Source organism: Sceloporus occidentalis, unplaced genomic scaffold (genome assembly GCF_023333645.1).
Source record: "Sceloporus occidentalis isolate IW3139 unplaced genomic scaffold, rSceOcc1.0.p SCAF_249, whole genome shotgun sequence".
Classification (NCBI taxonomy): Eukaryota; Metazoa; Chordata; class Lepidosauria; order Squamata; family Phrynosomatidae; genus Sceloporus; species Sceloporus occidentalis.
The window spans coordinates 603383-674891 of record NW_028317229.1 but is presented as its reverse complement, the minus strand read 5'-3'; the positions used below and the strand labels follow the sequence as shown (position 1 = coordinate 674891).

At 42.6% G+C, this 71509-nt stretch overlaps 4 protein-coding genes across 4 annotated transcripts; 3 read left to right on the top strand and 1 right to left on the bottom strand.

Annotated features, from left to right (window-relative positions):
- The first annotated feature begins 25241 nt into the window (after window positions 1-25241).
- LOC149276052 (nucleotide sugar transporter SLC35D2-like) lies at window positions 25242-34307 on the top strand. The gene is made up of 12 exons (XM_089503944.1): window positions 25242-25342; window positions 26483-26516; window positions 26813-26899; window positions 27889-27956; window positions 29052-29123; window positions 30268-30336; window positions 31636-31738; window positions 31900-31992; window positions 33275-33342; window positions 33491-33569; window positions 33861-33943; window positions 34199-34307. Exons 1-12 carry the CDS (start codon window positions 25248-25250, stop codon window positions 34305-34307), a joined length of 960 nt encoding a protein of 319 aa, XP_089360070.1. The 5' UTR covers window positions 25242-25247.
- Window positions 34308-38730: 4423 nt separating this feature from the next.
- Window positions 38731-46316, bottom strand: LOC149276051 (mesoderm induction early response protein 1-like). Its single transcript, XM_089503943.1, has 12 exons — window positions 46292-46316; window positions 45401-45546; window positions 44692-44826; window positions 44399-44531; window positions 43565-43629; window positions 42742-42814; window positions 42276-42427; window positions 41831-41912; window positions 40737-40831; window positions 40187-40314; window positions 39488-39624; window positions 38731-39041 (listed from the first exon to the last, which is right to left on the bottom strand). Exons 2-12 carry the CDS (start codon window positions 45497-45499, stop codon window positions 38731-38733), a joined length of 1410 nt encoding a protein of 469 aa, XP_089360069.1. The 5' UTR covers window positions 45500-45546; window positions 46292-46316.
- Window positions 46317-52882: 6566 nt separating this feature from the next.
- On the top strand, window positions 52883-63906 carry LOC149276050 (dynein axonemal intermediate chain 4-like). The gene is made up of 16 exons (XM_089503977.1): window positions 52883-52941; window positions 53546-53735; window positions 54495-54685; window positions 55876-55973; window positions 56492-56648; window positions 56735-56874; window positions 57190-57351; window positions 58321-58515; window positions 58835-58974; window positions 59307-59393; window positions 60010-60161; window positions 60553-60710; window positions 61174-61298; window positions 61760-61858; window positions 62714-62940; window positions 63732-63906. The coding sequence occupies exons 1-16, from the start codon at window positions 52883-52885 to the stop codon at window positions 63904-63906; spliced, it is 2355 nt and encodes a 784-aa protein (XP_089360103.1).
- A 4381-nt stretch (window positions 63907-68287) lies between these two features.
- Window positions 68288-69754, top strand: LOC149276049 (relaxin-3-like). Its single transcript, XM_089503976.1, has 2 exons — window positions 68288-68465; window positions 69516-69754. The coding sequence occupies exons 1-2, from the start codon at window positions 68288-68290 to the stop codon at window positions 69752-69754; spliced, it is 417 nt and encodes a 138-aa protein (XP_089360102.1).
- Window positions 69755-71509: the final 1755 nt, after the last annotated feature.

Genomic DNA, 71509 nt, shown 5'->3' with positions numbered 1-71509 from the left:
CAAGCCATGGGCAACTGCTTGTTGTAGGTGAAGACATCTGCTGGGGTTGCTTGGCCCTTCTCACAGCCCAGACCACAGATCCCTATCCACGGCAGCTGAACGGACCAAACACCCGTCAAGGCGTCTCTTATTGAACTTACAGAGAGCCAGTCTGCTTTGTGCGGCGTTCTATACGCCAGCTCGCAGGAACAGATATTTCCGCTGATTTCTGTCCTCCACTGGATGATGACTTTGAAAAGTTTGTTAAAAATGTCAATGGTTACGATCTCCGGTGTAACTGGAACCACTGAAAATAATAATGATACATGTAAAGGTGTTACCCCAATATATAAGAGGTGAAATCGTAAATAAAGCGTGCGGGTTTTTTACCTATATCCCCCAGCAGGACGGACGCCGGCTCGGACTCGGACCGGCCCAAGGCGTTCCTGGCCGTAACGTAAAACGTAAAGTCTTCGTACCTCGATCGGTTAAGCTCGATACTTAAAGTTTCTCTTGCTAGGATCACGTGTTCCTCTGACGACTGCAAACTAAAAAGAGAGGGTATCATAAGCCAAGTTATTAAGCATTACTGAGATTATTACACATTAACTGTTTAACGCCCAGTGGGTACAAAGCGCACTGCATTTTATATTGGTTGAAATTAATCAATTGTAAAAATCAATAATTGATATATTGTTGCCACATACAGTGTGACTTAGTATTTTATTTGTCTTTTTTTTATGGCCGAGGGAATTTTTTTTTTTTACTTGTTTTATGCAATTTGGTGGAGTTCATGTGAGTTTGATTATTATTAATAAAAAGTGTTGGTTCATTTGTTGCAATCAGTATCAACAATATCAGAGAGTACAAAAAAGCAACAATTGTTATTATATTTTTATTTTTTTTTGCTGTGAAAAAAAAAATGAAAAAAGCGCCAAATGTGTCCATTTAAGGGCCACTGTTGAACCAGATCCCCTTTGTCTTTTCTTTGGGGGCCGCACTCCCAGAAGGGTCTCCTCTGCCCTTCCCCGCTAAGCGTGGAGTGCACATAAACCTATCCTAAGGAATAAATATGGAATTATTCTTTCTATGAGTATATAGATTGTAAGCTCCTTTGAGCAGGGCCCTCCTTACTTTTTGTGTCTGTAAATCCAAATTATTATGTGATGAACGACTCCTTATGTCATGCGGAATATGATAGCGCTATATAAATTAATCAAAAAATAAATAAGATTTTTTTGTCATCACAATCTATGATTTTTATGGATAAAAATACATGAATAAGAAATAATAGTTATTTTAAAAATGTTCTACCCAATAACCTCAAACTATTAACTCTATTAACGCTAGTAAATTAGTGCCAATTTATTTTACTTGTTAAATATATACGGAACAGAATATTAAACCAAGGGGACTTAGAGGGAATTTTAAAAACAATTATTAAAAACTCTGGTTTGTTATCTCAGATATCCATTCAAAAAGTTAAAAGTGAATTATAGAAAACTACTGAACAAAGATAAATTACAAAAAGAAACCCAAAAACATCCAATCTAGTTAATGAGATAAAATGCTATTAAGTTTGAACTGCTTAGGAAGGAAAAATATAACAATATTAAGTACAAAAAATAATTATAGATCTTATCTTCATTTTTAATTATTTTTTGTTACAGTCAAAAACTAGATTTATTATTACTTTATAGTCTTAATGTCTTTGTTTTTTTTACTGAACTAATCAGTGCTAACAATGCAGGGGAAATCTATTTTAATACGGCATGAAAAATCTATTTTTATATATATATTTTTTATTTTACTAGAATCAGTAATACATTTTTTGTTGGGCAAAATAATCTAATTCGCTACATTTGTTTTTTTGTGGGGTTTTTTTTCTTAGATGCCCACAATATCAAAGATGATAATAATAATAATAATAATATTAATAATAGTAATTATTATTATTATTGTGCTAGTAAGGCTAATAGAACCAGCCATGTTTATTGTATTAATTTATAAGTTTAAAAGCTTTATATAAAATGAAATAGGGTAATGCTAGATTTCCAAAGATCCAGGAAACAAAAATGTGTCACGATCTAGGTAAGAAAATGCATTTATTTTTAGGCGTCTTTTGATCCCCTTCCGGAGCCGCTATGTACGTTAGCAATGTAACTGGGACATGCTCCATTTACGATGGAGAATTATAAGAAGCCACTGGTGTTAAAAGCAGATCTGGTTTTGTGGCTGATACTTCTGTGACCACAAGGTAAAAGATATTAATACAGGAGATTAGGTTAAAAAAATTGCCGACGCGTTTAACCGTTGCAAGCCATGAGGATTCTCGCACCTTCACCACAATCGCGCACCTCGCAGACGTTCGAGATGCAGCCTTAGAGAATGAGTCCGCCTGATTCACGCAGAATCACAGGGATTCGGGCAAAAAGGTAAACTCGTCAATGTAATGCGTTTAGAAGTCTGATGCCAGATCAGGACTGGACTGTCAGTGGAAACCAGTCCTGGCACTTTAAGTTGGCCGGTAAGTCAGAGACATGCGGCCACCTGCCATATACACACAGCTGTATCTTTATATCACCTGTATACACTTTTTCAGCATGTGCTCACCTGTACACAGCAGTCTATGGCCTGAGAACCCCTTAAGGACAATGGGTTGCCCTTAAACCCATTAAAAACAATGCATTGTGAGCCCATACATGTAGGGGCTTTGTCATGAAGGGGTTAAAGGAGACAATTGGCCGTCCGAAGTGATGGAGGCAAGTTGGAGGCATTGTTGGGGACCAGCCCTTAGGCCATCTGTGGGTGTCATACCTCCCAACTGTCCAGTTTTTTTCCGCCTGCTGTCCTGTGTTTTCATGGGTGGGTTAAAGTAACTCTCCGATCGAGGCAGCAAGCTGCAGCATTGTTGGCGGCACAGACCTCTATCATGTGGCCACCATAAGGCAGCGTAAGTCAGCTTAGCGCGCGGCAAGTTGGCCGAAGGCAGGCAGGTGGCCTCACCCCGGTCTGACCATGTCCCCCAAGTGAATGTTAGGTCACTCGAAATGTTGGGGGGTATGCAGTGTTCCTGGCAGGCAGACTGCCCCTTAGCGACTCGCAGGCTCACGTTCCTGCTCGGTACCCCAAGTGCAATAAGGTCTGGGGAAAAGACACTGATATGTATATGATATAAAAATACTATTAGGGAAAATATTTGTCTTTATGTGATGGGAAAATGTATTTTGCTTCCAAGAAGAAACATTTGTTCTATGATTTATGTGTCTAGATACAAAATAGCTACAGAATTGCTGTTTTTTTTATTGTATATTGTGTGGCGTTTTAAAAAGCACGGCAGCCATTAGTGGTGTAAAAACTATTTAAAAAACATTTCAAAGTAGAAAGGCAGAAACGGTATTATTTCAAAGCTTCGTCTTGGCCTCTTTGGAGGAGGACAGATAAGAATCCTAACCGGTTATCTACATCCATCTCTGGTCTTCATGCCTTCCTCAAATGACTCATCCGGCAATCATTAATCTCCACCATATCCTCCTCTCTTACAGGTATGATTATCACATATGGAACCATCGAACCCCTCATCTCCTATTTTAACCCCTTGTTTCCACCTGGATTTGCCTCGTGCTGCACCCCTTCTCTGGAATTCCTTTCCTTGTCCCGTCAGACTTTCTCAAAAGCTCTCTAAAAAACCCACCTTTTTTCAAGAAGCGTCCGGACTTTCTTCCTAACACTCTCAGCCACCATCCAAATCTGAATGACCAACAACCTCTCCAGGTCATCCGGACCCGATGAGCTCATCCCCATCCCAGCCGTCCTCCCCTACTGTTTCACTCACTGTTGGCGCTATATAAATAAATTAATATGGGATGCTTTATTGATACATTTTGAAATCCAATTGAAGGATTATTATTACCGTAGTTTCTCAATTATAAGACGACCCCCCCCCAAATCGGAATATTAATTTAGGAAAAAAAAAAGAAAAAGCCTGAATAAAGGACGACTCTATAGGAAAAAAAGTGAACTATTTTTTTCATATTTAATAAAAGCTATGATTGAGAAAAATATATATTTTTGTTTTTATTTCCCTTTTTTTGCCAACCTGCCCCCCAGTTATACACATCTGCCCCCAGGCTTGCCACTCTGCCTCCAGAAATGCTTTATACCTCCTATTTGCCACTCTGGCATATAGGGGGTTAAAAAAAAGGCAAATCATGGGACAGAGTGGCATATAGGGGGTATAAGGCATTTCTGGAGGCAGAGTGGCATATAGGTATTATTTATTTATTTATTTATTTATTTATTTATTATTATTAATAATTATCTTTTATTTATATAGCGCCAACAATTCCCGCAGCGCTTCTTACAGTCCCTACATTCAAAGGACTAGAACAGGCAGACTAAGACGAAGCGATACATCAGGGAAAGAGGGCTCGGTTCGCAGGCTTACAATCAGACTAAATAAGCAGATTTACGTTTCTAAATGACACCAACCTTTTTTAATCGGAATTTCATAGTAATCAAAATGAGGCCACATGTGCTTCCTGGCACCGAATGCAAAGCCTTCCCACTCTAGATCGCTCGGTAAGATAATAAGGATATTTTAAGTCACTCAAACCCCGTTTCACTTAGAACATGGCAGATTTTTTATTTCCTTTCAAAAAAACTAAAAAGTATATAAAAAAAGTAAAAACGCCAGATCAGCCCACAAGATATATACCTGCTCCCGGAAATAATACCTGGCATGTGTTACTGACGCTTTAATCTGTAGTTAAACATAGAAACGCAGAATCGCTGTAAAGACTCAAACCTTAATCAATGAACTAGCCTCTACCACTTCTGCTGGAAGGCTGTTCCACTTATCGACCACCCTCTCAGTAAAGTAAAACTTCCTTATATTGCATAGAAATTAGAGCATAATGTTGAATTGTTATTAAATGCTTTTATAATTCATGGACAGGCAGACTAGACGGGCCGAGTGGGGCCGACCTACCGGCAGATTGTATCCAAAAAGTAGGAAGCTGACAAAACCCTGCACGTCACAATAGTTAATAATCATCCGCAATTATCACGCACCCCATTCTAGAACTTTCTAAATGTGGATATCAGTAAAAAATAAATATAATCAGCACTTTAAGAGTTAAGCATACCCCACTGACATAAATCAACAGTAAAAAATAGAAATGACTATGTATTTTAATTCTAATTATTACTTGAGTAAATGTTTAATATTTATTTAATAAAACATAATATTTAAAATATTTAAACGTTAAATATTTATTATAACTGAGTGATTAATACTATTTTTCTAGCTAATAAGAGACAAAATAATCGACCTCAATTATAACATTCCACGGTTTGAAGAAATCTGCCCCTGTCATTATTTATAGCCATTTTTTACAATGATGTCTCTTAATCATTTTTGCCCCATGTCCGGGGACACTCAGACCCCCCAGGGCAGATCCTCCTGCTGTATGACGTCTACTTGGTTTATGTAAAAGAGAACCTACTTTTTTATGTGAGCGGAGTAGCTGGTGGGTATGAAAGTCTCCCATCCTCTGTCCCAAGTACACGTCACGACGGCGGACAGTTCTTCAGAGAAACACGTCAAATTGGACGGACGATCTGGAGGATCTTCAAGACAAAAGCCAAAAAGTGCCTTTTTTAGAAGATGTAGAATTCTCTCCCCACAAGGACTGTCAGATCCAATAAATGCTTTAAAATACAGGCCGGAGAGTATATAATATATAATATGAGGAATATACAGGATATAACGGGTTATAAGGACGGGATTAGTTATACGGGGAGAGTATATAATATATAATATGAGGAATATACAGGATATAACGGGTTATAAGGACGGGATTAGTTATACGGCCGGAGAGTATATAATATATAATATGAGGAATATACAGGGATATAATGGGTTATAAGGGCGGGATTAGTTATACGGCCGGAGAGTATATAATATATAATATGAGGAATATACAGGATATAACGGGTTATAAGGACGGGATTAGTTATACGGCCGGAGAGTATATAATATATAATATGAGGAATATACAGGGATATAATGGGTTATAAGGACGGGATTAGTTATACGGCCGGAGAGTATATAATAAATAATATGAGGAATATACAGGGATATAATGGGTTATAAGGACAGGATTAGTTATACGGCCGGAGAGTATATAATAAATAATATGAGGAATATACAGGGATATAACGGGTTATAAAGACTAGCCCCCATTGTAAGCGTTCTAATTGTATAGCTGTGGTCCCTGCACATTTAACTATACATTATACAGGGCCAGCTCAACAGGGTTGTCCAGTTGTAAAAATCGATAGAGCCAGTTGGCCCATCTCATCTGCTTTTTTTCTTGCTGTAAGGAAATAGCAACATCCCAAAGCTGAAATTTCCCCCTCTTTTGAAAATTCCCACTTAAGCCCAAACACTTATTTGTGTCGTTGGCGATTGTTTTGTACGTAAAACACTTACATCCCACATGTAATATTTCCCAGTTCACTGGGACCGCCATGCCGACGCAATTGAAGAAACAATAAATAATATAAGACTTTGTAACGTTTGACAGTCTGAGCACGGCCGACGTCTCATTCATCCAGTGCGGTTGAATGTTGTAGTCATTATCTAATGAAAAGGTAAATTTTTCCGGCATGTGGCAATCGTTCACTGACTTCACGCATATTACGGAAACATTAGAGCCCACCCGGGCAATCGGTGCGGGTTTAATAGTTAGATCTCCCGAGGGCCTCCAGAAACCTATGAAATGACAGACAAAAAAGTGCGTTACCTAGAAAGATATCAGGATATTTTGATTAGCATTAGTGTTTCTTTCATGGGGGAAGCTTTAACTCATAGCACATTCCACTTCCTGTTATATGGTGCAGTCTCTTCCTGCTCAGACAATTCATAAAAGAATTGTTTCACCTCTTTGTAACATAAAATTTAAATTTTTTTAGCTGTTTTTATGGAGTTTGTTTAAGGTAAAGGCAAAATAACTTTTTATTTACAAAGGGATTTAAAAAATGCTAGTTTCATTATCAGAAATAACGTAATAAAAATAATTAGTTTTGTATCAACATCAGTTAGAGATGAATCTTTACATTGAAGTTATTTTTATCAACCTGGCAACAGAGAGAGGACATGTTTTTGAGAACTCTAAAATACATTTTGTAAATATTAACCCCTGATATCGGTTCCTGGCATGGCCATGACAGATATAATATGGTATACAATCTATTCCAAATTAGCATAACATTTCAGATTAGAACGCGCTTTACCTGTACAAGCTTTAATATTAAATATGTAAATTACAGATGTCAAGCTCCACTTGAAAGTATGGATTTCCATATCTGCAGAATAAATGAATGAGATTACTCAATAAAAAACCCTGAACAATATCAAAATCCCTCTGTGCCTTCTTCCTCCCCCCTCTCCTGATGCCCCTCCCCCAAATACCCCTCCTTTCTCCCCTGATGTCCCTCCACCCTCTCCTGATGTCCCTCTCCCCCCAATACCTCTCTTCCCCCTGATGCCCCGCTCCCTCCAATGCCTTTCATTCCTCCCCTGATGACCCTCTCCCCCCCATAATGACCCTCTCCCTAATCCCCATCCTCCCCGGATGATCCTCCTCCCTGATGCCCCACAATGCCCTTCCTTCCACCCCTGATGCCCCTCATTCCAGAGGTGGTGGGTGCTGGGTCGTACGTACAAAGCAATGATTGCACCCCAAAACACCTGTGCGTGTATGAGGCTCTTCAAACATTTTAGTACACCAGTGGCACCAGAGCATTAATAATTATCTATACGGGGGGTCCGTGTTTTCAATGTCTTTCATTCATTTTGCTGATGTTGCCCCTTTAAATCAGATTTCAAGAAAGCAAAATATTTTTTTATTAGTTTAGAAATTATTATTATTCACCAATAAATAGTTTTTTTGACTACATTGTAACCACTTCAATGACAGACAGATCCCCAGAACATGGGGGTAAATCACCTTAGGAAAGTATGAGTTATTTCTTAAAAAAATACTTTTGTGGGTTAAAAAACTTTTGGTTTTTTTTTAAAGAATATGCGCTGCTTTTATCTGATCTTTGCCATGACAAAAAAAGAAACTTTCAAGTGATCTGATTAGACAGGAAACGTAACCACTCCGATAGCAGAATGATGTCGCAATATACCAGAGAGTCAAGTAACAGATTCTGTCCAAATATTGTAAGAGTTTGCAAAATCTATACTTTGAGCTTTGAATTTACTGATAAATATACTGATCTGTAATTTATCTTAACGGTGACATCTCAGCCAGCAGATATTAAACGAAGCCCCATAATAGAAAGTTTTCAGGCAGCTGCATATCAGCCATTTGTATGATTCTCGCTCTGTTATCTGACCCCCGATCTACTAAACCCCCCGACTCCTTATCATACTGCCTGTGGGGAACAATAGAATGGCTCGGTCATAATCGCCCAGCTGGACACTCTAACTAATGAAAGTCTATGGAGGAACGGACTTCATTAGCACTGCCATAAAGCATCAGCTCAGTGTGGTGTTTGAGCCAAAATATCACATGACTGACAGCAACGGCGGCTCCAGGTTTGCAGATAAAAGGAGGTTATAAAACCAGGTTTTTAGTCAACACTGACTGATATTACTGTATACAGCACTGGGGGTTATATTACTGTATACAGCGCTGGGGGTTATATTACTGTATACAGCGCTGGGGGTTATATTACTGTATACAGCGCTGGGGGGTTATATTACTGTATACAGCGCTGGGGGTTATATTACTGTATACAGCGCTGGGGGGTTATATTACTGTATACAGCGCTGGGGGTTATATTACTGTATACAGCGCTGGGGGGTTATATTACTGTATACAGCACTGGGGGTTATATTACTGTATACAGCGCTGGGGGTTATATTACTGTATACAGCGCTGGGGGGTATATTACTGTATACAGCGCTGGGGGGGGTTATATTACTGTATACAGCGCTGGGGGTTATATTACTGTATACAGCGCTGGGGGGTTATATTACTGTATACAGCGCTGGGGGTTATATTACTGTATACAGCGCTGGGGGGTTATATTACTGTATACAGCACTGGGGGTTATATTACTGTATACAGCGCTGGGGGTTATATTACTGTATACAGCGCTGGGGGGTATATTACTGTATACAGCGCTGGGGGGGTTATATTACTGTATACAGCGCTTGGGGTTATATTACTGTATACAGCGCTGGGGGTTATATTACTGTATACAGCGCTGGGGGTTATATTACTGTATACAGCGCTGGGGGTTATATTACTGTATACAGCGCTGGGGGGGTTATATTACTGTATACAGCGCTTGGGGTTATATTACTGTATACAGCGCTGGGGGTTATATTACTGTATACAGCGCTGGGGGTTATATTACTGTATACAGTGCTGGGGGTTATATTACTGTATACAGCGCTGGGGGGGTTATATTACTGTATACAGCGCTGGGGGTTATATTACTGTATACAGCGCTGGGGGGTTATATTACTGTATACAGTGCTGGGGGTTATATTACTGTATACAGCGCTGGGGGGTTATATTACTGTATACAGCGCTGGGGGGTTATATTACTGTATACAGTGCTGGGGGTTATTACTGTATACAGTGCTGGGGGTTATATTACTGTATACAGCACTGGGGGGTTATATTACTGTATACAGCGCTGGGGGTTATTACTGTATACAGCACTGGGGGTTTATATTACTGTATACAGCGCTGGGGGGTTATATTACTGTATAAAGCGCTGGGGGCTTATTGTTGTATCGAGCTCATTTTTTTTGTGAATTAAGTTTATTTTTGTTGTTTCAAAAATGCTAAACTGAAACAGGTCCCTTTGGATGCAGAACTGAGCTCTTCTAAGGTCTCCTTCAGGCTGCAGACAGAGGGATCTTTGCTCTGTATTAACAGCGCCAGCAGATTGTGGAGCGCTATTACAATACAGGAGACAAGAAGTTACTAATAGCATTAAAAATGGCAATTTACAAAACAATAAAATATAAATAATAACATCAATTGTTACAACTTATGGGTAGAGGAGGAGAACAGGTCACGGCTCTTAAGAGCTTACAATCTATTACAGTCCATCTGGGACAGTCCAAGACAAGGAGGAGAGTCTATAGAAAGAACAAATGAATAAAGGACAGAACGGGTTAAAAATAAAGAAATTAAAGTCAGAGGACAGAAAGACATCAGTTTGTATGGAAACCCAGAATCTGCTGTTATTAATACATATGTAATATGTACCTCTTTCTGTCTTAAAGAAGGGGAACATATAAGTATTTTACGAGACATTTTATTTACTAATTTATTTATTCTAGAGTCTTCCCCGTATTTACGTGCCGTAAAAAAAATAATTTTAGGGGACATTTTACAATTACCTGTAATTTTTCACTTCTCAGCATCCTTAAAAAAAAGAAGGGTCCCTCTAGTCGCCCGTTTCTCCCGCTGTAAAGACCTTAATCAGTCGTTGGTCTCGTCTTAGATTCAGGAGCCGTATGTCTATCCCATGCATGTTTAATCCCCTCACTGTATTACCCTCTACCACCTCTGCTGGGAGGCTGTTTTACGTATCTACCACCCTCCCAGTAAAGTAAAACTTCCCTACATTCCATCTAACCCTTCTGGTTTAAGATTCCGGTCTCTTGTTTGTAACTTTTCTCCTCCTTTGAAATAAACTTCCTTCCTGTACTTTGTCAAACCCCTTTATATATTTACTAATTATTTAATAATATCAAATAATCTAAATAATTAATTTTAATATTTAACAATAATTTCTTATATATATATATATATATTCAAGAATAATGTATTTTATCTATATATATAATAGTAGATAAATATATTAATATTTATTCGTAATATATAATCTTTTTATTTTTAGACATACCTTTTTTGTGGATTTAAAGGGCCGGCGCTTTCATTCTCTGTCTGTAGTTGGCACAGATGCCGCGCGCTGCTCTTTTAGAATCTAGGACAGAAAATATTGCAAGACATGTAAATTTTGTGGCATCGTCAGTATTCATAATGTGACTGCCTCTTACTGGATGCCCCCCGGCCCCCTCCCATCTGCAGCAGGGACACTCAGGGGTTAATGCTGAATGATTCATATTGCGATTTCGTTCATGTCATTAGTGCCCTTTAAGTGATCGGTGCCGGGCTTTTATAAAGGGGCAGAAAGGGGTCACTGTCTGTATAATGACCCAAAGGGGAAGTAACCTAATGCCCCCGTGGTGATCAGAATACCCCAGCCTCGCACGAGAGCAGCCGCTGAAGCCCTTTTCTGGGTCTCGTCTGCTTCTCGCTGCCCACACTCGATTTTCACGTCAGCGTAACCTTTTTTCAGTGTAAGTTGGGTTTTTTCCCAATATTCAAAGCAGTTTCAGAGAACGAACTCTGTGAACGTGCGACATATTTTGCACGCGCTTGTGCAAGTGACCCCGAGATTCATCGACACAAAGAGACCACAAAGTGAACCGTGCCGAAAAATCCACATAAAATATTTAATAAAAACAGCCCAAAAACAATGTGCATCATGAGAGCAAAACATAAACATTTTCGCCCCGTCACAGGCATCGCAAAAACTGTTCTGCCCGCTGTCCAGCTGGGCCGTCTGGGTCCAAAGTCCAGGGAGTAGTAGGGGTAGTTGTAGTGCAGTTACAGTAGTGGTAGTAGTTACAGTGCACAGTGAGTAGTAGGGGTAGTTGTAGTGTAATGGGAATAGTGTCAGTAGTTTGAGTAGTTTCAGTGTACTGGGAGTAGTAGGAGTTGTTGTAGTGTATTGAGAGTAGTGGGAGTAGTTGCAGTGTATTGGGAGTATTGGGAGTAGTTGCAGTGTATTGGGAGTAGTGGGAGTAGTTGCAGTGTATTGGGAGTAGTGGGAGTAGTTGTAGTGTATTGGGAGTAGTGGGAGTAGTTGCAGTGTATTGAGAGTAGTGGGAGTAGTTGCAGTGTAGTGGGAGTAGTTGCAGTGTATTTAGAGTAGTGGGAGTAGTTGCAGTGTAGTGGGAGTAGTGGGCCCCATTGCAGTGTATTGGAAGTAGTGGGAGTAGTTGTAGTGTATTGGGAGTAGTGGGAGTAGTTGCAGTGTATTTAGAGGAGTGGGAGTAGTTGCAGTGTATTGGGAGTAGTGGGAGTAGTTGCAGTGTATTTAGAGTAGTGGGAGTAGTTGTAGTGTAGTGGGAGTAGTGGGAGTAGTTGCAGTGTATTGGGAGTAGTGGGAGTAGTTGTAGTGTATTGGGAGTAGTGGGAGTTCTTGCAGTGTATTGGGAGTAGTGGGAGTCATTGAGGTGTATTGGGAGTAGTGGGAGTAGTTGCAGTGTAGTGGAAGTAGTGGACGCCATTGCAGTGTATTGGGAGTAGTGGGAGCCGTTGCAGTGTATTGGGAGTAGTGGGAGTCGTTGAGGTGTATTGGGAGTAGTGTGGGTAGTAAGGGTAGTTGTAATGTAATGTGAGTGATGGGAGTAGTAGCTGTGCAGTTACAGTGCACACCGCCCTCTGCTGGCAGTGAATTGCAATCGTAGTCTCTCTCTCTGCTCATCTCAGCCGTTTCCCTGGTAACGGGAAGGACGCTCTCCGGAGCAGCCATATTGGTTGTGGAAGTGATCGCAATGAGCTGAGGAGAAGGGGAGCGCAGGGCTCGGACAGACCCCTCAGGTTACAGGGGCAGACTGGGATCACAACATAGTCCTAGAGGTGGCAAGGGGCACGCTGAGCTTAGAACAGAGTCCTAGAGGTTACAGGGCCCAAAACCCCCAAGTTACAGTATCAGACTGGGGTCAGAACAGGGGCCCACTCAGGCTGGGTTTGGGGGGATTTAGCAAAACTACGGCCTAATGGTAGTGATACAAACATGGCCTCCAGTACTTATAGCGCTGCGGCCCCTGTGAAGCCGCCACGTATGGGGGTTAAATGTATATGTATCGTTATATATATACCGGTATATAGATATATATATACACATCAATTCCCGCTGCGTGATTTTCTTTGTTTCTCTATCGCGTTCCTCTGTGTGATTTTATTCTTTTGTTTTTTAGTAATTGAATGAGAAATGGCTCACAGAATCCTAATGGAATTCCAAGCCTTAGAGAAATATTCACAAGAGTTACTGAGAAAACACGCGAAGGTTGGTTTCATTTTACAGGCATTCATTTTATTTTTCTCTTGAATTTGTTCAAAATCAGGGCATCTGGAGCTAAACAAAGATTATACAGCATTTACACAGTGACCGGGTCCTTTCTATCCTCCTTTTACTAGTTAATTTGCACCCCATAGGTGTATTGTACAGCGCTGCAGAATATGTCAGATTTATTAAATTAAAAATAATAATAATATATTTTTTCCTTGTTATAGAAGCGAGACGCGAGACGCGTGCAGATAATGCGCTCTCTGAAAATCCCTCTTGCTTTTGATTTTGAAAGTGACGACGAAACGGACATCTCATTGGAGACGCTCGGTATCACGGAGGATGAGGGCAAAATCCTACGGATCTCACCCAGGTGGGGGGTTACACGGGGTGCTCGGACCGGGGATTTACAGGAAGATTACAGCCCTTTCCTTATTGTGGCTTCACTTATTAGTGCCGTTCCTGACGTTATGTTCCCCGGGATGTTATTCTATTTAGATCCGGTGCGGGTTTACAGAAGCCACACATTGATACGTCCACCAAGCGGATATTAAAGCCCCTCAGAGACTCAGCATCTACCAAGTGCCAACATCGTGAGCCAAAAGGTACTTTTTTTTCATTGCTGTCAGACTTTAGTGTCATTTTAACAGGGAATTGTGTGCCCTATCACTGTATACAGTAATATAACCCCCAGCGCTGTATACAGTAATATAACCCCCAGCGCTGTATACAGTAATAACCCCCCAGCGCTGTATACAGTAATATAACCCCCAGCACTGTATACAGTAATATAACCCCCCAGCGCTGTATACAGTAATATAACCCCCAGCGCTGTATACAGTAATATAACCCCGCAGCGCTGTATACAGTAATATAACCCCCCAGCGCTGTATATAGTAATATAACCCCAAGCGCTGTATACAGTAATATAACCCCCAGCGCTGTATACAGTAATATAACCCTGCAGCGCTGTATACAGTAATATAACCCCCAGCGCTGTATACAGTAATAACCCCCCAGCGCTGTATACAGTAATATAACCCCCAGCGCTGCATACAGTAAAGTCGGTTGTGTTGACACAAAATTAGATTTTGTTCCAATAAACTCCCTTTATCTGCAGACCTGGAGCCGCCGGTGCTGTCAGTCATGTGATATTTTGGGTGACTTTCCCGGCTCAAACACCGCACTGAGCTGATGCTTTATGGCGATGCTAATGAAGTCCGTTCCTCCATAGTTTTTGTTTTTCATTAATGAGAGAGTCTGGCTGGGTGATAAGCAGTCGGGGTGTTTAGTAGATCGGGGATCAGATAACAGAGCGAGAATCATACAAACGGCTGAAATGCAGCTGCCTGAAAACATTATATTATGGGGCAAAAAAAAAAGAAAAGAGATCAATATTTTTGAAAATGTATTTTTAATCTGATACGAGGAATAAAGAAATGATGGGAGATCCGCTTTAAACAGCTGGAGTAAAAAAAGATTAAAAAAAAAACCCATGAATCCTCCACATACTGGATTGCAGAATATTCTGATATGGGATACGGACTCAGACCCGATTCTAGTAATGTGTCGGTGATAGAGACGGGCTTTTCAACTTCATGTTGAATTTGACCGCATTTGTGCTATAAAATCTGTATAAAATACACAAGTTTGCAGTTTGATTTTATCCTGAAACGCACCATGACTAACAATGTCCCTGATTTAACAGATTTAACAGGTCCTAAGAAACGTGTAAAGTCAGCGCCTACGTCTGCCGCCAGGAGACGCGCCTGGAAAAGTGAGGTTAGTTTGTCGTGGCCGCTTCTACGTTAATTTACGGCTTTTCTAACTCAAATCCGTAAAACTTACTGCTGACCATTGAAGGCTCTCATATGAATATCTATAGAAACCATACATTGCATGAAATACACGACTGTTCAAATGTTTGGGGTCACTCAGCTGTTTTCATGAAAAACAAGGAGATTTCTAGCTGTAACATAATTACAAAAGGATTTCTAACCATCAAGTAGCCTTTTAAACTAACTCGGATCAGCGAACACAACGTGCCATTGGAACACAGGAGTGATGGGAGTGATAAAGGGCCATTGGAACACAGGAGTGATGGGAGTGATAAAGGGCCATTGGAACACAAGAGTGATGCGAGTGATAAAGGGCCATTGGAACACAGGAGTGATGGGAGTGATAAAGGGCCATTGGAACACAGGAGTGATGGGAGTGATAAAGGGCCATTGGAACACAGGAGTGATGGGAGTGATAAAGGGCCATTGGAACACAGGAGTGATGGGAGTGATAAAGGGGCTCTGTACGCCTATGAAGAGATTCCATTGAAAATCAGCCGTTTCCAGCTACAAAAGTCATTTACAACATTAACCCTGTCTACGCTGGATTTCTGATCCATTTCATGTTATTTCAATGGACAGAATTTGCCCCCAAACTTGTAAACAGGTGATATATTTAAAGATTATATTGTCACGATACGCAGATACACAGAATGGACTGATCTACTGGGCTCACCCCAGGGTTTTTGTATGTGGGAGGCAGCAAATGCACAGGAAGGAACCAATCAGAAATCAGATTACATATTCCGAAATTTAAAGGTACAGCTCTCAGTGAATGGTTACAGATGACGAAGCGGTGAGAAAAGGGCTGATTAGATACGGGGGGGGGGGACTAGCTGACAACGGAATAATTATCCTCATTAAAATTCCTTGATCTTATTACACAGACATGTGGACTTTTTACTTTTACTTTTAAGTTTCTGGAAATACCCTTTTTCTAGTATTCCCTGTTATTCTGGTTCACATCTTTGAAAATATCTTCTCCCTGCAGGTGGAATGCATTCCGAACCTCGTCACATTGTGTCAGGAAGAACACAAGTCGCCCATCGCGCCTCCCCTGGGGCGGCGAGACATTTCTCACTGGAGCTCCCTCGAATCTCCCAGGCTTTACTCGGGATCCCTCACGAGCTCTGGTCAGCACTGAATAATTAAACATCCTGTTCAACCTATATAAAAACATAAAATATCCCCAGATAAGTGCTGCATTATGTAAACTGAAGTAAAAGAAACATATCAGTCCATTTTTTTTCCTCTGCAATGCCCCCTGCCACTTAAATACTGCATTAAAAGGTTTATTGAGATACTAGAGCTGCTTAGCAATAGAGTCATATCATTCTTCCAAAGCACCTCCTCTGTGTATTACATCACAGGAATCTGATGTCCTACAATCACTCCTAGTGCCTTGTAAACTAATAAACCTTCAAGCAAACGCCTCTTCTGTGATGTTACAAATTGGCAGGCAGAGCAGAGGGGACAAATTAAAGGGCCCTGAAAAGAAACTACAAAAAAAGAATAGGTTTAGTTAAGAGAAAGATATCACATTTTAAGCATTTAGGAAAGCTGGGAAAAAACATCTTGGTGGAACAGCGCCTTTAATATTGCATGATTGATTTTTTTATTTGCATACGGTTTATCTGTGATTATATTATGATTATTAAATAAATTATAATAAGCTTAGACAGGGGTATCTGGGAGGTGTGCTAAAGAAGAGACCCAAGTGATCTTGAAAGCTTGCAATCTAATGCAAATCAGCCTCTAAAGCACAATTCCATCTTATGTTTATCAATTTACTGTATAAAGTTAAGGAATTTATTTAGGTCCAGGCCAAAGAATATTACTGTCGTTGCTATGGCTCCCGGGATAGGATGGTACAAATGCTGTATTCTGAGCACTTAAAGGGACAGCGTAGCCTAATGTTCCCGACTCTTTGAGAATTCTGTTAATTCTACGTGCGTTGCTAAATAATTATTCCTACTTCCTCCTGATTTACAATAATACAGGGACAATAGACTTTCAAAAACCACAGAACAACGCGGCAGACGACAAAGACGCTAATATGAATCCAGAGCAACGACCTCCCAGGTGACAAATACCAGCATTCTCAATATACAGTAATTAAAGGGACACTAACACAAAAACATAAAATATTATGAATGGAGAGTAGATTTCTGTATGTAATGTTTCAATGTATGTCGATTACCTTCCACTTTTCTGCTTGCGTCTCCCAAGCACCTGCCGCCTCGCTGTTGAGATCTCACAGGCTGCAGAACCCTGTTTTCTAAATCGCGGTGTGATCAGCAAGCATCGCGGTATGATCAGCAAGCATCGCGGTGTGATCAGCAAGCATCGCGGTGTGATCAGCAAGCAGGGATCAGAGCAAGAAGAGAACGGGGAAAAAAAAAAATATATAAAATATAATAAAGTGAAAACAAATCTAAAACAATGAAAATAAAATGTGTAGAAAGTTTTAAAAGCTAATTGAAAAAGTCAATAATACACAATCAGCAGCGGCACGGACCTTGCATCGCTGATATGACATCATAACCGGGGCTCATCAGTAAGATAGGCGACCGCGGGGGTTCTAGGGGCCCTTCGCTGATTACCGGATATAATGATTCATAGACGTAAAATTTGATGTAAAATAAATGTTTAAGTTTTGCAATTTTTGTCTGTTTCCAGAAATGAGACTGAAATTAACTCGAATTTAGGAATAAGAGAAAAGGTTATTGTATCTCTCAGCATGGAGGAGGAACTTAAGAATCCCAACGTTAACATTTTAACCGCCAGATGCCGGACGCCGGCGAAGCGAGTTCAGGTAACGGACATTTTTTTTATTTCCATTGAAAGGCGTATAAAATATAATAAATAATTTTTTTGGGAAAAAAATCTTTGCAAGCTCGGATGTATCATAATTTCCGGCATTTTTTGTTAAAAATCCGGAAGAATTCAGGGACCCCGTCAGGGCTGGGGATACCGCTGTACGAGGCTGGTCCCTGGGAGCCCCTGCAGTCCCAAATGCGTTTACTCGCCCCCTATGGCCTTACATTACAAAAAAAACCAATGCATAGTTTTCAAGGTAGGGACTTGTTATCTGGGGTCGGGGTAGCTTTACTTCTTTAAAGGTTCTGTTCCACTAAAACACAAACTTTGATTGAAATCCCCTGGATGATGAGCAGATAATCTTTAACAGGTCTGTCATTTTATTGGTTTCCACTTTTCAAGTGTTTTCTGTTTCTATGGCAACAACCTATTAGCACCTGGTTTTGCGTCATGTGACATAAGTGTTCCCGGGAAAACATGGCATGATTAAAGAGTTATTTCTGGGAAGGGTCTGGGAAATCAGCAGCCCCCCGAAAAATGTTTTTTGGAAGAGCAGCTTTAACACGGGATTATTTTAATCTGGAGAGTATCTGGGGGTTATTATGGTGGCCCGTGGGGGGTCGGAAACTTTCTGATGGCAGCTGGGATCTGTGTCTAATCTCCACCACAGGCCGGACAAACAGGGCTAACAACGCTTTATTTTGGGTAACAGATCACATTTACCCCGTGGAGGAGATGTATAAATAGTCCCGCTACTTTTAACTATACAGGCCACTTGCTGGTTCTGAACGGGATGAAAACATAGAACATAGAGGCAGATCGGCCCCATCCGGCCCCCGCCTAGTCGCCCGTTTCTCCTGCTGTAAAGACTCAAACCTTAATCAGTCATTGGTCTCGGCTTAGATCCCGGAGCCGTATGTCTATCCCATACATGTTTAATACCCTCACTGTATTACCCTCTACCACTTCTGCTGGGAGGCTGTTCCACTTATCGACCACCCTGTATAACTCTCTGTCCTGCTACCATGAATCCCTGGGTAAATGGGCAGATTCTCATTGTTTTTACCCCAGTCTCAAGGTCTCGGGGCTATATTCTCAGACACACACAGTCTGGAGCAGACTCCTGCATATTCTCCTTTAATTTAATGCTATCTGAGCATCCTGCTCGAACACAGGTGACTTCTTCCGGAATATCTCACGGTCCAGTCACGGTTTCCATTATTAGAGCCACCTGCCTGCCAGTATTAGTGAGTGACTGCAATAGAATAAAGTGTCTAGCTATGAAAGGGTTAACATTTGAAGAGTCTCTGGTACCCCCCACCGCCAGCGAGACCCTCAGTGACGCCTCCCAAAGCTCCGTCATTCCTTTATATTGCTTCTTGATTTTCAGACTTTAAAGGCCCTGAGTGATACAATGAAAGTAGGTCCCATTGTACAGCGCTGCGGAATATGATGGCGCTATATAAATAATAATAACACACATTGTACAGCGCTGCGGAGTATGATGGCGCTATATAAATAATAATAACACACATTGTACAGCGCTGCGGAGTATGATGGCGCTATATAAATAATAACACACATTGTACAACGCTGCCGAATATGATGGCGCTATATAAATAATAACACACATTGTACAACGCCGCGGAATATGATGGCGCTATATAAATAATAATTTATAGAATATTTAAAAATAATCCTTTTTTCTGCTTTCACAGATCGTAAGCGAGACGGTTCCTGTTATATTCGATCGTAACAACAAAAGCGACTTCCATCGCACCCGGGGCAGGTATCCGACGGGCAACCCGTGTCCCCCGGAACAGGCAGGGGACCTCCGGGCTCCCGTAGGCATAAAGCACTTCGAACAGAGCAGCCTGAACCCCGTACCCAGCATGCTGAAGAATAGACAAAGAACGCCTCCTAAGGCCTCCGCTGAGAAGAAGAAAAAACCCAGCGGATTATTTTCCACGAACGCGAAAGTTAATATCCACTTTTTATTCGCCGACGGAACGACACAAAAGCCGGAGCACAAAGACGGGAAAGCTGGAGCCGCGAGGAATCCGCGCTCTAAATATTCCGCGCAGGACGTCCAATCATCAGCGAGGTCTGTAATTACCCAGGAGGGGGCACATGCTGGCGATATTGGCCCCCTTATCATCGGCGTGAACCCCAGAAAACATTCAGACGGGGGCCCATCTCCGTGTCCGGCCCGGCCCCCTCCATCCAGGTCAGCTTATCCAACTACCTCAAAGCCAGGATCACGGAGACCGCTTAGCGTCGGCGAGGCGGCAAAGTGGAGCTTCGTATCTATCTCAAAGCCATTAACGCCTCCGGTGCCAACTCCCAACACGCCGAGTCACGGGGCTGCTGCGGCGTCTTCTCCAGCGGTCAACAAAGACAGACCTGCTTCTAGCAGAAAGGTGAAATTCGGAAAAATTGGGTCGGTGTCCGAGGATATAAGTCCGCAGCCGGGAGTGCGGGGGGCCGAAGGCGGGCCGGACACGGAAGAAAGCAGCGCTAAGCTTACGATCCGCGACTTGCCGCGGCCAGCGCCTGACGTCATGCAGCACCTTGACGCAGAACCCGATGCGTCCTCCGACTTATCGAGACCTCCCAGCGCCTTCCCTGTCATCAGTATCCCCACGGCCCCGGCGGACGCTTCGGAACCAAATTAATAAAAAAAGAAACGAGCAAAATGTATGTTTTTCTTTTTTAAGATTTTTTTTGTTTTTTTCTAATGTTATATTCGATTAAATCTGTGGATTCTATAAAATATCTGAACGTTATTCTCCTGCATGGAATAGGATGTTGTGTTTAAGACAGAATTTGAAAGGTAGAAGAGCTTACACTTCACAATATAGCGCAAGTCCCATAAAAAAAAAGAGTGGGTAACAGAGGACCTCCTTTCCTCCTATTAGCCTCCTTACTTCTGTCCTGCGGTTCCTGGAGCAGAAGCTGCGGCTGCATACAGGCTCCTTCCTCATCAAGAAGGGGTGTTAGTTGAAGCTGATACTTTGTAATGTTACAAAAGCTTTGGAGACCTCAGAGGTCTGTTCTTCAGCTGGAATGTCTTTCATCTGAAGAAGAGACCTCCGGCGTCCCAAAAAATTAACGTTACATCTCTTTTTTCTTTAGCACTGTCCCAATAAAAGCTTCAACTTCATCAACTGTAACGTCCATCTGTTACAGATATTGCAAATTACTCCGGAGTTACTACTTCCTGCTTTAACAGTAATAACGTTCGCTCAGAGATCTCGATTCGCGATACCCCTGCCCTCGGTGTGCTGGGGATTTTTTTTTTTTGGCCCCCTAGGTTAGTCCTTTAGTTATTTAAGAAGAATGCACATCACTCTGTATATATATATATATATATATATATATATATATATATATATATATATATATATATATATAGCACTTAATTGAGGTAGAAGCTGCAGCTTCCCTCTTCCACGGTGGGAGGATTCTTGACACCGATTGGCTGATTGAAGCCCTTTCGACACACATGCATGGGGGGTCTGAACAGACCATCCTCAGTTTGCCGAGCCAGTAAATACCTTGGGGGGGGGCAATGTAAAGGGGGGATTCTGCAAAATCTGCAGTGGGGGGCACCAATCAAAATTTAAGGGGACCGCGCAGTTATGAGCATTAAAGCCACTAGGGATGCCTGGAGTGTCCCTTTAAATAAAACATTTTACAACCCAACGAAAACAAACCCATTGATACAAAGTAAATCATTACATTCATTCATCGCTTTTATGATGTCATCATAGAACTCTAGATTGTAAACTCCAGTGAGCCGGACCCTCCTCGCCTGTGGTTATGTTACATACTACGTGTTATGTCCTGTCTACCCACTGTACAGCGCTACGGAATATGATGACGCTATATAAAACAATAAATAATAACAGACTGGATGAGTTAACCCCTTCGCGACCTTTGCCGGTTCAGGACCGTCATAACAAGAAGGTCACTAAATGACCTTTGACGGTCCTGAACCGTCAAAAAATTAAATAAGCTTAGAAAGTGATCAAGGATCACTTTCTTCGCTTAAACGGCCTTGCTGCAATGCCTCGATGTCGAGGCATTCAGCAAGGCCGAGATCGGCATCGGGGGCCATGTCTGGCCCCTCCCCGGGGCGTCAACAGCCGCCATACATTGTATGGCGGCGGACGCCCGTTTTAAAAGCGTTTAGGAGGCGATCAACGATCGCCTCCTAAACTTAAAAGGTGTCGCTGGAATGCCTCGATCAGGAGGCATCCAGCGACACCAAACACTTACCTCTGGGTGGGCTGTGACCGCTCCGGAGAGCGGTCACAGCCGCCGCTGCCGGTGATCTTCGCCATCAAGCAAGATGGCGGCGGCCCGGGAAATAAAACAATAAAGACGAAAAAGTTCGCTAGAGGGTCTCCAGACCCTCTAGAGAACTGGCTCCACTTGCTGGTTGAATACAGGTACTGCATTCAACCATGCAAGTCAATGGAGCCCAGCTTTCTAATCACTATGTGATTAGTAAAATATTCAAAAAAAATAAAAATAAATAAAAAATGGGAAAAAAATTAAAAAAAAATGTGCTAACATTTAAAAATAATTATGCAGTGATGTCACTAGATGAACCATCCAGTACCAGCAAAATGTGTAAAAAAAAATATAAAAAAAGTATTAAAAAAATAAAATAAAATTAAAAAATAAAGTTTATTATTTTGAGCAAGTGCTAAAATTTCTCAAAAATCTCAACAAAGAGTTAAAATAAAAGCACTTCAAATACCCAAGGGGTGTCTAATATATAAAAAAAATGGCTGATGGGGTAAATTGGAGTGGCCTAGCTCAAAGATAGGGCATAGGTACAGACTGACCAAAATGGCGAAAAAAAGCGCACTTCCCAAATGTGGCATTTTAAATCTGAAACAACCCGCCAAACCCATGCATGTCGGGTATCACTGCACTCAGGAGATGTTCCTGAACACACATTGGCGTGTTGTTTGACAGTGGCATATACCAGAACCTGTATATCTATAACTAAAGTACAATTTGTGTGAAAAAAAATTACTATTACAAAGTTTGACAAAGTGTAGTTCTATAATTGGTGCATGGAAAGGGTTAAAATAACAGCATTTGGAATACCCTGGGGTGTCTAGTTTTCAAAAATATATGGTTTGAATGGGTTAAATTGAGTTAACCGGCTTCAAAGATATTCCAAAGAGGAGAGGGAGGCACAATGACCAAATGACCACCTGAATTACGCATGCCCCAAAAGTAGCCTTTTACCAGCCAAACAATCTGACAAACCCATGCATGTGGGGTATCGCTGTACTCAGGAGATGTTGCTGAACACATATTGGGGTGTTGTTTGACAGTGGCATATACCAGCACCTGTATATCTATAACTAAAGTACAATTTGTGTGGAAAAAAAAATAAAAAAAATTACTATTACAAAGTTTGACAAAGTGTAGTTGTATAATTGGTGCATGGAAAGGGTTAAAATCACAGCATTTGGAATACCCTGGGGTGTCTAGTTTTCAAAAATATATGGTTTGAATGGGTTAAATTGAGTTAACCGGCTTCAAAGATGTTCCAAAGAGGAGATGGAGGCAGACTGACCAGATTTGTTAAAAAAGATTTGGAAATCATAAAACGCTGCTTGTACTTATTGCCCTATAACTTACAAAAAACAGCAAAAAAACATAAAAACATTGGGTATTTCTAAACTCAGGACAAGTAGTAGAATCTATTTAGCTAGTTTTTTTACTTGCTTTTTTAGGTGAGTAAAAGATTTTTCAAATAAAAGTCATAAAATGTGTTTTTTTTTCAATTTTTCACCATGTTTTTTTAATTTTTTTTATAGTAAATAAGATGATACGATCAAAATAATGGTATCTGAAGAAAGCCCATCTTGTCCTGAAAAAAACAATATATAACTTATGTGGGTACACTAAATGGGTGAGGAGAAAATTACAGCTGAACACAAGCACCACAAAAGTGTCAAAACAGCCTCGGTCCCACAGGGTACAAAACGAAAAATGAGCCCGGTCCTTAAGGGGTTAATGAAGAAACGGATCCCAAGCGGGTAGATTTTCAGATGTTGATTATTAAAAAAACGTAAGATCTTTATTAGTAGAAATATTGGGGTTTATTAACACGTTTAGTCATTTATTAAACGTTTCCTAAATATATCGAAGTTAAACTTTTTTCTTTGTGGTCGGAATTAGGCATCTTAAAGGGACATCCCTGGTAGGAGACGCTGCATTCATCAAACATAAAAAAGCATGTCGCTTCAGGAGAAGCTGCAGCAAAATGCTTCCTCTGTGGTCACCAAGGAAACCCAAAACCCTTCCAGACGTCGCAGGCGTCTTAGTTTTGGTGATTTTACTTTTTTCCGATGTTGGCCGAATAAAGGTTATCGCCTCCTCTTGGCTCGATGCGACTTTCTTTCCTCCTTTGGATCCTTTTGCCTCTGGTTTTTTCGAGCGTCTAAACTCCTTGCAGGAGGAACGAGACTTAGTTTGAAGTTTCTGGACTTTTCCATTACAGTAAACGTTTTGTTCTACGTGGTATGAAACACAGCACCTTACAGTTATTCCAGTTCTGTGGCATCAGTGATGGTTTCACCCGTTGCCACGGTTAGTTGGTCCGGTTCTCGGTGTTCTGGGCGTTTTTGAAGGGCCGGCTCCGACCCGGTATTTCTTGGGCTCTGTCAGCTTCACCGAATCCCTTCCTAAAGATGGGGAGACGCTGCATGTCTCGGTTACCGGCGGATGCTTCCGGTGATCAAACAGAAACTATCGCCCTGGGCAACAAGTGAATTAACCCCATCGGTCCCCCATGCCTCCCCAGACTGTTACCCCTCCTGATACCATGACTCCCCAGACTGTTACCCCCTCCTGATACCATGACTCCCCCCCAGACTGTTACCCCTCCTGATACAATGACTCCCCAGACTGTTACCCCCTCCTGATACCATGACTCCCCAGACTGTTACCCCCTCCTGATACCATGACTCCCAGACTGTTACCCCCTCCTGATACCATGACTCCCCAGACTGTTACCCCCTCCTGATACCATGACTCCCCAGACTGTTACCCCCTTCTGATACACTGCCTTCCCCAGACTCTTTCCCCTCTCTTAGGCCCCCCCCCGGCTTTGCCCCCCCTTTAGGTGGTTTTACAGAGCCCTTTGTTGCACGCATCACACCGCCAGCTACCCTCCCATTATTTGCCTGTCTCCGCCCCTTCGCAACGTGTCCTCCTCCGAGCCCGCCCCGGCCCTCCTTTTACGGACTTTGCCCCCGCCGGCCCCCTCCCCGTTATTCTCAAACCTGCCTCCTGCGTGTCATGGCGGAAGTGAGCAGACGTCAGCATGCCCGGGCAGCAGGAGCGGCCTCCCCGCGGCCCCCGGCTCTCAGTGATGAGGGCAGAGCGGCCGAAACGATGACCGTCCTCGCCAAGCTGCTGGCGGCTGCCTTTTACGGGCTCAGTTCCTTCCTCATCGTCGTGGTGAATAAGAGCGTCCTGACCAGCCGAGGGTAGGCCGGGGCCGGGGACAGCGGGGGCCAAAGTCCTGGGAGGGCTGGCAGGGAGCCCATCAAGAGCCGGCAGCACCTCTGACTGCTGTTGCACAACACCTCACATCACTCCCATCCCCATGCATGGTCGCACGCAACCCCCGTGAGAGCCTGTGCAGCTTTACCACCTCTGCCGGTAGAAAGAGCACAGCTCCCATCACAGGCTGACTGCAGTCTGATAACTTTGTTTCATGCTGTCATTTCTCCGACAAGTAAAGGGTTAATGGACTGTGTTCTGGGATGCTGACCATGGGGCAGATTTATTACCCTGCCACTGCTTCCATTAGGGGATTAATGGTTAATGTTCCCAGTAGCAAAGGCGTGGTGCAGCAGCTCAGTCTCCTCAGCCATTCATTGGGGCAAACGGCGATCTGCAGAGCTTACAATCTAATACATTCTATGGACTGGCTGCTTGAATTTTGGGGGAAACTGTTTTATTTTAATTTTATTGTATTTTTTTTTTATTTTTATGTGTATTAAAGTTTATTTTAACCCCTTGAGGTACAGTCCCTGCTAACTTCCCTCGCTTCCCTGCATGGTGTAGTTATGGCGTTTCCATGGTTACAGGAGACATCACCCCCCTAAGATAAAGTAAAATTGTTTAAGGAATTCCAATGCTTTGTGTCATTTATTTTAACCCCCGATACCCTTTCCAGCGGCCGGCCTGTCCTTAAATGCTTTTGCCCCCACTGGGGCCGTTAAGGTATTAAGATGCCCCGCAGGGTGTTTGGGGCGAGCGCTCCTGGGAAGGCGATAAGATTTAGATGTTTTTTTAAGCGCCGCCGGATGCACCTGAGAGGTTACACTAAGCATTATTTTTATTGTTGGTTAACCCATAATGAGCTGGAGGACTCTTGGCCACGGACACTCTCAGCCGGACCCCCCCCCCCCCAGCACTCCGACCGACCGGCAGATGTTGAATTTTGTCTCTCTGCCTGTAGCTGCTTTGAAACCCGATTACTCTAGAAATTCCTGACCTCCCTGTCATCTGGGGAATAATTGCCCCTGGGGGGGGTTATTTATTAGAAAGCTGATGAAAGGTGTTCTAAGCCACAGAGCTTTTAATAACGCTGCCCATTGTTTTTTTTCTTTTCCAAACAGCTTTCCTTCCTCACTATGTGTTGGACTCGGCCAGGTTAGTAAAATACTTTTATTTTTATTTTTTTCCCTTTACTGAGAGGGTGGTGGATAAGTGGAACAGCCTCCCAGCAGAGGTAGTAGAGGGTAATACAGCGAGTGTATTAAACATGCATGGGATAGACATAGACTGATTAAGGTTTGAGTCTTTACAGCAGGAGAAACGGGCGACTAGAAGGGGGCCGAATGGGGCCGATCTGCTGGAAGGTTCCGTGTTTCTATGTCAGACTGGTGAACGTCACGCGGTGTCGCCCGCTGCCTCCTGATAAGTCAATGCTCTTCTGTTCCCTGCAGATGCTGGCTACGGTAGTCGTGCTGTGGGTGGGAAAGGCAGCGAGGGTGGTACATTTCCCGGACTTCGACAGGCACATACCTCGAAAGGTACGCTGCGCTCCTCCGCGGACGACCCCCTGCCTTCAGCGGCTGGTGACAAAGCGCGGGTTCCCAGGGCCTCCCGGACGCCGCTGCGGAACGCACTGGAGCGTCACAAACGAATATTAATAATTTCATGGATTTTTGCATGTTTTTTAATGAATTCATATGAAATATTTAGATTTTTAAAGCGTTGTCTGTGGCTGTGAGGTTTCTGCAAACCCTGTAACCCTCAGCCAGCCTCTTCAAATCACGCGTGATCTGCCAGACTTAGAGTATTATCTCTGCGGGTTATTAAGGAATCTGCGGGCGGGGGGGGGGCGGCAGACCGTCTGTTCCCAAAATTAGCTAAAAGTCTCTATCAGAGAAATCGTGGAGACCGCTGTGACGCGGATAAAGATAGAGTCGCTGTATCTGGTGTCTTGTTTAAGCTTCTCGTTGACTCCTTCTGTCCATTGAATGAAAGGAGCTGGATGCGCAGCAGAGGAACTCGTAATAAAGTGTTTTAAATGCTAAATAGCTGGGGGGGGGGGGAATCCATAAGGGGGGGCACACCATCAAAATGTAAAGGGACCCCTCAGTTAAAGTGAGCGTGATGGCCCGAGTGACCACTCAGAGAGTCTCGTGTTGGCCCGAGTGCCGCTTTAATTGAAGCGTTTTCAGCGCCCCCTTATCCCCCTAAACCCGCTCTGAGGGTCCCAGCAGCAAATATTCTCTCAGCTCCGCCCATATCGCGCTATTACAATTAAATGTCGGGTTATCGATAGTTTGACAGCAGTAAAAAAAACAATAAAAAAAAAAAATAACACTGAAAGAATGTTGCGTTTAAAGTTACTTTTCCACTTAAATATTTTTATATTTAAAAAAAAATAAAAAAATAAATATTTATTTGCTTTAAAAACTATGAATGTAAATCTTTTTTTTTTTTTTTCCCCAGTTTTTTTTAAAAAAATTTTTTTTATAATTTTCCATCTTCATTTTTTTTTTCTTCATTTCAGACTTTTCCACTACCTCTTCTGTACTTCGGGAATCAAATAACAGGACTGTTCAGCACGAAGAAGCTGAAGTATGTATGATTTCATTATGTATTTTATTTGTCATGGCACACGGCAAACACAGGACTCGTTTATTGGCCCAAAACCTGCCCCGAAATGATTACGGACAAGGACTTCATTGTGTCGTGGAAAGTAAATATTCCTGGTTGGTAAGAAGCTGCGTCCGTCCTGTCCTTGGGGAGAAAAAAAATAATCTACTCCCAAACTTAATTTCACAGTTTTTATTTATTTATTTAGGGGGGGGGGAATAATTTATTTATTTTTTAACTTTATTTTTGGGGAGGATCGGCCTCAAGCCCAAAAGCCGTTGATTTGCTATTAATTTTAAGTCTAATTTCTGCCACTGTATCGGTCATGTGGCTTTCTTGGCTTTGGATTTATCCCCAGCTTAGGTTGTTTTATGTATTAATATTAAACGTTTTTATGCGAGTCCCGGCATTGTGATGTCACTTGGGAGTCCGGACCCATAAAATGGCTTAAGCTGGAAAATCTGCATTTAAATAATAAAAAAAAAATTAAAATAAATAAAAAGTTAAGGTTTTGAGAAAATAAAAATTCTTACATTTCCATTCTTTTCCCTTTTTAAATATAAGGTTGTGATTTACACTTTTTTTTTTTTTGCAAATACATTGATTTTGCTAACTCTAATAATAAATGTCAAGTGCAAGTTGCAGAGTCTTGGGCTTCGTTTGCGGGTCACGGATCCCTAGCCGTGTTCCATGCGTGTAACCGGATCCCGCTCTGTGACTTTATTGATCGCATGTTTCGGGTTTCCCGTCACCCCCCGGCGAGAGGTTTATTGGACGCGTCCGGCGCGCGCATTTAATAGAGACCTTTGGCTTGTTTATGGCTGCCAGATGCCAGGAGGTACTTTAAACATTTAAAGGCCAATCACCGATAGCCAATCACGCGTCTCCTACGTCTCTCAGCCGGTCGCCGCTAAAATCCTGTCTCAGCGGGGGCCGTCACGGGGCCCCTGAGACAATTCGGCCTCTAACACAAACGTGTTGTCCTATATGCTTAACCTGTTGAGCTCCGGTGGGGAGTCCTATGCTGTGGTCTGGCGTGAAAGGGTTAATAACATGGACTCCCGTCTCGTTTCGCAGTCTCCCCATGTTCACCGTCCTCCGGCGCTTCTCGATCTTGTTTACGATGATGGCCGAAGGCTTCCTGCTCAAGTAAGATCGTTTAATATCTATTTCCGCGGAGTGTCCGGCTGGGTCATTAAGACCGAGCCGATCTATTGTTTACCGCTGTCCTCATTTTAGAATTGTTTCCATTTCTTAAAACTCCCGGCAGCTTGTGCTGTTTGGTTTGCTGTTCACTGCTATGGCTTTGGAGATAGAAAGTTATCTGGTGCACAAAGGGTTAATCGGGTGTAATTAATAATTTCCTTATAAACCATGTTTCAGAATTCCGGCAAAATAGATAACACGGCAGCTACGCAATCAGAGACAGAACGTCCCGGTATAAAAGGGGCGTATTCACTAAGCATGACGCGTAAATGTAAATTCAAAATAAATCCCGCCGGCAGATCGGCCCCATCCGGCCCCCGTCTAGTCTCCCGTCTCTCCTGCTGTAAAGACTCAAACCTTAATCAGACGTTGGTCTCGTCTTAGATTCAGGAGCCGTATGTGTATCCCATGCATGTTTAATCCCCTCACTGTATTACCCTCTACCACCTCTGCTGGGAGGCAAAAATGGTCAAAATAAATATAAAATAATTATATAAAATTATATCATATATTTATTTATATATAATCCTCCTAAACAATTAACCTGATTCTATCACCAGTTTTATGGCCCTTGAAGTCTTAACGATCGCATTAACCCTTTACCTAAATTGGTCATTTCCAAGAGGTAAAAGGCACATATTTCTGCACTAGGCAGGTCGCACAGGTAGAGCTGGTCCTATGTTCTGGTTAACCCCTTTCCTTACAGACTGGGGCACAGATTTAACTATACATATACAGGGGCCGGCTCACCAACTAAACTATACATTATACGTTCTGCTTGCTTCATGCCGGATCAGCCGTGATGTCACTTATAGAGATTTATGGATCGTCTGGATTAGTTACCAACCCCTCCCCCACAAAGTGATAACACGCTATTAAATTGATGGCTCCTTTTAGTAATTAAGGCAGTTAATACCCCCCCCCCCCCCCGTGTTCTGTCTCCTGGGGTCTCACAAAATTTGGGTGTAAATTCTGAACACAGCCCCAAATAAATCTACCCACCCCAGTTTTAAAATGATCTGATGGCTGAGAGTGATAGGCCGCGTGCTACCCCCAGCACTTAAATATTATTTTATTATCTCTACAGGAAGAAATTCTCCCGCGGGGTCCAAATGACTGTATTTTCTATGATAATCGGCGCGTTTATTGCAGCCAGGTGAGTAAGGGTTAAAGGGACATGAATGTGTATTAAAGAGGATGTCACACAAAATAGTTTTCTCATTGAGAATAACCCCCCCCCGCGCTGTATACAGTAATATAACCCCCCCAGCGCTGTATACAGTAATATAACCCCCCGCGCTGTATACAGTAATATAACCCCCCCCAGCGCTGTATACAGTAATATAACCCCCCCCCGGCGCTGTATACAGTAATATAACCCCCAGCGCTGTATACAGTAGTATAACCCCCCAGCGCTGTATACAGTAATATAACCCCCCAGCGCTGTATACAGTAATATAACCCCCCGGCACTGTATACAGTAATATAACCCCCCGGCGCTGTATACATTAATATAACCCCCCTGGCGCTGTATACAGTAATATAACCCCCCCCGGCGCTGTATACAGTAATATAACCCCCCCCCGGCGCTGTATACAGTAATATAACCCCCCACCCGGCGCTGTATACAGTAATATAACCCCCCGGCGCTGTATACAGTAATATAACTCCCCCAGCGCTGTATACAGTAATATAACCCCCCAGCGCTGTATACAGTAATATAACCCCCCAGCGCTGTATACAGTAATATAACCCCCCGGCGCTGTATACAGTAATATAACCCCCCGGCGCTGTATACAGTAATATAACCCCCCGGCGCTGTATACAGTAATATAACCCCCCCCCCCGGCGCTGTATACAGTAATATAACCCCCCGGCGCTGTATACAGTAATATAACTCCCCCAGCGCTGTATACAGTAATATAACCCCCCCCGGCGCTGTATACAGTAATATAACCCCCCCGGCGCTGTATACAGTAATATAACCCCCCCCGGCGCTGTATACAGTAATATAACCCCCCCCGGCACTGTATACAGTAATATAACCCCCCCGGCGCTGTATACAGTAATATAACCCCCCCGGCGCTGTATACAGTAATATAACCCCCCCGGCGCTGTATACAGTAATATAACCCCCCCGGCGCTGTATACAGTAATATAACCCCCCCCCGGCGCTGTATACAGTAATATAACCCCCCCAGCTCTGTATACTTTCCCGGCTCAAACACCACTCTGAGCTGATGCTTTATGGCGATGCTAATGAAGTCCGTTCCTCCATAGACTTTCGGTAGTTAGTGTGTCCAGCTTGGTAAATAAGACTGAGTCATTCTATTGTTCCCCACAGGCAGTAGATAAGGAGTCGCGGTGTTTAGTAGATCGGGGGTCAGATAACAGAGCGAGAATCATACAAATGGCTGATATGTAGCTGCCTGAAATATTCTGTTTTTGTTCGCAGCGCTGACCTGGCGTTCGATCTGGAGGGTTACATATTTATTTTGGTTAACGATGTGTTAACGGCAGCTAACGGAGCCTACGTCAAGCAGAAACTGGACTCAAAGGTAACGGTTCCAGGGTTTCCGGCTGCCTGTGTGGGAGTTGCTGCCCGACACAGAGTCCAACAAAATATGGGTGTTTTTTTTCGGGGACTCTGCGCCGGAATCGGTTTCTTTCCATATAATATATTTTTATATATTTTTTTGGTTTTTTTCTCGCCGCGCAGGAATTGGGGAAATACGGCCTCCTGTATTATAACGCCCTGTTCATGATCCTTCCTACTCTGGGCATCGCGTATCTCACCGGCGACATCCACAAGGTACGGGGCGACCTCCGCGCTTCCGCAGGGGATGTTATGATTGGGGGTCGGTGGATCTGAGATTAAAGAGAAGGGAAATAAAAATTCCCAGAACGTGTGCTTTTTCCTGTATATTTAGTGTAAAGGTGAATGGGCTGTTGAGACGGGGGTGGGGGGGGCAGAATGTGGCAAAATCTGCATTTTTTAATCAATATATTGCCCCCCACTCCTAGATAAAGACTGCTTACTACAGTGGGTATGACGCATTCTGTCCCCTTTATACTGGGCAGGGACTGCATTTAGCGGATCTGCCCCCGTGAGACGGTCACCGGGATTAACTGTCCCGGCTGCATCTGGCGTTACTGAAGCTGAATACAAATATTTTCCGCTGAGCTTGTTTTCCAAATTCCAAAACGTAAAGCTGGAGATCGGCGGAAACCAACAATCTGCCGGCAGATCGGCCCCATTTGGCCCCCCATCTGGTCGCCCGTTTCTCCTGCTGTAAAGCCTCAAACCTTAATCAGTCGTTGGTCTCGTTTTAGATTCAGGAGCCACATGTCTATCCCATGCATGTTTAATCCCCTCACTGTATTACCCTCTACCACGTCTGCTGGGAGGCTGTTCCACCTATTCCTGCAAGCTGTGTAGGCCATTATCCCTTCTATATTAACTCTGTCTTGTCAGGTATACCCAAAAGTGCATCTGCCATACCTGCCAGTAAAGGGTTAAGTGATAAGGCAGCACATGCTGCAGTAAATGCCCTCGGGGGTAGCTGGAATACCTCCATAGGGAAGATGGTGCTCTTGCTGGGCGGCCAGTAGCCCTGAACTGAATGTGCCCATTGTGCCGATCCACGAGGTTTGGCTGCGCCCCGGTATACAGCGCCGACCTGCTGTCCGTAAACAAAGGCGTCTGTGAATCCGGCCACGTTTTGCCTTCTCACATTTTTGGCCCCAGATGACATTAATGGGGAGGAAAAACTGTGCAGGACAGCGATCTGTTTCTTTGTCTTAATTCCATTACATTAAATACTCTGAATCCGGTCCGCTTTTATTTTTTTTTGCCTCCATGCAGCACCGTATGCAGATTAACCAGTGATATTTAATTTGCATATGTGGCAACGGGATGATGTCATGGAAATGTCTGATTTATTTAGCTTTCGTTTTTCAATTGTACGCCCCCCCCCCCTTCCCCTTCTTAACCTTTTATTAAGTCCTGGTTCTTTTTGCAAAGCGGCACGTGTGAATGGGGAGAATCGTTTCTTTAGGAGATGCCTGATGCGTTTAACCCCTCGTTCCCTTAGGCCGTGGAGTACGAAGGGTGGAATGACTTTTTCTTCGTGGTGGAGTTCACCTTGTCCTGCTTCATGGGGTAAGTTCTGCTCGGTGGTCGCCGGCGGCAGCCTGGAGCGGGGATTCAGACGGATGAGATCTCCCGACGCTGTTAATGCTGCTGATACCGAATTATTAACTAAAAGAGGTTTTATTAAATAATTTAAATTAACGTTATTTTCTTCCAGTTTCGTGCTGATGTATTCTACGGTTCTCTGCACTCAGTATAATTCTGCGCTGACGACGACTATAGTCGGCTGTATAAAGGTACGTTTTGTATTAAATTTAATTATTTAAGAGAGCATACACAGGTACACTACTTGCACATGCTCAGTAGAACAATGCAGTCAATGGGAGTAGCAGCAGCCAATCACATGTTCGTGCTCTGTGTTGCTGGTGATTGGCTGGTGCTGCTTTGTGGCTGTTGGCGCCACTTGTAGATATTTGTATCCTTGCTGGGGGGGGTGGTGTTTCAATGTATCAAATACTCTGTATAAAAGTATCTCTTATGTATCGGGTGAGGCTTTCGGAACATTTTATTTTTCTTTTGTTTTGCAGAATATTTTAATTACCTACATCGGGATGTTTTTTGGAGGAGATTATATTTTCTCGTGGACAAATTTCCTGGGCTTGAATATCAGGTATGAAATTAATTTTTTTGGGGACAAAAATGCTGAAAAAGAGCAGAATCTTTTTTTTTTTTTTTTTTTTTTTTCTTCTTTTATAACATTTGCTCAGATCCTCATTTATTTTTAGAGGGGAGATGATGGACGATCTGCAGGTAATAATGCAGATGTATGATCCCAGCGTTAATGTACACTACAGCCGTCCTTTGTTTCGACGTTTCTCTTTAATCTTTTTTTTTTTTTTTTTTTTCCTTTTTCCGGTTCTTTCAGTATTGCCGGAAGTCTGGTGTATTCGTACATCACGTTTAGAGAAGAGCATATGGCCAAGCAGCCGGAATCCATTGCCAAACTGGACATTAAAGGGAAAAGCGCCGTATGACCGGAGCGCAGCACCGACCCGAGGAGTACGATGTCCGCCCCTGTAGCGGCTCCCGCTAATTTGCACATTTCGTAATTTCAAATACTTTTTTTTTTTTTTTTTTTTAGAACGGACTGCTACCGATGAAACAGGAAGAGCAGCGGAAATATGTATTTTTTTTATAATGATCTGAGCTCCGATGCGTTTTGCGGGGAGGTGAAACTTTTTAACGTTTAATTTTTATCAGTTTTTTAATTTTTTTTGTAATAAGAATGGGATCACCGAAAATGTATTTTAAATTTCAAACTTTTTTTTATTTAATAGCCCTCACTGACTGCAGTGCCTGTCAGGAAGCTGTATTAGAGCACTGACTGCATTGAAAAGGTCAGCAGGGGCTTTGTACATGGCCCCGGCCTATGTAGCAGATATGACAGCAGCCCCAGAGTGGTGTGGACACTTACGGTGACTTTTCATTAGAACAGCTTGGAAAACAAGAAACCTTGGCTCGTTAAAAGGTTGTTTTTTTTTGTTTTTTTTTAATTAAATCCACGCATAGGTCATGTGATCTGACGGTGGATTCTTGGTATGTACTGAGAACGGGTAAACGTGTTCCTATAGCTATTAGGACTGTCCTCGTTAAGGAGCTGCGAACAAATTGTCCCATTTGAAGTTTTATTTTTAGTGTTGCTTTTGTTTTTAGAAGGTACCCTCACCACGTTTCTTAATGTCTTGTAGCTGAAGGTTTCTGGCAGATGGGTGTTACGGGGTCCCTTCACTAACAGGAGAGCGCGGCCTCACCCCCCCTGAGCTCACCCTGTATAAATCATAACTGAACAATACATTATACAGGGCCAGCCCAGGTCTTCCTGCTGCAACTCCCTATTTAGTGGATAAAGCCCACTGCACTACATGCCATTTTAGTTTCTGCTTTTATTACTTGCAAGAATTTAGTAATTTAGTTTTTTTTATTATTTAAAGGGACTTTTACAGCGATCAGTAAACGTAGTATTTGTTACTTGGCGACATGAGAACACAGCTTGTTCATTTTCATCGCGTACTGGTGGATACATATTTTTATAAAAAGTCTGGGCTGTGTGTTTCAGACATTATTTTGTTCTCTGGCATGCAGAGGGTTAATACAGCACCAACTCCAGCAATAACAAATAGCGGTTTTTCATAGCGTCTGTGAATTGTGTATCAGCAGTCTTTTCCGGCTCCTACCCTGATGTTAAAAACCATTGCAACACCTTTAAAAAGGTGAGAATAGGGATGCCCGCCGTCTCGGGGCAATTTATTGGTCAAAATTGGTCGTTGTTACAAAAGATTGCCTGTTGGCGCCCAGATACAAAAAGGGGTCGTTCTTCCAGCGTCCAGAGATTTCCATTTGTAAAACAATTCTGTAATGAAATAAATCTATATTAACAGCTTCTGACTGATCTGTAAATAAACCGGCCTCACTGGCGTTGGGGTGGGGGGGGGAATAGATACTGGGGTGCAGACGGCGTGTATCTGCACCTCCAACCCCCGTCTATCACATGGGAAACAGATTAATGCTTATTTTTACTCTTACTTTTATTCCTCTTGCATAGATTAGTGATTAGATCCGCCAACCCTTATTTTTAGGGTTAAATCTGCATTTCTTAAAGGTACACTCAAGCCATCACCTGCATTTAATGCATAAACTAGTTAGAGGAGCCCTTTACGTTTTCATGGGGTCCTTGAAGTGTTTCGACCCTGATCTGCCACCCCCCAGCTACTTGCGGCTTACCCAACGTTTACCCAAACACAATACTTACCAAGTCAGCTCTAGCCCTGACTCAGCGAATGCCCCTTTGTACAGGTGTGGAAGGCCCTCCGAAGTCCTTGATTGGCTGCTTCATCTACATCGTAGCCGTCAGGATCCCCCACCGAAGCACGAAGCGCAATCCAGGGATCTGCTGAGCACTGAGACCCACCTGAGCGCATGCAGAATATTGGGGACCACCAGGATCTGGGAGACATTCCCTGCCATGTCCTAAAGTGTTAAAGTTGCCACCTTAATCTTCATTTTCCTGGACATCCCCCCCAAAAGTATAAACAGACCAAACCGCACACAACCCCTTTCCAAAAAAAACCCAAAAATTTTAATAGAATTTTTGCAGGTTTGCAGACAGAAAGCATTGGAAAATGTTATACCAACAGTGCAAAAACAGGTGAAATTATATGAAATGTGATCAGCTGGGTGACTGCAATCATTTTACACTCAATGAAAGCACAGAATGTCTAAAATATATATATATATATTCACCATATTCGGAGCATTTAACAGCCTAAATACAGAAAACATAAGACTAACAACTATGAGTATGGGAGAGCGCGGTTTGGGGCTGATATAGTGCAATGACCAATATAACTGGTTGAAAGTAAAAGACTGACCTTTGTGCGATGTAAAACGAGACACGGTAATAAAGACTCGTTCCCAGGCTATACAGGAAGACATTTTTAAAGTGACCGCAGATACATCGTGATACAAAACGTTAAAACAGAACGATTTAAGAAGTTAAGCCACACTTTGCCAACTAACCCATTCAGTGCCGACAAGGCACAGAAAGCACGTATCTGGTTCCCCTCTGGTATCTAACAGGTTAAAACAGAAGAGGTATATGGAACGAAAAGAAAGCGAAACACATTAGATAATAGAATACGACTTATAACCAACCTCAAAGTTTATGTACGAGGATAACAGACCGGTGTTCACCCGCAGGCTGCGCTAAGACAATCTCTGTAACGTATATACTTATATAAATAAAATGGTTTTATTTAAATAACTAAAGCGGAGGCAATTAAATAAATTATATAAGTCCTATGTGCATCATTTCACAGAATGGATTTTAGGTTCCATGGTTTATATGCTCAGACCAAGTACGGAAAAACAGGGACAATTTGCCCCACGGAGGTTAAGGTCTGCCCAGCAGAGGAGGGGCAGTCATGCGCTTTGGCAGCAAAGGAGTTAAAAAGGATAAAACACTTTTTTGAGCTACTTCCAACATAACCGGCAACGTTTCTATAGCAAACTACAGGAAAAGGTACTCTATGAACGGATCGAGCCTGTGATTCCGAATTGCTCCAGAATGCTCCAGAATTCTTTTGCCTATAATAATTTTACTACCCCCCTAATTGATCGTTTCAAAGGAAATTATTCACATTTAGTCTACTAAAAAAAAAAAAAAAAAGTATATTAAACATGCGTGGGCGACACTAGAACCTAGGGCTTGTAGGTTTTCATTAAAAGCCAATATCCAAACTTAAAACACTACAGTAAGGAATTGTGCAAGAATGCGGAGAAAACAACATTTCACTACCCTTCGTAAAAACAGGACCTGAATTTGCGAGTGAAATTCAAAAGCTGAAGTTATAAACAGAAGCCGAATCCGTTTCCAAATACAACACATAGCAGTGATTACTAATAAAATGTTAAGGGCCGTTAACAAAAAACAAAAACAAAAAAAAATCCTAAAAATGTCTCATTTCTAGATAATATAAGCCTTATGCTGAATGTATCCAAAAAGTCATGATTCCTTCATATGAAGCCTGGATAAATGTTAACAGTTCATAGCGAGATTTAAAAAGAATTCTAATTATACAAGTTGGGGAAAAAAACAACAAAAAACAAAAAAAACTACAATTAACCTGCAAGAAAAACAAATCACTGGTAAACGAAACTATTTAGGACAATAAAAACACCGAGGTAAACATAGAAAATGCAAATGAATGAAAAAAAAAAAAAAAAAGCAGTTTTGCTTTTTTTGGGGGGGGGGTTTTGCAAGGAAAGAGAAGCGGACGTACACCGTTCAGAATATTCATTTCTCATAATAAAAGTTTATCAACTGTACAAGTTAAGAAAATTATACAAGCTTTTGTTTAAGAAAAAGGACAGTTCGATGAGAACATAGCTAACTGTAAAAATATTTCAAAAGGTTACAAAGAGATCTGGAAAAATACACAATGTATCTTTTTCAGCCCAGATAAGAATAGGAAAGACATCATTGATGTCAATAATTTACATTCACAAACCTCACTTGGTTTATTCTTTGAGCTTCTATCTATTAAAAAAAAAAAAAACACCGCCAGGGTCCGACATTTTGAAACAAACTTTAAAAAAAAAATAATATATATATCTGCATGTGTAGAGATGCAGAAAGGGTTAAAAAGTGAAAATTATTAACTTTGTATGTTTTACTGAAAAAATACATTCTTTAGGTAGGTCATTTAAACTCTCGTTAAAATAGAGACCCCATGTTACAAAACACGCTTCCACCGGCTGTCTATGAATCAAAATTTGCTGGGGGGGCCTCACAAAAAAATAAAAATAAAAAACCATGGATAAATAAGCCGACCCTGAAAATCCAAGACTCACAGAAAACGTATTTGTTTCAGAAGTGTCTGAAAACTCGAGGATTTTCCCTTAAAGCTCGCCTTGTGAATATACTTCCTGAGAAAATTCAGAGGACGCCGGGCTTTCCTTCCCGGGGCTGTCGATTCGCCGCCTTTTGACGGCTCTGTCGCTTTTCTCCTCTGGCTCGTCGTCGTCGTTACTCGTGTTTGGATGGCTGGGTTTGGAATCGCCCGCTGAGTTTTCTTGGTTGTAGCCGTTGGTGTCGGTGTCGGTGGAAGATTGTTCGGCGCCGCTGTGCGTCGGACCATTTAGATGGACGTGTTCTGGTTTGGCTTCATCCCTGTATGCAGGCAAATCGCTCGGGCCGTTGGCAGCTACACCTGGAACACGCAGAAGGGAGACGACAACATTCTAAATAACGCGACACTTCCGGATAGGATGCTGGAGAACTCCAGAACGGCATATTATATTATATTATATATTCCCCGACTCTTTCATCCATTGGCAGAAATAACACCCCAGGGACGCAGAAGACAGAGGTCAGGAGCCAATACCAAAACTATCTATAAGCCTCAAATCCATAACTCTCTGGGTTTGTCAGATAAAGGAGGATTTAAAACTGAACGGATTTTTTTTTTCTTCTATGGATTCCTGTTTGCCAGTTATATGAGAATTATCCTAAATTATAATGTATAGTTTACGAGCCGCTCGGTAGGGTAGAGAGGTCAGAAATAAAATGTACGCCCCAGACACGTCTGCCAATTAGAAAAAAATAAATAAAATATATTTTATGTATCAATCAAAAGACGGGAAACGGCCGTCATACCGTTCTGGCTGTTGCCGGCCGAGCTGTCCTCCTTCTCCGATTGGCTGGCGCTGCTGTTGGAGTTGGCCGGGGGTGGCGAGGGGGCTCTGCTAGACGCCGCACTCTCACTTTCATCCAAGAGACGATCCATATAGTCCCTGAGAGTCAAAGCAAAGTTTAAGGTTTTCACAACGTGCTTTTGAGACAACCCAAATGTAAAAAACAAAACAAAAACACAAAAGAGGTTCAAAATCACGTCAATGTATTTGTTTTGCTTTCTTTTACCACCTCCAATGCGCAGGTGACTCTCAACCAGCTTCTGAGCCGACCCACAAGAGAGAGTCCCATACAGAAAGCAAAATATTCTTTAAAACATTTTATTTTATTATGCATTTATTTTATTGATTTTAATTTAATATTTTAGTTAGTGTGTAGTTTTATTTTAATATGCATTAGTTTTTATATTTTATTATGCATTTATTTTTGAAGCAGCAGCCAGTCTAATACCTTAAGGTTTTTTACGGATTCTCACTAACCCACCAGCGATACGTTAGACTTAAGCATTGAAACACATAGTTTGGGTGTCCCTTTAAGAAAATAAACTTTACGGGACACCGAAGCCCCGTCTTCCATCCCTTCGGGAACCGAGCTGACGTTCTAACCGCAAGAAATCGTCTTTTTAAAAGCAGAAGCCCCGTTTCATGGCGTTTGAAAACTCACGTTACTCCAGGATGGAGATTGTATTTCTTCTTCCCAAACCGCGTTTGCTGAGCAAAGAAATCATATCGTTCAGACTTCTTCCACATGTAGTAAAAGGCGACACACTCCCCCACAGACCTCGTTCTCACCTGGGATGGCATGCAGAAAGAGCCTTGTTACAGATCATAGAAACGGAACCTGCCGGCAGATCGGCCCCATCCGGCCCCCGTCTAGTCGCCTGTTTCTCCTGCTGTAAAGACTCAAACCTTAATCAGTCGTTGGTCTCGTCTTAGATTCAGGAGCCGTATGTCTATCCCATGCATGTTTAAATCCCTCACTGTATTACTATCTACCACCTCTGCTGGGACGCTGTTCCACTTATCCACCACCCTCTCAGTAATGCCATACTTTAAAAAACGAAAGGGGGGGGGGAGCAAGGAAATGTGAATATCTGGATCCCACACGACTGCTACTAGAACATGCAGGTCATCCAACATGGCTGGGGTTTACAAAAAACATTTTACTTCAAAATGCGCAGGATTCAGTTGGAAGACAATGAATGGATAATTACCTTATTGGCCTGAATCAAATGGAAGTCTTTCCCGTACGCTTTAAGTCCTTGTTCAAAATTTCTGCATTCCTCTTCCGTCCAAATAGAGAGCTCTTCTGAAGGAAAAACATTAAAGCTGTATGAATGAAGCTACAAACAATGACCCTTTGAATGTTGGCTAACAACCCACCACGCCATATACAGCAATAACCCCCCCCCGCACATCTCATGATTTTTATCTCATTTTGTCTCAAACTCCCTTTATCTGCAGACCTGGAGCCGCCGTTGCCGTCAGTCATGTGATATTTTGGTTGACTTTCCCAGCTCAAACAACACTGAGCTGATGCTTTATGGCGATGCTAATGAAGTCCGTTCCTCCATAGACTTTCATTAGTCATAGTCTGACTGGGTGATTAAGACTGAGCCATTCTATTGTTTCCCAGAGGCAGTATGATAAAGGAGTAGGGGTTGTGCGTCTAGTACATTGGACGCAGATAACAGCACACAAAACATGACATATTGGTAGCTTTCTGAAACAAGGTTTAAAATTAATAACTATTAGAAAACCCCTGCTTTAGTCAATCGCCTGTTACATTGCTCAATTAAGTTAATTCAGAATTAAAAAAAAATAGTCATTTTCACTTCGGTGTGGGGGGTGCTTATTTTAAGGTTTAAGTGCATGTATACACACAAACATAACCAGATATTAACATTTCCGGCTGGTAAGCGGCTTGTATAACAGAAGTAGAAGTTTACTTTTCCATTTTGTATTTTAAATGAAATGAGGACATTAAAAGCAAACAGATCCACAGAATTCCTTGATACTATCCCCCCCCCTCCCCCAAGCAACAGAAACCCAGCTCACTGGCACCAGGGATTCCAACACACAGCGGCGCGTTCACGAGACCTTCAAACACTCAGGACTCCCCAGACAGCAGCGGCAGCACTTCGGACGGACTTGAAGGATGTCAAATATAACCAGGAACACAAACGTCTTCAACATAAACGCCGACAGACATGCCAGATAAGCAGAAGCGAGACGTATCCCTGCTTATCGTACCCTCATATTACGCCTCTGCACTTGCGTCTGGTTTCCTTACAGAACCTACACTCACCTCGCGCGGCTTTCACGTTGAATCTTAGCCTCCGAAGGGCCTCTTCTGTGTCGAAATTACATTTCACCAGCTCATACAGCGCCTGGAAGGAAAAGGTTTTATTCCATTGATTCCAATGAAGAGAGAAAAAAAAAATATTTTCATAACTCCAAAAAAGCAGGATTTATAATAAAAAAACAAACAAAAATAGTCTCTGAGATCTGCCGACGTGAACATTTAATGTCTGTAGACCTCTAGCGTTGCCCTTATTTTTTGTTTAGAGCAAGGGTTCTCAAACTGCGGCCCTCCAGCTGCTGCAGGACTACATCTCCCATACTCCTCAGCCAGCCCCTTAGCTGAAGGAGCATTATGGGAGATGTAGTCCTGCAGCAGCTGGAGGGCCGCAGTTTGAGAACCCCTGGTTTAGAGAGATCCCAGAAGCCCCCTCGGATCCCTGCCATCTCACCTGTTCATTATCTTTAATATGAGATCCTTCAGGAATCGCCTCTAGACCCTTCTCTTCACCGGTCCTTCTTGACGCCTCGCTCAGAAACTCAATCACTCTCTCCTCCAAAACAAAGTCTGGATTCCAGAGCAACTGGTCGTCGTTTTCATACACTGCAAAATGACACACAAAAAAATACCAACGATCATGTGACGGTAATTTTTACTTCTATTTCTTCAGAAAACGCCACTTTGGTTAAATATACTACTCGCAAATGTACTGAACCCATTCACACGCGTTTTTTGCCTTTTCCATAGTTAGAGGAGACTTGTCCAAGGGCTTGCTAGTATGGCAGCTCATCTATAGGTGCCACCTGTGCCCATAGGCGGCGACGCGTAAAACATGCCCGTGGGCTGAACGCAAGGCCCCATAGCGGACTGTGCCTCGGATACACTCCATACAGTGAAAAGCATCGCTGGGTTCTTACCTTTCTCAGTTTCCCTGTACTTGCTGATGCCAACCGGGATTTCAGCCTGAAACATCGAGCCCACCATAATTTCCTGCAAAAAGAGGGGAAATCACTACATTATACAAAAAAATACTAACAGGATTCATTGTAACAACATTTACCAGTCTAAGTGTATGCAAGCAATACAGTATATATTCTATTTTATTAAAAGCTATTGTAGCTATATTACTGTCCAGAAGTTTTGGGTCACTTAGGAATTTCCTTATTTTTGAAAGAAAAAGCAGATTTTGCCCATTACAACATCAGGAAATGGATCAGAAATCCAGTGCAACGGCTGATTTTTAATGGAATCTCTTTATAGTTGTACAGAGGCCCTTTATCACTCCCATTGTGTTCGCTGATTCAAGTTTAGGTTTAAAAGGCTAATTGATCGCTAGAAAACCCTTCTGTAATTATGTTACAGCCAGAAATTTCCCTGCTTTCCATGGAAACACCTCAGTGACTCCAAACTTTTGAATGGTTGCGTACATTTTTCACACTTTACTATAACTTTTTAGAGAGGGGTTATGCTTGGCGGAACAAGTCCTACACATGAATGATGCATTTCCCATTTGAAATTCCACTATCTTTAACAGTACCAACCAAATAGGACAAACACACTTATAAAAAAAAAAAGTGCCCCCCCCCCCGTAAAATGGAGCTAGTTTACAGCAATGTTACACGGCAAATACAAATAAAGCTTTGAAAGGCTATCAGTTTTTACCCCAAAAAGTCCATCCAAACAATGCAGCTTCACAAGTTTTCAAGGAGATTTTACAAAACATTAATCTTCAGGATGTACCTTTTTCCAGTCTTCTGATGGAATATAATCTTCATCATCTTCAGATTCCTCTTCTATTTCATTGTCTGTAAAAAAAAAATTAAAAAAATAAAAGTTTTTGTTTTAGCTACAAAATGAGAAATTTCTTTATCAGAGGGAGGTCACACAGCCCTTCAGAATATATAATATGTGGTTAAATAAATGTAACACAGACGGCAAAATTAAACTAAGCATTTCTCAAAAAAAAGCTGAATATATGGTGGAAAAATACAGAACTCGTTAACCTGATTTGTGAAACAAAATAAGCAAACTATAAATGTAATTTAGGTTTAAGAAAAAATAAAAAAGGTACGCATCCATCAAGTTTCACCTCGCTGTTGATCCACAAGAAGGCAAAAAAAAAAACCCTCACTGGTGTCATTTCAAATTATATGTATATTCCTCATATTATATATTATATACTCCCCCCCCGCCCCCTATAACTAATCCCGTCCTTATAACCCGTTATATCCTGTATATTCCTCATAACATATATTCTCCGGCTGTATAACTAATCCCGTCCTTATATCCGTGTATATTCTGCATATTATATACTCTCAAACCCATATTTAAAAGCACTGATAGCACATGTTGTGGATTCCACATCTTTACCACTCTTACAGTAAGTAAACCTTTCTCGCTACTTTAAGGGAAAATCTCTCTCTTGTTCTTTGCTCAGCCCCAGTACCCAATAGATCACCAGAGAGCATCTGCTATTGTCCCGTTACAGGTTTGTATGATGACATCATATCCCCTCTAAGACTACATATTTTTCCTAATATATACAAATGTAATTTCATTTAACCGGTAACGTACTTGCATCAAAGTATTTGCACCTCCGAGGTCTGATCGCCTCCTGTACATCCGGACATGTAGCAGACGGCGCCGGGTCATCATTGAACGACTGAGTTTCATCTTCAGGTCCTGATGAATCCTTAGCAGTTTCATCCTGAGAAGGGGGGGCACAAACATCAACCTTCAAAGTGTTCCATAGTAGGAAGCAGGAATACGGTAAGTATATTAAACGCACACAGATTATATATATATATATATATATATATATATATATATATATATATATATATATATATATATATATATATAATTACCTTATTTTCACCACTGCAGCCGCTGTTTTGATCATTATCCTCATCATCTTCCTCGTCTTCCTCTTCTCCTGGCAGGGGGACGGTGCTTCCGTACCCATAAAGCCGTAAAAGTTCATGGATAGGCATCTCGCTTTCCTGAAACGAAAGCCGGGACACGCGCCGCGTTAATCGACACCGACGTGAGATAAATAGCAGCCGATGGACCGGTATCACGCATGCGGCAGATACATGGCCTGCGGTTATTGATTGTGATTATATTTATATCCGGAACACAGGCGCTGAATAAATCAGTCCGGTAAAAAAAAAAAAAAAAAAAGAAGTTAAAACTAAGATCGCGACTTAACGCCTCATTAACGTATTGCGCAAGGACAGGGAACGGAGGTATTACCAACCACCTATTTTATGATTGCAGTCTGTATTTTTAAAAAGGCTTTTTATAATCCACCGATTAGTTTTAAAAGCAGGAACATGGAACTTGGTTATGGGGCAAATCCATCATATGATGAACATATTTTATTTGCGCCAAACCCAGTCTAGATTTTTTATTTATGTTTTTTTGAGACGGACTTTGGACGCAGATATAGGGTGTTGTCTGGCAACACGGCGGCTTTGACATTTTTTATATACTTGTGATTCACGCTGTAAAGTTTGGAGAACTTCGACTCCCAAACAAACCTCAGCGAGTTAAACCCCGTTCCCAGCCATTTACCCTTTCCAGGTGCTCGATTTCAGACGTGAAATTCACTTCCCCTTCCATCATTTCTTCCTCCTCCAAAGTCCTTTCATCGTCAAACTCGTGAACCAACATGTCTGCCGACGGGTCGAACTCGTGGTCGTCTGATGTTGCCGAACCCCCTGGGTGAGAGATAGGATTAGGGATTAAGATACCAATTGGGTCGCCGGCGATTTCACAAATTACAGTCGCCGGACGACCCCAAGCACTTTCCGGTTATCTATCCTTCCAAAAAGTAACAGCAAACAGTTAAGCTGCTTTGTTTCTGAGAAACTGCAGCCCCCACGCATCACTAGCCCACTGTTGGCAGAGCTGTGATGGCACAGATATAGGAGGTATACCCCAGGGCAGCTACACGTTGGCCCCTCTGTATAGAAGGATTATATACATGCCAAGCATCGTTTCACCTTAACGCATACGGTAGCCCCTTTAAATGACTGTTCTAATCCCCCCCAATGTATTTTCCCTGCCCTCCAGCTTCAAGGCTGCCGGGTGTTCATCTGAAGAAATCCTGTGTCTGTCACTGCGCGATACACTAAACACCGGCCCGCTCCAGGGTAGGTTCATGTGAGTTTTATGGGGTTTAACAAAAACCACCCTGCCCGCCACAAGCATGCAGAGGAAGCCCCCCCCGATGATTTAGGCAGCAAAGACTAGAACTATATCTTCTCCTTAAAGGTAAGCACCCCCCACGTACTCGTATTAAAGTACCTGCAAAGATCTGGACAGGTATTTTTTTTTTTTATGTATTTAAGCAGCAGATAAAAGTGTTTTGGATGTTTTTAATCACGGTATAAACTTGTAATTGAAAATATGCCACACGCTCTGCGCCATCTGAGCCACAGAAGTTGCGAGAAGGTGGGTTACCTGGGCTCGCGGTCCCAAGTGAAGGCTGTGAAGAGAAAAAGGGGAAAAAAAAAAAAAAGACATTTAATACAAAAGTAAGAAATAACAAATCCTGCAATCACATTTCAGCTCATTATTTGTGAAAACAACATTCAGGTTATATTCTGAATAAAGCTCTATTATCTCCTAATTCACACATTCTGCTTTTTATTATTATTAATTATTATATCAGTAACAACTACCGGTGCAGGACTCCAAGTACTGAGTATATAGTCAATTAGCCAATTGCATGTATGCCAGCAAAACATCAGTGTTCAGACTAGAGACGTAAGATTTCCAGAAACGTGGAAAATTTCCAGAAAAAAAAAAAAAAAAAAAATTTGAAAATTCTTAGAATAACTGAAAAAAAAATAAAATAAATGCAGAGCGGAGCAGTGTTAGAAACGTGAAATGATTTTGTAATACCGGGAACATGAAGTGCAGCGGATATAAAGAGTATCGCGCTTGAAATAGAAGTACAGTTTATTCAGTTAAACTAAAATTTGCTGTTTAAAGCTATTTTTGTTGCAAATGGAACAAGGTCTGTATATGTTAAAATTTCAACTACACATGAGAGCCGGTAACCCCCTCCCCCTCTCAAATGCAACAAAATAAATGAAGAAACCATCAAAAAAACTTAAGATCTCCTAATCCTCCTGCATGGATTGGACGGGGAGACCGATCAGTCGCCCAATCAGATTTGCTCCTTGGCATCAATTGCAAATGAAGGTCTATGTCATAGTTTGAATGCCGCATCATAAACATTATTTATCATTGTAAAAGATGATATTTCACACTCCAATTTATTTAAATTTTTCCAGAAAAAAAAAAGTTTTGGGAAAATATTTTTCCCAATTTTTCCATTAACCCCCCCCCCCCCCTCAGACCGCACCATCTCTGGTTCAGACAGCATCCATACGACAGCTCGGCTCCCGCTGACTCTACCGGTAGTTCGATTGCGGACGCGGCATACTAAGGTACGCTCCCTGCGACCAGCAGACGCTGCTCTGCTGGAGGAGGAGTTACGAGAAGTCTAATAACTAAAGAATGCCTACACCTATTCGCATGCAGGGAAAAGTACCGGGGTTCAGACAAATCTGCACTTGGCATGAAAATAACAGCTGGAATGCTTTATTAAATAAAATCCCTAACATGATTAACCGGCACAACCTATTCGAGAAAGTAAGAGAGCAAAGAACTCCTCGGCTGTTCCAACGTCTACTCCTAAAGGGTCCTAAACCACCGCCTGTTCTATAAAGCCGATATCGCCCAGACACTTTGTTAAAGAGATGCTTAAAAGAAAATATATATATAGAATGTATTTAATAAACATTTTCTTAATTAACATTCAATAAAAGTTTGCAGGAAACCTCGCTGTCCAAAGAAAAGTCTGTACCTCCAGGGGGGGGTGGGGGGGGCTGGTTGGGTTGTGTCTATTCACTAAGCGCTGCTCAGGGCCGAGACGTGGAGCCCACTCAATTACCGTGACTCACAAACTTCACTTTCATCTCCTACAATCGGTCGAAAAGCTCTAATTAATTATTTAGAAAAGCGCATTCAATCAGAATACGTTCTAAACCTAAATAAAGAAGCGGCCCGTAACGCCGTCCGTTATCCGTCGGCTCTTCTGTATCTCTTCGACAAAAGTAATTTAAAAAGTTGCCATTCTGGCTGAATCAGACACTTTGTTGGAAATGTCATTCCTCGTCCTTCTGAAAGCACAAAACCCTTCAAAGACGATGTTTTTTTTTTAGATTCTATTACAAAATTATTCATCTAACATTCTGCTGGTTTCACAATCAGTCGAGAACCCAAGTCACATGACACAGAAGCAGGTATTTATAAGGAGTTGCACTGAAACTAAAACAAAAAGTCCTACTCAGGTTTTGGTTTTTATGGGATTTAACCTTCACGAGGCAGATCGGCTAAGGCTTGTTTGCTACGCTGCAGAGAGTGCGATTAATGTTTTGTCGAAGTGGAACAACATCTTTAAATGATATGGCGGCAAAATGGCAGCGCAACAGAAAATGCTACAACATAAAGATAAGGCCAAATAAGGGCCATTGGAACACAGGAGTGATGGGAGTGATAAGGGGCCATTGGAACACAGGAGTGATGGGAGCGATAAAGGGCCATTGGAACACAGGAGTGATGGGAGCGATAAAGGGCCATTGGAACACAGGAGTGATGGGAGTGATAAAGGGCCTCTGTATGCCTATAAAGAGATTCCATTAAAAATCAACAATAGTTATAATAAACATTAACCCCGTCTGTGCTGGATTTCATGTTATTTTAATAGGCAAAACTGGCTTTCACACACAAAAAAACGGTAGTGTAAAAATATTAAAAAAGTGAAACACAGCGGACCCAAAAAGGGACCAAAGTATAAAACCAAACAGGATACATAAAAATCCCACTGTTTAAGTTTTTTCCTATTTGTATCATTTATAACGTGCGTCAAGTAGGTTTGTTACTCGAAGCAGAAGAGCAGGAAACCCCCATAAGGTTTTTCAGGGGGGTCCCTTAGTCTGTTTCCCGGCTGTAAATCCATCGCTCGCTACAGTTGATGTCCGGCTGGCGTCGTGAGAACGTCGACATTTACTTACGCTGCACGTGATGTCATCGATGCAGTTTTAAACCTCCAAGAGCCTTTGAGGTCACAAGGACCAACTTCAAAAAGAAGATCATAAGTGGGTGCAAACAAAGGCAGCCGACAATGTTAATATTTAGAGGAGTTTTTGTGAAAGCGATCAGTGAAATAATTTCTAAGGGGGGGGGCGAGTTCCCCTATAAGACATAACTTTACATTATTTATCCTCCTTTTTGACGACTCTCGTGACAAACCATTAAATGGAAACCAACGTTAGCACCTGGGCGAGTAACCACATTCTGCTCTATAGTCATAGAACCAAACGTTTAAATAATTGCTTCATGCGAGGCCGTTGCTGCAAGTGACCCGTGAAGCGTTTTTATGGCATCTTTGCAGGTGTCACTGTCTCAACCTGAGGTGCAGATCTCTGGCCCTCGAGGGCCAGGAGTTCTATCTGTCTGAAGACAGGTAGTTTAATGACTGTGTAATTTAGCTGAAATAGAGAAATTGTGGGCCTTGGGGACCACAGCTGTGCACCCCCTGGTCTAAAGTAATGTGGGTTTCAGGGACACCCAATAGCTTTAATAAAGCCCAAAGTAGTTACCCCAGTCCAGGTTCTATACAAATGCTTCCAAGGGGGCTTACTGTCCATCATACAGCCTACAGCCATGTAACCATGTAATGCAATGTGTGTGTAAACGTGTCTTAAACACGCGGTTCTACCAGCAGAGGGGCTGGGGGGGGCTGAGACCTGCCTCGTATCACAGGAAGGGTTTTCTAAGAAGAAAAGTCAGCAGCTAATCAGTTGGATTTGCTAAACAGCCAACGAGAGTGTTAATAATTAAATAATTTTTGTAATCGACTCAAATATTTAAAATAAAGATGTTTTCTAAATCCAAACATCATGTTTGGAACAGACTACATGAACCAAAGCCAGGAGAACCAGACAACTCAGAGTCCTGGCTTAGAAACCAGTAAGCGGAAACTTGTCAATCATCATGGGGGGGGGGGGGGGGGGAGTTTTTGCTTTGTTTTAATAAAGAGTTAAAGTAAAACATTTCTATGAAACAGATTTCAGCAGCCTTTACTTCTAATACCGCTCCATGAGCAGCCCTCATATGAGACACACCAAACTCTAGATGCTTTATGACCCGCGGCATAAAGCCACTCCGGCTCTCCGTGCCGATACGTTTCCGAGTACCCATCGCATCTTCAAAAATGTTTGCTTCCCCCCCTAATTTCAAAGCAAATCCACAATTAAATTCCTCGCTACAACACAATAACATTCCAGCCGGACCAAGAATAACTGCGCAGAGAAATGATTACAGTATACAGTCCCCTGGGTCAATGGGGGTTTTTTCTGCACCGCCTACGCGCTTTATATCGCAACCAAAACAGCCCCATCAGACGTGGGGTATCATGGAGAGGCAGCACGGCGCCCTGACCATCTTATAGCAAGAAAGGGCATCTATTGACAGCGAGCGCAAAGCACATCACAAATTACCAAAACCAATGGCCGCTGGTTTACATTGGAAGACATACCCCGTGATGGGCCTATGGACCCCCCAAAAAATGTTATTATTGTCCACTTTTGTATGATAAAGCATTTTCTAATGCGTTACTTCCTGCACCATAGAGAGTTTGGAGGTCTTGCTGCAGGTCTATCCTCCATTCCTATTACTTCAAAAAACACACCATAGAGATGATCTTCCAGGGCAGCGCATTGCTCTACAACTCTATGGTGTTTACTGCCTCGAGTCATCTCAGCCCAGTAGCGGCTGCAAGACCCTTGGGCTCTCGTGATGCAGGAGGCAGAATCAGATTTCATGTCACAAAACAGAAGAAAAAAAAAAAAAAAAAAAAGATAAAATAAGGTTAAAGTGCGCTAACCGTAACACTGCCCATTAAGCACAAACAAGAAAAGGACAGAATTACAAGAAAACCACCATTTAAAAGCATCGATGGCGAACTAAATACAATATAAAGCGATCACATGCATGCTCCAGCACCACGAACGCTACCAAACGTGCATTTAAAATGTTCTCGGCTGCAGCTTCCCTGCTTCTAATAGATTTGTTGCCTATGGAATGGTTTGGGGTGCCAAAAACTAACTTTTACGAAAAATTACCCAGTTGATGAACCGTTGGAGGTTTAAATAAAGTTGGGAGCATAAAAAATAAAATGAATATATCGTACTAATAAAATATTCTCAGCCTCCTGTGACATCGGGTACTACCTTCCAGCTCTGCGGGGGCGACGTTCCCTGCACAACAACCACCTCAGCCAACTCCCATTACAACGTGCAAGGGGCTCATTCATTCTCCACCGGCGGACAGTAGGGATCGTGTACAAATATCCCGTAACAACGTATCAGCGGAGGTCGGAGTCAGGCAGCCCCGCAGTAAAGGGACTAAAAATGCTTGGCCGTGCGCTTTAAGTATTAGGTCTCCAACACGTAGACCACACGGTTCAACCGATTCTCCGCCGTCGGCACAACCTACACTAGATCTTTTGGAGAAGCTCCAAAACCCCCCTTCACTAACTACTATTAGGTAATATTCTAACACAAGAATGATGGATACTTCATATTTTAGGGAAACATTCTAAGCCCCAAAGAATAAAGCAGAAGAAAAACAAAATATAAGACAGTTTTGGATTTGTAGAACAAACAGAATTCAAACCCAATAAGCGAGACCCCCCCCCCACACGGATGCTTCAACTCATCAGCTATTGACAGAGATTAAAGGAAGTGTTAATATTCATCATTTACCAATCTGTAAAGACATCTGGTTTGTTGATGAACCTGGTAAGCAAGAGGTTAAAATATATGATATGAGGAAGACATGGGGGGGATTCAGGCAGATCTGGGTAACTAGGACTTCCAGGAGGTCTTGGCTGACAACTCCCAGAACCCTCAGCAAGCCGGATACCGACTCTATAGGGAGTTTGCCCTCCTCACTTCTAACCCGACCTCAACAGTATATTGGTACAAGTATGGTGGCAGCCTGAGAGTGTTGGGAGCTGCTGTGCTAGAGCTGGAGGTCATGGGTAATCTCCGAGCCCAGGTGAGTGAGGGACCTCACTGAAAGGCAAAGGGCCACTCAATGAGTAGGAATGTCCAACTGGACTCGGCGATTGGCTGAGAGCACTGGGAGTCGTGGCCTTATAATCAGATGAGGTTACCTGACACTGACGTATGAGGGGGCTTCAATAGAAGGCGAGGGGCCAATCGCTGAGTGGCTGGGTTCCTGTTCCCGCCAAGTGAGTAGGGCCTAGAGCAGGGCGGGGAATTGGGCTCCAAGGGTCCCCGGGGCAGGTATGTGAAGTACTGGGCTCTGCGTACCCCTAAGGGAGCTTCCGCAGCCGTTCCCCGTTGGGGGAAGTTTGGGCGTGCGGGCGGGAGAAGCAACAAGTGAGCAGGGCGAGCAGGGCTGGGCCTGAAAGCTGCAATGGGCCAGAGAGCCCAAGGAGCGGAGGCCGGGATGAGGACAGGGGGAGGGAGCTACGGTGAAGCTTCCTGTGAGTTTCCTCCTTACCTCCGCCATGTTTGCCGTACTGACGGGTCACATCGCGGGTCAGCGCAAGTGCCCGGATGGAGGCGGAAGCCGCAGCAACCTGCGCTCTGAGCGCCAGCCGGAATAACCAATCATCGAAAAGAGAAGGCGGGCTTTGAGTAGGCGAGGCGTTTGCAAACAGGAAGTGTTATAAGGCGGAGCTGGACATAGATGTGGCAGCAGCCAATGGAAAATCTGGAGGGACGGTATTTTCGAGCAGAGTGGCGGCAGCCAATGGCGAAACGCGAGAGGCAGGGTTCAAAAGAGGCGCGGTTTCAACTCACGGAGTGGCTATGATGGGGCGGTGCTTAAGCGTGTACGTCAGGAGTGGACGTCTCTATGGTTACAGATAACGCTTTGCTCAGAACCGAGACAGCTGGTACCGTCTGCCGTGTGCGTGTCCGGTGGACTTCTCTTACAATCCGCATCATGTCCGGACCGGCGCCGGCCAGAATAAAACCAAACGCTCAAAACCCCGGGCTCGCCATGTAAGTAAGAGCTGAGGAAACTTTCAGAGTATCTTGTGCAACTCTCATCATGATCAGCCAGATGACCTTTTTTTCCCAGGGATGCAACTCCCATTAAGCTTATCAAGAGCAGACTTTTTTACTGCTCTGTAACCCACATCATACCCAGCCAGAACACTTTGTCATTTTAGGGTTGCGAACTCCCATTATGCTTTGGGTTCTACCACCACATATTTATTATTATTATCATTCCTGGTACATCATCTTATAGACATATTTTTTATATGTAGGAGGTGTGGTTAGAGGCGTGGCTGGGGTAACTGGGTGGGGCATGTAGAGGAATAATAATGGTATTTATTTACCGTTTAATTTATAAAGCTGTGCCCTGCTGTTTCTATACACATTATCGGGGCTTTTAGGGCTGTAGAACCCTGCGATACCCTCATACCCAGCAAACATTCTGACCTCCTAGAAAAGAGGGGCATCAGGAGAGGAGAGAGGGGGTCAGGAGGAGGAAAGAGGGGCTTGCCCAAAGCTTTTCCTAATAATGGCATTTATTAATACAAAAATCAGTACCCTGAAGGTTTCCCTCCATAAACGTGCTGTCCTGTTGGTTGTTTCGCAGGGCGGCCCGATCCACGATGCGTCTGAATAAGATCTCCAAAATATCTGGCTTTGGAACCCAAAGCCGGATAAACTACAGCCTCGCCAACCGCAGCGTCATGGGAATGTCTAGCAGGAGGAGTATAAGTCTGAACGCGGACAGCAAAGCCACGGACAAGAGCGCCTTCCCGGGCATCAAGCAGGCCGTGCCGGTGAGCCTCAATATTAACCCTTTAACAGCTCTAATACCGTTCGTCACGGAAATCCTGACTTGTCATTATTTAAAGATACACTTAACTGAGTCACCTGCATTCAAGCAGGGATATCAACCATAACATACCGGGAGCAAAAGCACCAGTTTTATATGCGATCACAGCAGGGAGGAATAGGATGGAGTCTGGAGACCCCGAGAATCTGCCCTTTCCCCTGAGACTGAGATTGGGGCAAAAACCTTGAGAGCTTCCAGATATAGATATTGGCCGACTGATTGGCTGCAGATGCTCACTGGTGATGTCAGTGAACTGGGACCGGACTCCTATTCTAGTTAAGATCCATTTTATTGATTACAGCAAAAAGTGTCATTGTTGGTTTAACTGCCGGCGACCAAATCACAAGCGACAGCCTCAAACATCTAAATACATCAAAATAAGCCAAACTTCATTTTAGCGCCTCTTTAAAAAAAAAACAAAAAAAACATGCTTCTGACTCTCATGCATTAACACATAATATACTTTACTGAGAGGGTGGTAGATAAGTGGAACAGTCTCCCAGCAGAGGTGGCAGAGGCTAATACAGTGAGGGTATTCGAAATGCGCGGGATACACATACGGCCCCTGAATTTAAGACGAGACCAACGACTGATTAAGGTTTGAGTCTCTACAGCAGGAAAAACAAACAAACAGACTAGACGGGGGCCAGATGGGGCCGATCCGCCGGCAGATTTTTCTGTATTTTTATCATTTCTTTTGCAGATATATGACGATGAAGGAAATAACGTCGCACCACATCCACTTTTCCAAGCGGAACCAGGAGCTGTACCCCAAAAACAGAGTAAACTCTTCACTCCCCCAGAGTCGTCCGGAGTAGCCGCCTCCGATATCTTCTCCTCTGTGTCCTTCCAGCAAACCGGAATTAGTTCAAGTTTCGTGGGTCCGTTTTCAAGGTAAAAAAAACAGCCACTACTTTACATTAATGCCTAAAATAAAATATCTAAACAGATCTCACATTTAGTGGATTTTATTTATTTCCCGCATCAGATTAAAAACAACGCCCTGTTTGATTTCTTTACTCCAGTTTGTAGTTTTTGCCCCATAATATAAAGTTTTCAGGCAGCTGCATATCAGCCGTTTGTATGATTCTCGCTCTGTTATCTGATCCCCAATCTACTAAACACTGCAACTCCTTATAATACTGCCTGTGGGGAACAGTAGAATGGCTCAGTCTTAATCACCCAGCCAGACTCTCTGAATAATGAAAATCTATGGAGGAACGGACTTCATTAGCATTGCCATAAAGCATCAGCTCAGTGCGGTGTTTGATCCGGGAAAGTCACCCAAAATATCACATGACTGACAGCAGCGGCGGCTCCAGGTCTGCAGATAAAGGGAGTTTATTGGAACAAAATGAGATAAAACCTGACATTACTGTATACAGAGCTGGGGGTTATATTACTGTATACAGCACTGGGGGTTATATTACTGTATACAGCGCTGGGGGGTTATATTACTGTATACAGCGCTGGGGGTTATATTACTGTATACAGCACTGGGGGTTATATTACTGTATACAGAGCTGGGGGGTTATATTACTGTATACAGTGCTGGGGGTTATATTACTGTATACAGCGCTGGGGGTTATATTACTGTATACAGCGCTGGGGGGTATATTACTGTATACAGCGCTGGGGGTTATATTACTGTATGCAGCGCTGGGGGGTTATATTACTGTATGCAGCGCTGGGGGTTATATTACTGTATACAGCGCTGGGGGGTTATATTACTGTATACAGCGTGGGGGTTATATTACTGTATACAGCGCTGGGGGGTTATATTACTGTATACAGCACTGGGGGGTTATATTACTGTATACAGCGCTGGGGGGTTATATTACTGTATACAGTGCTCAGGGTATTACTGTATACAGTGCTGGGGGGTATTACTTTATACAGACGTCCCCTTTGATATCCCGCAAGTCATGTGACGACTCATCTTCTTCTCAAAGCAGGTCAAAGAAAAACTCATTCTGTTAATTGTTACCATTTTTTCGATGTTACTTTATTCATGAATCTTGAATGTGATGAAATTCCGTTGGTTTGAACGTTTTCTATTTTGTATTTTTTTTTTTTTTTGTAAGATCGACGTTTGGCGGAAGCAGCTTCACAAAATCCAGCAGAGAAAACGAATCCCTGCTGGAAGAAATGGAGGATCCCGGTTACCGGCGAGACGTTACCGGTGGGTAAAACGTGTTCATCGTTTGTTAGTCTTGATTTTTTGGCTGCTCTTTGTATTCTGGGGGCAGTTACCCAAATCACGACTTGGTATAACAGCAGGTACTGACACAGGGCTGGTCCCACACCAAATGTTACCCCTGAAAGAATAAAAGAAGAGCAGAAGCCGTTATAGCTGCAAAGGGGGATGACTTCATTAATGTCTCTGTATCTAGAATGTGATGTCATCAAAGTCCCTGTTGGTATTTAGTAAAATGTTGGATGGGAGAGTCGGCTGAAACGCCTCGTTCCGTCTGAATTCGGATCATTTACACGTCTTTCTGGATAAGGATCAATCCTGAGCTCTCTGCTTCGTTTTCGTTTGTCCTTTTTGGGGTCCCTCCTCATTTTCGGGAATTCGTATGAATTGACAAAATTGGCGGATTTCGTTTAAATCTCTATAAATCCCAATGCACGAGTCTAGTAAATATTATATGTGGAGTCCTAGAGGTAACGTCGGCGGATTACATTTTTGTCCTTCAGATGTCCCAGTAAAGCGAGAAGAGGTGCCGGAGAAGCCGGGCGAAGAGGATTTAAGTAAAATCATCGACATTTGCCTGGCGGAGACGGACACCGTGTGGCTCCTGGACATGCCGCCCTTGCTGCTCTCCGCGGAATCCGAAGAAGCCGAAAGAGTCCGGTATGTCTCCCAGAATTCCAGACAACCTCGTGGGATCTCTCTGACTTTCTTTATGATCCAGTGAAATACTTTATTGTTTCTTTCAGCGCGCGGAATAACGCCTACGTGGAGCTTTGCAAAAGCAGGGCCGGGAACGACCGATACGTCGAGAGATCAATGCAGACTTTTAATGGCGCCCCCAAGAGTAAAGAGGTTCAGTGCGAGAGAATTGGCTCGGCAGACGCAGGTAATCTCCGCCGGAATATTCCCGTAAACACCTCGTTCCCGTTGGATCACCGTCACTCAGGCGTTATCTAATGGTCGGCCGAGAGTGATGGTTATTCCAGCCCATCAATAGCAGGAGAAAGACAAGATGCTTAAAGTAATGGTGGTACAGCGCTGCGGAATATGATGGCGCTATATAAAATAATAATTAAATATTTCCTGTTGTGTCATCTGTTGCGCTCTCCCTCTCTCTCTCTCTCTCTGTCCCCATATATCAAACCAATCATTTGCTTTATAGTGTCCTCCCTCTCCCTCTCTCTCTGTGTATGTTGTGTAGGGGTCATGGCTTCTGCGTGGGACTTGTACGATTCATTTAATTCCCCCGAAATCCCGCCAGTGAAAGTATTATTGGATGCAGCCATCACATCACAAAGCGTCGCCAGCAGCCAAACCGACACAAGCCGAGGAACTGGGTCCGTAAGCTCCATTGACAGGGGAGGTACGTTGCCACCTTATGTGTATACCATGGGAGTATCCTTTATGATTATTCCTCCCCATTAAGTTATATCTCTCCTATTGTTAAGTTGCTGATTGTTGTTGATTCAGGCAGCCTTTGTAAAGATGGGAAGGAGAAGGAAGAGAACTTCAGGACAGGGAATTGATTAGGTTATGCTGTCTCTGCCACAGGCTGCCACCAACCTCAGCTTCCATTAGGTCAACTTTTAAATTAATAATGTCCAGAACAATTATGCTGTTTGAGAAATGCAAGTTAAAGGTAGTTTAAATAAATATTTCTAATTACCTTAAAAGCTGTCTAGGTGACTTTTCTCTTTAAACATTTTTAAAAGCTTATGATCGGTATCATTTTTAGGTGTTATGGGCACAAGGATGCCATTCAGTTTAATATGTATATATAACAGTGCTGGAAGGTTATTACGTATACAGCGCTGGGGGTTATATTACTATATACAGCGCTGGAAGGTTATTACGTATACAGCGCTGGGGGTTATATTACTATATACAGCGCTGGGGGTTATATTACTATATACAGCGCTGGAAGGTTATTACCGTATACAGCGCTGGGGGTTATATTACTATATACAGCGCTGGGGGGGGTTATTACTGTATACAGCGCTGGGGGGGTTATTACTGTATACAGCGCTGGGGGGGTTATTACAGTATACAGTGCTGGGGGTTATATTACTGTATACAGTGCTGGAGGGTTATTACTGTATACAATGCTGGGGGGGTTATATTACTGTATACAGCGCTGGGGTTATGGTGGGGGGTGCAGTTTTCATCCTCACCTGTTAGGAAAGGTGAAGGGTTGCATGCGGTAACCTAATAAACTTAAGGTGGATATCGTGGACACTTTATAAATGTTACAAACCACAAATACTTTGATACTTTGTAACGCTGGATGTTCAGACTCGGGACCGCATTCTGAAACTCGTGTTCTGTGTTACAGACGTGTCTTCGAGTACCGTGACTGAGATCGACAGACTGTCCGTCCGGAGGATCCCGGAGGAGAACGTGCCAGACGGAGACGAAATCCTAAAATCACAGAAGTTTCAACAAGACCTGTTTTTCATGGAGCGGATCGTGGTGGAAAATATTTTTCAGCCAAAGCTGGCCGCCTACCGGCAACTACCGGTGTTTGCAGGTTTGCCAAAAAATGTATTACATGGGATTTTGGCTACAGATCCCCAGACAGCGGACGAGGTCCACAGTTACCCCATTTATTACTTACCTTACCGCGGCTATATATTGCATGGTAACATTCATTCAGCCGCTGCGAACTGACATCACGATCATCCCCATATCATTGGCTGTTCTTGGCATTCGCCTGCCAATGGGAGCACAGAAGCAGCATCGTCATCGCCGCTAGTGAAATTGTCACAAAGAATGGGCGAGTTTCCCAACTTATTATTATTATTATTATTATCTTATATTTATATATAACATATATTCTTGCGTTTCAGATCCCGAGGCTGCTGTTGAAACGAATGATTCGGTCGCCCCGGTCGTTGCGTCTCCCAGCTTAGATCGGCTTTGGTCGTTTGTATGCGATGTCACTAAAAGCCGCAACATCAGCAGCTGCGCCTGGAACAAGAAAAACCCTGTAGGTTTGGCACTTCCGCACGTCCTGATTATAAGTGGCAGAAACGGGACAGTTTAATGCCCCTGACACCCCCCTGGACACTTCTTCTGCACAGCATTCAGCTGATGGAGGGTGGCAAATGCACACGCGGGGGGGGGGATTCTGCATTTTGCAAAACAGACAATACAAACATTTAAAGGGGCCACTCAGCTGTCATATGCGTTAAAGTGGATGTAACGTCTGGAGTGTCCCTTTAAACACATTTTAAAGGAATTTTTAGATCTCGGCCCTTTGGGGGGGGATCTCATTTCCGGGGTCCAGTTTTTCACATTATCCTTGTATTTATTCCCCAGGACCTCTTGGCCGTCGGTTATGGGCAGTTTGGATTTAAAGAGCAGAAAGGCGGGTTGGCTTGTTGCTGGTCTCTGAAGAACACCATGGTAATTCCCAAAATATCACGCAAACTGTTTATTTCTTCCTTAATCCAGTGTTCATTTTACAGTTAATACAATATACATTTATACTGGGGTGTTCCAATAATGTGTCCCCCCCCCCCCCATTTGCCATGGGAGTTTAGAACACCCGGAGTGGCAGGTAGGGGCTGAAGGCTGCCCCCATGGGGTTCATTCTTTTTTAGATAAGCCACCTTTTAATATCCTCTCTCCAGAACTGTAAGTATTCTTAATTACACAATTACAGCTAATCTTTAAATTAAGTCTTCATGTTTTGAGATGCAGAGCGTTCAGTGCAACTACTCCTATCAACCCCAGTTGGAGATTAACCATTAAATTGTGTCCACCGCTATGGATAGTTTATAATAATATATATAGTGAGTTATGTATTAAGAGCAATTCTGTTACAATAAAAAGTGGTCTTCTCACTATGGAATGTTGGACCAGTTTAATGGTTGCTATGGCGATAAATCCACTTAGGGTTGCACTGTATAAATAACCCCCACTGTCTCAAAAAAAAAATTAAAAAAAAAATGCTTGTTTTGAGTTCCTTGCATTGATACCTTTTCACCGAATCCGCAAACCCTCTTGGTTCTGCCCCCAGTGGCCGGAACGCATCTTCCATTGTGAAAGCGGAGTGACCGCTCTGGATTTCTCGGCTTCTTCACCAAATCTCCTAGCCGTGGGGATGTATGACGGCACGGTGGCGATCTTCAACGTGCAGAACAGCAGCGACACGCCGGTGCTGGACAGCAGGTGAGCGCAAATATTTTGGGGATTTCACAGAATTTAATCACTTTGGTGAGAGCCGACTTGTTGATTCCGAACGGTTTCAGCTTCGCATTATTAATTATTATTATTATTATTATTATTATTATAAGTGGGAAGCATGTTGGGGAATTGATATAAAGAGATTTAAACCCTCTGATCTCCTGGACTAAAAAAGGGTCAGAATATAGTTACGATCGTGCTGCTTTAAAGCCCATCTATCACTTCTCCAAATCTTTTTCCATACACTGAATAAACCTATATAAGATTATAATAAGCAGTATATATGTATTAGAATCCCATTTCTCTCTATCCTGTTAGATTGTTCCACTCCTTATAGTTGCATGTGATCCATCTGCCATCATATAATTGTTCTTAGTGATAACCCAAACAAACACACGTGTCCTGTGTGGCAGCTGAAGTGGGTCGAACGTCACGGTAACGGCCTCGGAGAGGATAAAGGAGAGATTCTGGTGTCGATAAGCGCCGACGGCCGGATAACTAAATGGCGCATCAGGAAGGGGCTGGACTGCAGCGGTGAGTCTCTGGATCCATCCTTTCCATTAATAATTTCATACATTGTGGATCGTGCACCCCCCGTCCGCTGCCTCACCCCATGTCAGCAGTGGGGTCACCAGGCCCTAATACCCGGAAAAGGGTCACTGAGACCCAGTTCCTTTTAAAGGGGCCACATTTAATATTATTGATATATATTGAGGCTGTATAAGGTATATGAGATACAGATGGGCCCCTCTATACTTGCCTATAGCAGTTGCCCTGACATCATTAGATCAAGAATGGGAAGCTCTTCTTTTGTTGTATGATTCAGGATGATAGGAGTTGTAGTGCAGCTGGTATAGCCATGCCACGGACAGGAATGGTTGTTATTTGCCATTTATTTGCATGCCGTCATTGAATGTGCGGTGCTCCCGGTGAATGCATGGAGCAGTGTTATATACACCCGGGTGTTAACGGGGCGGCGGGTTTTTTCCTCTTGCAGATCTGATGAAATTAAAACGCACGGGAAGTGAAAGGACCAAAAAGTCTGCTGTAGGTAAAGAAAACAAGAGCGAAGCGTTCATTTCACGGCAGGCCCCGGGGATGTGCTTCGACTTCCACCCCAAGGTGATCCGGGAAGCTGGGGTTCTTGGTGTCTGGGAATACGGTATTTAAAGGGCCGTATTTACTGGATTATAAGGCGACTCCCCAAAATTTGGATCTTTAAGAAAACCTTTTTGTTGCTCTCACACTCTCACTCACTCTCTCTCCCTCATTCTTTCTTCCTCACTCTCTCTCACACTCACTCTCTCTCCCTCATTCTCTATCACTCTCATGAAGCGTAATAAAAAATATATATATATATATATATAAAAAATGTTCATTGTACTTTCCTTGGCAATTTCCCCCATTACATAAGAATGCACCGGGATCTCCTCTGCATTAGAATTCATATTTTTCATATTTTAAATAATTTTAATTTAAAAAAGGCTCTGGAATCGATTGTAAAAATACCTTAAAGTCTCCCACATGTAATATAAGGCTGCGCAGGTTTCTTATTATTAATTCGATTCATTCTTTTCACGCAGGACTCAAATATCTATCTGTCGGGCACTGAAGAAGGACACATTCACAAATGCTCCTGTTCTTACAACGAGCAGTTTTTAGATACGTATCGAGCGCACAAGGTAAACGTATTAACTCTTCATAAACCACTGACCTGTAGCTCAGCCGGGTAGAGAACCTTAATAAGTCGTTGGTCTCGTCTAAGATTCAGGAGCCGTATGTCTATCCCATGCATGTTTAATCCCCTCCCTGTATTACCCTCTACCACTTCTGCTGGGAGGCTGTTCCCTTTATCGATCACCCTACCACCTAACTGACAACAATTGCAGCCTCCAGGTCTACCGATAGAGGGAGTTTACTGTAACAAAATGAGATAAACCCAGCTTTTTGTCAACGTTGACTGACATTACTGTATACAGCGCTGGGGGTTATATTACTGTATACAGCGCTGGGGGTTATATTACTGTATACAGTGCTGGAGGTTATATTACTGTATACAGCGCTGGGGGGTTATATTACTGTATACAGCGCTGGGGGTTATATTACTGTATACAGCGCTGGGGGTATATTACTGTATACAGCGTGGGGGGTTGTATTACTGTATACAGCGCTGGGGGTTATATTACTGTATACAGCGTGGGGGGTTGTATTACTGTATACAGTGCTGGGGGGTTATATTACTGTATACAGCGCTGGGGGGTTATATTACTGAATACAGCGCTGGGGGTTATATTACTGTATACAGTGCTGGGGGGTTATATTACTGTATACAGTGCTGGGGTTATATTACTGTATACAGCGCTGGGGGTTATATTACTGTATACAGCGCTGGGGGGTTAAACTCAAGGAGGGAAATTTATTTCCCTTCATTATTGGTTGGGCCCCTTCCCCTCAACTTGTCCTCCAGAATGAAAGTCCTATACGTCTTATATGTTATACATGGTACCAGTCCATATCTCCCTGTTTCTGCGTTTTAGGGGCCCGTGTATAAGATCACTTGGTCTCCGTTCTGCCCGGACGTGTTTCTGAGTTGCTCTGCAGACTGGACCGTTCACTTATGGCGTCAGGATGTTCTGAAACCCGTCCTAAGCTTCTCCACCTCGACCAGCGCCGTGTACGACATCATGTGGTCTCCCTCCTCGCCGCTGGTCTTCGGAGCCGTGACTGAGAACGGCGTAGAGATTTGGGATCTGGGTGTCAGCACGTGAGTCCCCGCAATGCGCAAAATAATCAAAATAATTACAACGGTAACTTTTGGTGGGACTGATGGAACGAGCGTTTAATAATGCGGAACCGGCGCGGAGAACACGCACTCACCCTAACCCCCTAAGGATGAGAACGATTATTGTTATTAATTATATTTCCCCGATCCGTGGTCTGGATCATGATCTATAAGTTATAAACCCGGTGGGATTCTAGAAGGGACTGCGAGTAATTAGTAAGTTCACGGGGGGTTTGCGTCCCACTCAGGATATACCTATACATTTGTTATCCCCCCCCTATCACAATGTTATCGTTCCTGTGGCCCCCACGGAGACAGTCCGGTTTAGATTTTCGTAATCATGAAGTTTTTTATGTTTATTATTTTATTTTTATTATTTTCAAGTATCAGAAACAAAATATCCTGTTTAAAATCATAATAATTTACATGGAATCACAGTAAGTATCCTGCGGCCTCAGTAACCTCTCTGTAAAACCTCAGCGGGGGCTGAAGCCGTGATATGAGGTCATGGTGCTGGTTTTACCGCAGAGGCTATGCTTAATTACCGGAAACATAAAAAAAATATATATATATATATGATTAACTAATGAAATCTGATGAATTCCATCAGATTTTATGAAATTTTGGTTTCTGGGTACGTCGGGGGTCAGGTGGGGATCCTGGGATAACGTTAAATAAATTAACCGAAACTTCCCCCAAACCACTCAAAGGATAACGTCTGGAAACGAGACGTCGTCGGGTTCTATTCATCGTTTCGGGTTTTTTCTCCCCAGGTTAGATCCCATCGTCGTGAGTTCTGCAAACCCAGGAGTGAGACTTACGACAATTTTATTCGCGAAGAACACGAATTGCGTCCTTGTCGGGGACAGCGATGGCCAGGTGAACGTGTACGAGCTGAGAAACGCAGCCAGCACGGGGGGCTCGGAGGTGAGGACCCCCACGGTGTAACAGGGAAGCCATTTATACCCCATGACAAAGAGGGTTTGTTTCCACCTCCGCGTGGCATCTGCGTGAAGCTGTAGGGTATGGCGCCCCCACTTGGTGAGAGGGCTGTAAGCTGCTGTGCAGTCAGAACGAAGCCTCTGCAGTCCGATTATCGGCAAATCAACAGAAAAATCTGCTTTTTTTGTGAACGAATCACCGGCGGTAACAGATGCAAAGAAATCAGAGCCGATTCCCTCCGTATTATACCCCGCGGGTTATACAGACCCTTTTGAAACAGTTCTTACTTTCTATCAACTCTTCTAGTGCCACCTGTAGCAAAGTCAGGAATTAATGAATAGAAACCTAGAACCTGCCAGCAGATCGGCCCCATCCGGCCCCCGTCTAGTCGCCCGTTTCTCCTGCTGTAAAGACTCAAACCTTAATCAGTCGTTGGTCTCGTCTTAGATTCAGGAGCCGTATGTCTATCCCATGCATGTTTAATGCCCTCACTGTATTACCCTCTACCACTTCTGCTGGGAGGCTGTTCCACTTAACTACTACCCTTCCTTACATTACATCTGTGCTCATAAAAGGGTGACCACATCGGCCATGTTTTCCAGGACACATATAATTTTTTAATATTGCTGTCCAGCCCAGATAAAATGCAGCCCTGCAGTATGGGGGATGTATATCTGATTAATTGGTTCCCTCCTATAAGTCTATACATCATACATGCTGCAGGGCTGCGTTTTATCTAGGCTGGTCAGCAATATGTAAAAATGATATGTCCTGGATGGTGCCCCTATGCATCACTCATGTGCCTCTGCGCGGTCCGCCCCCCCCCCCCCCCCCCCCGGCTCTCAGCGGCTGAGAGTTGCTTTATTGGAGGTCTGCGGGTTTACAATAAAATAAACCGTCTGTGTAAATTGGAACAAGATATTCCGCACTTAAGCTTAACATCGATTCTTCGAACGTAACGATGTCGATTTTATTTTTGTTTTCACAGGGAAAAGCTTTATACGACATAATTGAAGCGACATTAGCCAGCCAGCTGTGATTTACGAGCAGGAACGCTGCTGATGATGTCATAGCTCTATTTCCCACTAATAACAAAATCTCGCTGCTGCGACTCCCGGATCCCGCAGATGGATTTTCTACATGATAGTAAAATAAATATATTTAAAATAGTTGGTTTTACGGTTCGGCTACTTTGTACTTTGTGTTCTGAATAAAAATATGATAATACAAATAACTTGTTTTTGCAAGAAATTTACAAACACGCTACTGCTCAAAAGTTTGGGGTCACTGAGCAAGGACATTTCCGGCTGTAACATAATTTGCAAAAGGGTTTCTAACCATCAATTAGCCTTTTAAACTTAAACTTGAATCAGCGAACACAACGTGCCATTGGAACCCAGGAGTGATGGGAATGATAACGGGACCATTGGAACACAGGAGTGATGGGAGTGATAAAGGGCCATTGGAACACAGGAGTGATGGGAGTGATAAAGGGACCATTGGAACACAGGAGTGATGGGAGTGATAAAGGGCCATTGGAACACAGGAGTGATAAAGGGCCATTGGAACACAGGAGTGATGGGAGTGATAAAGGGCCATTGGAACACAGGAGTGATGGGAGTGATAAAGGGCCATTGGAACACAGGAGTGATGGGAGTGATAAAGGGTCTCTGTACGCCTATGAAGAGATTCCATTAAAAATCATTTTTGTTAGATCTAGTCTAATGAGATAATGCATAGAAAAAAGCATTTGATCTAACAAATGGAGTGATCTTTTGTTAAAATTCTTAATATGGGGCAAACCCGGGGCAGGTCCATTGCTGTCAGTCATGTGATATTTTGGGTGACTTTCCCGGCTCAAACACCACACTGAGCTGATGCTTTATGGCGATGCTAATGAAGTCCGTTCCTCCATAGACTTTCATTAGACTGAGTCATTCTATTGTTCCCCACAGGCAGTAGGATAAGGAGTCGGGGGGTTTAGTAGATCGGGGGGTCAGATAACAGAGCGAGAATCATAGTAATGGCTGATATGCAGCTGCCTGAAAACTTTATATTATGGGGCAAAAACTACAACTGGTTTAAAAAAGAAAGCAGCGATATTTATGAAAAAATTCATTTTTTAACCTGATCCTGGGAATAAAAAGAATAGTGGGACCCCCGCTTTAAAGCTTCTTATAATTCTCCCCAAATATCAGACCTGAGGTGTAGTAATTGAAACTATTAACTTTAAAATAAACACATATAAAATGATTTAATAATTGGTAAATCCAAAGCTTTGGTCCCCGCTGTTATTTTACGCCAAACAATAAACATCCCCCCCCATGAGAGGCAGCTGGAAAAAAAGGCGAAAATGTTTGCGTTTTGTCGAAATGATTTTCTCTCTGATAAGGTCTGTTATCTGATCGTATAGATAATCCGGCGACTCTTTTTACAGCAGGTAATGGAAGTTACAGAACCGTGAAGATTTTCCATAAGATCCCAGGAGATAATAAATGCATTCTCTGTGGGCGCGTTCAACACCTGGTTTACACCAATATTACTTATTATTATTATTATTATACATATTAAACATATTATTATCCTCTAGATCGTAAGCTTGCGAGCCGAGCTCTCTTTATCGAATGTATCGGTTCTTCTTAGATAAAAATTATTGTTTCTATCATTGTTATTATTTTTCTGGTTATTATTTTTATTGTTATTATTGTTATTATTTTTTATTGTTATTGTTATTATTATCATTCTGGTTATTTTATTATGATTATTATTGTTATTATTTTTATTGTTATTTTTATTGTTGTTATTATTAATGTTGTTATTATTCTCATTGTAGTTATTGTTATTATTATTATGAAACATTGTTAATTGCTGGTTATAACTGCACAAAGATATAGGAAGTAAAATAGGTATCCAGGCATTAGAAGACTTTTCCCCAAAGAGCTCACAATCTAAATTATTTTAAGGACATGTTACTAGTATAAACGCGCTCAATCGAGAAAAGTCAACACATATTATCGTTCTGTAGATTTGATATCTTAGTTGTTACGGTAACCCGTTATTAGCCGTTTCATATTGAAATTTCGTTATTCTGTAATCTGCCCGTCTTCTTGCATTGTCATCCCAGAACTGAAGCCGTTTCTCTTTAAGACCCCTTTCATGTTTAATGCTACCCGCTAAATTCCGAAATTGGAGGACGGGGTGCGCCTGGGGCTGCGGCTCTTGCTTTTGGGGTTGTGGTTGGGACGTTACCGAGAACGTTTATGTAAAAATAAAAGAAAATATTCTATTTGCTCAAATGTATTGTATTTTATACAGTGATAAACCGTTAATCGCTCAGCGCTCAGAGATCATTGGAAGGGGCAGGAAAGAGGGACAGAAATATTCCCCCCCCCTCAAAGAAGAGGTTTCTGTCCGGAGAATGACGCCTGGAACTCATGCAGAGCTGCGCTTTGGTCTTGGGGATTTTTCTTTCTTTTCACCAAAAAAAAAAGGATTAATGCGTATAGATTAGTGACCGGTTACTTGATCAGCCTATGGGTGCAGCTAACGTGTTAGGGGTCTTCTGCTTACCTACGCCGGTGGATCGGCCCCATCCGGCCCCCGTCTAGTCGCCTGTTTCTCCTGCTGTAGAGACTCAAACATTAATCAGTCATAGGTGCAGGAACCCTACGTCCTACTCACACAGTAATACGGTATTATTAGTTGTTGGTTTATATGGCGCCGTCATATTCCATAGCGCTGTACAATTTCTGTTCCATAATAAACACCGAGTTAAAAGCAACATAAGCTTGAATCCCAAATGTGTTGATTTATCCATAAAGTCGATGTCACTGCTAACTTCCTGGCAGCGGGTTAATAAGTCACGTTAAACTATATAATGTTCCAGATCCTTTATATATATTACCGTCCCCATTAAAATGTCATCCTGCCCCCCCGACAATGTACTAACTCCATCACCATGATCCAAACACAAGTGAGACGTCCAAAAATCCCGTCTCCTAAAGGGCCCACATGGTTAGCAACGTCCAATTTTTTTTCAGATTATTGAATTTAAAGGTTTTCCGTATAAAAACGCGTAAATCGGCCAGATGGACAGTAAAAGGACGATGTCCCATTCCAGTGTTTGCTCATAGTTTAGATGATGTACTTGATGGAGATGGTAAAGCCCGTTAAGTAGCACTTTAACAACCGAGGGAAGAATACAATCACCTCTCGTGTCACAAAGAATTGCTACATTATTGACAATTACAGTAAAACCAGCCGGCCAATGGGAGGCTGCCGAGACTCCTATAAATTGGCCGCTTCTTGCAGACTCTCCGCATCTCTTTCAGCTCCTCTGTGATCCGCAGTAACTTTTTGAGTCTCATTCTTGCCCTTTTCTAAAACGATGAGGTCTCTACCCATCTGCTGCGTCCTCCTCGTCCTCCTCGGGGCCGTTACTCAAGCGAGCTGCGACAGCCAATTTGTCAAGCTCTGCGGCAGAGAGTTCATCCGAGCCGTCATCTACACCTGCGGAGGATCCAGATGGAGAAGGTTGTTGTCCACAGAACACCAAGTCATTCCTGGTAAGAGCTTCACCACAATTGTACTAAAACTCATGTAATTTACGGTTCATTTTAATGTATTTAATCCGGATCTCCCACCATTTTTTATTCCCCAAATCAGATTAAAAATATTCAGATGTTTCCTTTTTTACCCCACTTGTAGTTTTTTGCCCCATAATATAATGTTTTCAGGCAGCTGCATATCAGCCGTTTGTATGATTCTCGCTCTGTTATCTGATCCCCGATCTACTAAACACCCCGGACTCCTTATCATACTGCCTGTGGGGAACAATAGAATGGCTCAGTCTTAATCATCCAGCCTGACATCCTGACTAATGAAAGTCTATGGAGGAACGGACTTCATTAGCATTGCCATAAAGCATCAGATCAGAGTGGTGTTCTGGAAAATCACCCCCAATATCACTGATAATTCTGCTTGGACCCCCGTGACTATTGACCCAACCAGGAGGTTACCTGGGAGTAATCAGTTATCTGCAAATGATCCAGACTGAGTAACAACACCTGAGAACTGTCAGGGTTGCCCTAATCTCAGTGTTTTATCCAGTTTCGGGGTAAATGGGCAGATTCTCAGAGTTTAACCCTTATCTCAGGGTCTTAGGGTGAAGGGGCAGATTCTCAGACACACATAGTCTGGATCGACTCTTTTTTATTCCCCGCTGACTTAATGATATCTGAGCATCCCAACTGGTGCTTTTCTCCCTATATCACATCTGGAATCCCTGCTTGAATACAGGTGACTCGATTCAGAATAGTGAGTCGATACAATAGAGTCTATGTGACTGGCTATTAAAGGCTCAGAGATTAAAAAGGTTACGGATTCCTAAAATCCCTCTAGATTCTAAACTCCTCTCCTTTTGTGTCTGAAAATCCAAATTATTGTGAGATGCTCTACTTGTTATTGTACCGCGCTGCGGAATATGATGGCGATATATAAATCAGTAAATAATAACAAACGGTCAGTCGATAGAAAGAAATATAATCCAGGAAGCCGAGACACGTTCATCCCACGCGAGAGAATTCAGATACAGTAACCCCGTCTTTCCCCCGCAGGCAGAGGGCAGATCTTCGACCTGCGCGACGGAGACGTGGAGGTTGCTGAACCTTTGGAGTTTCACCTGCAGAGAATCAACTCCCAAAACACCGAGGCGGCCCATCAGAGCGAGTCTTTGGAGGAGTTTTGGGATTCGGAGAAAAATCCAATCCAAGAAAGACGTGACCTGAACGAGCTGCTGACCACGGCGTGCTGCAAAACCGGCTGCAAAAAGAAGGATTTAAGTTCACTTTGCTAAATTATATCATTCTGACCTTAACCCTTTTGGTTGCCAGAGGGGAATATCATTCTTATAACCTCCCCCCCTGCATCTATAGGGTTTTTTTTTTAAGTCCTTGCTAGATACCCCCCCTGGTTATTTTATACAAATCTGCAATCATAGATTATATTCACATAGAAAAGGTTTAAATTAAAGCAGAACTGAATGTTTGTATTTAGATGTTTATATAAAATGTATCTAAAAGAAATAAATAAAGTTATATTTGCTGGGTAACATTCTAGAATCGCCATCGTATCATTGCGGTGAAGTCTCCCAGATGAGAGGAACACGTCCGGTTCTTAACTTACTGTCTGGTATAAGGATGATGATGCTGTCCCTTTAAATGTTAGGATCCTTGTATGTTTGGGTTCTCTCCACCTCTTGGAGATGATACTTTGGGTATCCCCGGCTCAACTGAGTCTATTTATAGAATATCCCACCCGGCCCCTTCATCAATTTTCTGCAGTCGCAGTCAGTCTGGGTGCTTTGATAATCTTAGTTTCACTGCTTTAATATTCTAATTGAGAATTGGAAGTCCATAAAAGTTGCATTTTTATATATATATTTGTTAATCACAACCCCTCCTGCACAGAATTATAAAATTATACCATATAAGAAATTATTTCCGATCCATACACTTGAGGCGACTTCAAAACGGCATTTTTTTTTTTGTTTATGGAAAAGTATATACAAGAATAAAAGAGTCAAGCAAACCGATATCAGCAACAAAATATAGTTTTATTTAAATTAGCACCTACGCGAGAGAGACACATTGTATATGTATCCATGAAAAATGCAACATATGGATATTCTCTTAATCAGCGTCTTTTAGGCTAGCGTCGGGACAGCGTTAATAAATAGGACATCTAGAGAATCTCATGTTGGAGAAATTGTATTATAGTTGCGGTTCCACTTCATAAAATATCACCAGATTTCGGACTGCATCATGTAAAGAGAAGTAAACGTACGCACCATTTTTCTTCTCAATCCTCTCTGTCTCTAAAAAAAACTGCAGTAAAAGGTTTTTTTGAGATACTAGAGCTGCTTAGCAATAGAGCCTTGTCATTCTTCTGAAGCCCCTCCTGTATGTATTACATCACAGCATCTGACCTCCTACAACCGCTCCTAGTGCTCTTTAAATTAATAGACCTTCAAGTAAATGCCCTTTCTGTGATGTCAGAAACGAAGAGGATCTGCTGAAAGATTTCAGTAAGAAAGTACAAAAAACAATAAGTTAATTTAAAACAGGAATAGGTTTATTTAACATGTATACAGGAATATGACATAATTTAAGTAGTTGGGAAAGACATCTAGGTGGAACAGCACCTTTAAAGTCACCTACGCAGAGCGAGCATCAACATTAATTTGTTTAAACTGCCCATATTTTGGGCTTTTTCTTGACACAGAGTTTAGATGTAAAAGCCTATTTTACGCCTGGGAACTCCTGAGAACAAGAAGTTAAGATGAGAGCTTTTAATGCGTATACCGCTTACTGTAAACATCATTATATAGTTCTATTAAGAAAAATATCGGTTTTTATAGAATATGTAGCATTTCAGACATGTCTGCTGTATGAGTTACTCCTCCCTCTGGCACGCAAAGGGTCAATTAAATCATGAGATTACGGTAAACACAGATTTCAAATTTGAACTTTACGTAAACTTCATATTTATAATCAAATATCAAAGCAAAATTGCAGTCGTCGAGTACGTCGACTATTTCTTTTTTTAGTAT

What these genes read in the sequence shown, in the direction of transcription:
- LOC149276051 (XM_089503943.1), bottom strand. Translation starts at nt 45,499, where the DNA reads ATGTTGGTTCACGAGTTTGACGATGAAAGGACTTTGGAGGAGGAAGAA. An exon ending in AATCTCCATCCTGGAGTAAC is followed by an intron (nt 39,625 to 40,186) that starts GTGAGTTTTCAA and finishes TTTGACTCTCAG; the next exon opens with GGACTATATGGATCGTCTCT. An exon ending in GGCCGGCAACAGCCAGAACG is followed by an intron (nt 39,042 to 39,487) that starts GTATGACGGCCG and finishes TGCGTGTTCCAG; the next exon opens with GTGTAGCTGCCAACGGCCCG.
- LOC149276052 (XM_089503944.1), top strand. Translation starts at nt 25,248, where the DNA reads ATGACCGTCCTCGCCAAGCTGCTGGCGGCTGCCTTTTACGGGCTCAGT. An exon ending in ACAGGCACATACCTCGAAAG is followed by an intron (nt 26,900 to 27,888) that starts GTACGCTGCGCT and finishes TCTTCATTTCAG; the next exon opens with ACTTTTCCACTACCTCTTCT. An exon ending in TCACCGGCGACATCCACAAG is followed by an intron (nt 31,993 to 33,274) that starts GTACGGGGCGAC and finishes TCGTTCCCTTAG; the next exon opens with GCCGTGGAGTACGAAGGGTG.
- LOC149276049 (XM_089503976.1), top strand. Translation starts at nt 68,288, where the DNA reads ATGAGGTCTCTACCCATCTGCTGCGTCCTCCTCGTCCTCCTCGGGGCC. An exon ending in AGAACACCAAGTCATTCCTG is followed by an intron (nt 68,466 to 69,515) that starts GTAAGAGCTTCA and finishes TTTCCCCCGCAG; the next exon opens with GCAGAGGGCAGATCTTCGAC.
- LOC149276050 (XM_089503977.1), top strand. Translation starts at nt 52,883, where the DNA reads ATGTCCGGACCGGCGCCGGCCAGAATAAAACCAAACGCTCAAAACCCC. An exon ending in CAAAACCCCGGGCTCGCCAT is followed by an intron (nt 52,942 to 53,545) that starts GTAAGTAAGAGC and finishes GTTGTTTCGCAG; the next exon opens with GGCGGCCCGATCCACGATGC. An exon ending in ATACGTATCGAGCGCACAAG is followed by an intron (nt 61,859 to 62,713) that starts GTAAACGTATTA and finishes TCTGCGTTTTAG; the next exon opens with GGGCCCGTGTATAAGATCAC.